The sequence below is a fragment of the Grammomys surdaster genome, unplaced genomic scaffold (genome assembly GCF_004785775.1).
Source record: "Grammomys surdaster isolate TR1022 unplaced genomic scaffold, NIH_TR_1.0 207, whole genome shotgun sequence".
NCBI classification, from domain to species: Eukaryota; Metazoa; Chordata; class Mammalia; order Rodentia; family Muridae; genus Grammomys; species Grammomys surdaster.
In genome coordinates this window covers 458,304-511,283 of record NW_021604652.1, presented here as the reverse complement: position 1 = coordinate 511,283, position 52,980 = coordinate 458,304, and the positions used below count along the sequence as shown (strand labels likewise).

General features: G+C 43.3%; 1 pseudogene; it reads left to right on the top strand.

Moving 5' to 3' along the window:
* Window positions 1-23,206: 23,206 nt before the first annotated feature.
* Window positions 23,207-23,910, top strand: LOC114624498 (annotated as a pseudogene).
* Window positions 23,911-52,980: the final 29,070 nt, after the last annotated feature.

Sequence of the window (52,980 nt, the reverse complement as noted above, 5' to 3'; positions counted from 1 at the left end):
ACCAGGAAAAGGTAACTCTTTATAGAGGCATTACCAGGAAAAGGTAACTCTTTATAGAGGCATGACCAAGGTTGGCTGAGGTGACTTCCACTTACTTCAGACCCATACTGAGTGAGAGGGGTATGGGGAGTAGAGGCTGGCACTCCCTGGACACTTATGTCATGAATGTGTTGTGTGACCTCGGGTATATCAATGCCCGCTTCTCAATCTTGCTTTTTATCATTTGTATGTGAGCCAAAAGTCTTAGATAAATAATGTTGTATTGATAGCTGGACTGTCATCTATAAACTGAATTTAGAAATGATGGTCAAAGTCACAGACATGTGCAGATGCATACACACACACACATACACACACACACAAACACAGGGTTTTAAACAAACCCTGTCACTTGTGTAAGCACTAGACATTTACAGAACACATTTTCTTAACGGCCAAATTTAGTGCTTTCTCTCTGCTCGCCAAGGCTAAGCCATGTGATCATTTTTCTTGTAATCTACATCCACTCACAAGAAGAATGTTGTTTTTCATGATGTCACCCAAATTATATTTGTTAGAGTGAGTGAGACTGGAAGCTGGGCCTAAGGAGTCTGCTTAATTGCATTATTGCAGTATATTAAGTTATCTCGGGTACTCAAGTCTGCCTCTGATGAGAAGAAAATCTGCCAGTGTTTGGGTTTTATCCACCAGCACGGAGGGTGGTCTCAGCGTTTGCTGAGCAATGAGGTAGATATTTTTCTCCAGTGTTCGAATTCCTCCTTTTCAGCTTCCAAGCCTATTTTTCCACTGACCTCCCTTCTAGCCAAAGCTAGGCTTCACCTGGCCCTGGATCTTCCCAGCTGATGGTCCCTAGCTCCTCCAGGTTCCCCACCTGTCTCACAACTCTGGCATCTTGCTCCATACCCTTTGAAAGACAAGTGAAGAATATAAAATTTTCAGTGCCACTGGAGGAAGTTCATTTCCCACAAATAGCTGTTTTTCAGACCCCTTGGCAAGGGAAAGAGCAAACAGGATATGCAGCGGTTAAAGCAATCAGTTGGATTAGTTATTCTCTTGGTGTGTTTAAATGATTCTTCTCTACACTTGGGCAGGTCCTGGCAGCACATTTCCAGGCACACTGGTCTCAGGAAATATCCCATAACAAGTAACTCAAGTGTACACTGCGAATGACTATTGTAGTGACCAGTTACTACAGTATTAACACACTACCTCATAACCTAGTGGCAGAAGCTGAGTATGCCTGCACTTAAGAACTAAGGCAAAACAACCATTCCAGGTCAGTCTGGGCAAGACATGGTCTCAAATAAAGGAAAAATTAGTGGCAGAAAGCAACCAGTCTATAATGCTCACAGGCACTTAGGAAATGCGTAAGAAGTTGGTCTGCACTGCCTTGGGTCAACTCAAGTGGCTATAGGAATCCACTAGCTCTACTGGAGCTGGATGGATGTCCTCACTCATGTGTGGGACAGTCAACACTTGCTGGTCAGCAGGTCTCTCTCTCCCTCAGTGTGGCATCCCCTCCTCAGAGTGGCCAGCCTCCTGTCTTTCATATGTGGCACACAGACTTCCCAGAAGCAAGAGGATGGCCCCAATGCACAAGAGGTTTTCAAGCTTCTGTTTGTGTCACATTTGCTAATGTTTCAGTGGCCAAAGCAAGTTACTTAGCCAAGAGTCGAAGAGGGAGGGAACCATTAAAGCAGGCAGATCCTAGGAGGCATGACTCATTAGGGACAATTACTTTAACGATCTACCACAGCTGTTTTTCAGAATTTAGCCAGACACATCCAATGGCTGGCACAATTGTCTGTTTATTTTCTCATCCTGTCTGGGTTACTCGTGAAATTTATTCAAATGCCTTCCAAACACAATGCCTGAAGGAAATCCCAAGAGGGAAAAGGCCCCAAGGATAAAGTTAGGGCTATCTTTAGCCTGCTTATGCCACCAAACGCCAACAGAAAGGAAAGGGAAATTCCTTGCTAAGTGAAAGAAGCTAGTCTGAAAAAGCTGCCCTGTGTAATTCTCAGCACCTGACATTCCAGAAAAGACAAAACTATAGAGACAGTAAAAAGATATATGTTGCCAGGAATTTTGGGACAGGAGACAAGGATCCATAGGCAGTGTATCTTTATAGCAGTGAAACTAATCTCTATAGTGCTACAATGATAGACATGTGGCCTCGGAGTCACCAGCTGAACTGTGACCACAGAAGAAACTCAAAAAATGTTATTGAGTCACCCAGCCCAGAACTGCTCAGTCAGACCAATAGCATAAGAAACGGTAAATTGATAGTTCAGCCCATTAAGTTTTGGTGTGGATTTTCCAAACAACAATAAATTACTAAAGCAGGAAGTATTCCTTTAAAAGGGTAAGAAGAAGAAAAATAATCACATAAAATCTACACAATTGGTAGTAGTTGAAAAATACAGGTTGTGTGCCTTTTATCCAAAATACCTGGGACTAGCAGCATTTTAAGGTTTTTGTTTGTTTAGGTTTTTTTTTGTCTGTATTGATTTTATAAAGAAAGATGTTTTTGATATGTGATTTACATACTGGCAGATAATGTTCGTTTATCACAGTAACTGCCTGTATTATACTTCCTTGTCCTATCTATTTTTTTGAGACAGGGTCTCAGTCTGTAACACAGGCTAGACTTTTACTCCCTGTGTACCTTAGGCTGGCCTCTGACTTGTGATCTTCCTTGATCAGTTTCCAGCACCCTAGAATTACAATCATCTTCCTCCTTCAAACTCAGAAACCTCAATCTCTCTTCTCCTCCTCCTTCTTCTTCCTCCCTCTTCTTTTCCCTTTTGCCTTCCTCCTTCCTTGTGATTTCACTGAGTCCGGTGAAAAAGCCAAGAAATTTTCCTATTTAAGTTGTAAGCAACTTTAGTTAGCTAGTTCGTTATTGCAGTGCTGAAGATAGAACCAGAGCCTGAGCATGCTCAATCGTTGAGCTATATACTCAGCCCCTCAACTTTAGATACTTTATTGGCAACCTTAATTCTACCTGCAGCTTTAATTCCCCTTTGCCAGGTCCCCTAGAGATTAGAATGTGGACATCTCTGGGGATTCAGCAATATGTACTCTGCCTACATTTAAGTGTCAGAACTTAGAAACCCAAGAGGGTGATAGTACCACTGATAATAGTGGATTAAATGAGAGGAAGCCATTTGTTTGAAAGACAAAGTATGACCAAATGGCAGTGGTTCCAGAGCTGATGGTCTTGAGGGGCTGGATCCCAGGAGCCAAGTCATATATTCGAGACGTGTACCTGGTCATGAAGTCTGAAAGTCCTTTAGCAAATGATCCCTTTGAGGGGATCCTTTAGGTAAAGAACAACACAAGGATGAGACGCTCCAGAAGGGTGAGCCTGCATCCCCTCTTCCCTAGGCTCAACAGGACTCTTCCTTTAGAGAATTGAAAGGATCAAGAAAGGGCCTAAAGAGGGTGCAAAAAGACTCCAAAGGGGACCATTTAGACGGTCCCCTCAACCACATCTGTGGCCCAGATGTTCTGTGTAACCAGAGCACATGCCCACCCCAAAAAAGCCTGCAGTATATGCTCCATGAGGTCTGTGGTCAACGTAAAAGTGTGGAGGAACCCATCCACATGGCAAACCAAGTTTGTTATTTATGTCACATCAAAGCCAAGGCCTCAACGAATTACTGCCCTCTGAGGTCATTTAATTATGATTAAGTGAACTAAGAACTAGTGTAAATGGCATTTTATACTCCAGTGAATTAAGGTATGAGATGTAGCTGAAGTGAATAAGATTTATGGCCCAAACTCATGCAACTTTACAGTAATTTCATGACACTTTTACTATGAGGCAAGCGATGCCAGTTCTTGAAATAATTAAAAGTACATACCAGCTCCAAGGCTGGGCTTCAGACATTTCTGGGAAGCTGGGAGACAGAATGAGGAGCAGGTTTCTTTGTGACTATTTTATTCTGGACAGCAGCAGCTGTTTCTTTTACCTGCAGCAAACATCTCAATTAGAGTGGGAGGCCTGACCCTGAGCAAGTCATGCTGACCCTAGAAGGTCAGGCCACACCACACATCTCCAAGATCCAGGTTCCTCCCCGAATGAGTCAGTCCCTCACCCAAATGAAAAATGCTTCTTAGATAATAGCTTAGCAAATCCCTAGGTTCATACATCATTGCTCTGTGGATCCCTTGATGCCCTTCAGAGCGCCTTAGTTTATGTTACCATCCCTAGAAGGCAAGGAGTCGGTCACAAGGGACTGTCAAGGTTGGCGAGGTGTCACCCAGAATGTACCCCACTTACCTCATGGCCCTTGTTCTCCATCGTCACTCATGCTCAACTTCCTGAGACGAATGTGCCAATTAGCATCTTCCTGACTTCTTCCTTTGCACTTCACCTAGGAACCATGACCCTACCTTACCCACTTCACTGAGGTGGGTCTCCTGAGGTCCTACAGGCACCCAGGGAAGGGAATGATCACACTATGTTGAACTTCCCTTCCAAATTACAACCCTTTAACTTTGAAAATGAGTCTTTCATCACAATCATTGTGTGAGAGAGAGAAGCAGAAAGTTAGTGTGTGTATGTGTTCAAGTGTGCTTGAGAGTACACATATATGTGCCTGAGTGTATCATTCGTGTGCAGGCGCACCTGAAGATGCAGGTGCAGAGAGGTCAGCATTAAACCACAGGTGGTTTTCCTCAGAAGCCATCCACCTTGGTTGTGGAGCTGGGGGCTTTCACTAGGACTCAACAATTGGCTATAAGACTCCATAACTTTTCTAAAGGACAGTTCAGCTCAAGTCACTTTCTGGCCAAAGCCTTTCAGTGGACCCCTTCCCAATCAGTGTTCCCTCAAGAGATAACAAGTATCTCCTGACATAAATCCACTCAGCTCTGGAGCTGAGACCTGGGACATAGAAAAAGCAATCTTTAACCTTGTGAAAAAAAATTGTAATTAGGTCTTTCAAAATTTGGATGCCCCTCTAATCTATTTAGCTCTTAAATAAACCTCTCTATCTTTTGTTCCTCTTTTTCTGTGGGCACATATTGTGCCAGTGCCAAAAGAGGTCAGAAGATGGCTCCAGGTCTCCAGCATGACACTCACTCTTAACCTTTGAGCCAGCATGGAAAATCTTTATTTTTTAAAGAAGTAACCTGTGTAACTAAAATAGAGAAGGTCTGTGCACCACATTGGGGGAATTGGAGCCCATTCTACGTATATTGGAGCACATTCTCTGAATGTTGTCTTCTGTATTTACTATTTGTTCCCTAATCGTGAGACTATTGTCTGCCACCCTGCAAGTTCTTATTTATCCTCCAGACCTAGACTTAATATCTATCTCTCTTCCTCTGGACTGACTCCCAGGGCCAGGTAAATTGTCCCGCCTAGATTCTCCCATATCTAGCTAGTGCTTCCATGAGCACAGAGGTTTAAGTCAATCCTGTTCACCACTTCATCTCTAGCATGTTCTAGCACATAACTTAGTTCATGGTAGCTATTCAGTAAACATTGGAATCGATGCCTTATCTTGAACTCAAGTCCCAAAGCAAAGCTAACTGCAGTTGGCATTTGAGATTTGGGTGTAATAACCTGTCAGCCACCAAACAACCGAGTCACCAACTTCTGACAGAGCCAAAACCCAACTTTCCCTGTTTCCTAGTTTACATGAGCACTCCTGAGCTTTGCTTCAAAGCTGCCACTGCTGCTGAGAGTTATGTCCTCTGAGGTTGACACTCTTTGTCACTTCTAATGACCTTCTCTGTCATTCTTCCCTGGTTCTCTGTTCACTAGTGTGATAACTTAGATTGACACGATCTAGAAGCACCGAAACAAGCCTCTGGGCGACACTCCTCAGGGATTATCTAGATTAGGATAGCCTCCTGGGACAGGCCTATGAGGGTTTACCTTAACTAGATTAGTCAAGGTGGCAGGAACCCACCCTATTCAGAGGCAGCACTCCATGGCCTTGAGTCCCAGACTACAGAAAAAGGAGAAAGCCAGCTGGGCACATACATTCATTGCTCTCTTCTTTACTGTGGACACAATTTCACCATCTACTTCAAGCTCCTGCCATCTTGCATTCTCCGGCATAATAGACTCACCTTCAAACTGTGAACCAAAGTATGTCTTTCCTTCCTTAAGGTGCTTTGGTCAAGGTATTTTATCACAGCAATGGGAAGAGTAGCAAGTACAACCAACCTCCTAACAATGGCTTTCACTGCCAGGTACACCTCAGACACACTTTTGTTTTTCTTTCTTTCCTTCTGATGGTCTAAGGGCAGCATTTCACTATCACCTAAATCACAAAATTGTGACACAATCCTCCATCCTCTCTCCCCTCTCTACTGCAGGGGTGTCAATTTTAGGGCAACCTGGCTTGCCCAGAACATTTCTACCTTTTCATATTGAAAGTACATCTTAGTCTTCAGCAAACAAAATGCTTGACCACACTAAGTCTCTGTCTGCAGCTATATCTGGTTGTCCTGCACCTCACATACTCATCAGTGGAGACCTGCAGCTAAGATTCTAAACAAATGCACTGGGAGTTTTTACCACACTATTATACCTTGAGTACTTCTGCAAAGTTCCATGGCTTTGATTCTCTTCTCTTCCCATTTCCGTCTCCCTCCCCTGACCCTACACACTAATAGTTCTCTGAACTCCCTGGACCTGTTGTCACTCCATAATTGTCAGCTTGACTTCCAATCAGAACTTGTTTGTGAAGTTATCCATTTGAATTTGTTTAATTCAGATAAAGTTGACCATTTTAAAGCTGTTCAGTATTTTTTTAAAGAATCATAGTATTGTACAATCATCAGCAGCTGTTAATTTTAGAACATTTCTATCGCACTAAAAAGAAAAATCAGTACCAGAGCAGAGATTTTGAGTTCCTCTCCAACTGAATAAGCCAGTTCTTCAAAGGTGAGTATGTAAATACATAATCAGATAAAAACATAACCTGATTAAAAAGAACAACAGATCCTTCATTTCCAATTATTTATCTAATAAATGGAATGACATATACTTGATCCCCTTTACAACTAAAAAAGAAATCACATATTAGAACAGAATAACAAATACAACAATTATCTACACTGAAACGCATCATACTGTTGCTGTGTGGCACACATCTTGTGGAGATGTCTGTCACCCATCTATTTACCCCATAAAGGGAGCCCAGATCAAAGTGACCATTGCATCAATATCCAATTCTGTGACTCTGTGAGTTCTTATTGTGGTTACTAACAGGAATATATACAAGTTACTTACGAGGGGGCAGGGATAACTCAAAAGCAAACCCATCATCAGAAAGCCTACTCCAGATGATTCTGGGAAATAGCACCTCTGAACTATCAGCAGCCTGGAGAGCTCCAGATTGCAATTAGAACATTTTTTCTTTCTGCAGTTTGGCTAGTCAGAGTCTCCACATTCAACAACTCTGACTCTCTTTTATACTGTTGGAAGGGGCCTAAGAATCTTCCCAGAGTCTGTTCTTCTTGGACATGTGACCTTTTGCTTACCCACTGTCTACCAGCTGAGGCTGCAGACCCTGCTGCTCCTTCCTGAGGCAAATGTTTCAATTTTGAGGGAATAGCAATTTGAGGGAATGGGCCATTAAACAATATAAATAATATGCTCCATATATACACTGCCTTATGTGTTAGGAGAGCTTTTCACATACCCTCATTTGATAATGAACATAAAACCCTGAGACTCATGCAAGATGTCCTGGCTAGTCAGGAGTAGAGCCAACCCAGAGCTGCTTGCTTGATTCTTAGTCAAACACTTCTTCTGGCCTCTGCATCGCTTCTATAGCTAAGCTGATTGTTGGCTTTGCCAGTATTTATGGATTCTATCTTCATTTTGATGTAAAGCTGACCTGTTTCTGATGGGACTCTACCTCCTGAACTTAGTTTTATTTGCCTATTCAAATTCCAACCAGGCAATCAAACAACTGCGGATGACATCCAACAGGAGTTATGGCCAAAGTTGACGGGCTGACTTGGCACCCCCACCCAGAGGACAAGGGAACATACACCCAGGAGGCTATACATCATTGAGAGCGGTCTGCCTCCCCCTACCATACATTTCTCCTCCTTAGAGATCATCTAGACTAAAATAAACATCTTTGTATCTCCCCTCTATATTGACATTTCCTTGCTCTCTCTAGAGCCAGAAGATCACATGGTGATAATGACATTAAATCCTCATGTCTGCACCAGGCTTTATGATTTATAAAACATTTTCACCTTCCTGGCAGCTCTGTGACGTGTATTAGCAGTATGTCCATTTAACAGACAAGGCAATTGAGAACCAAAAGCATAGCCAGGCATGCCTTTTGTCCCATAATTCATTGGTAGAAAAGCCAAGAGTAAAAATAAGTGATTTGTTGAGACTTCATGGTATATTTTTGGCTCCCATGAGGTCAAGACTGGATTAGAGGACCAGTGTCCTGGGACATGTAGTTTCTGCTGTGATGGAACTCTTACAGACTGGACAATTTATAGCAAACAGAAATATATTAGTTCCACAAGATCAAGCCCGTCAACATTCTGGCATGGAGAGGAAAGGCTCACATGCTCCTCCCTGACTCCTAATTAGGAGCCTTTGACAGTTGATAGCTTCTCGGAGAGGGTTAGTCAGTTTTCTCTAAGGGTGTGGCTCCTGTGTAGGTTATCATTCTCCAGTGGATGACCCAGCACCAATGAATACACATGTGACACAAAGTGGATTCAGTGGGTTATAAAGGCGGGGGGGCTATGTAAGACATGAAGAATTAGAAGTTAATCTGGGAAGATTTGGGGGGGAGGAATAGGAGTGAATATAGTCAAAATATAGCTTAAGAAATTCTCAAAGAATTAATACAAAGATCATATTTAAATAAACAAAATGTTTAAGTAGGGGCCCATAAAACTACTTCTAAGATCAAAATAATAAAGAAAGAAATATATTGACTCATGGTACTAGAGGCAAGGAAGTCCAAGACTGAGGGGCAGAATCTGGTGAGGGCCTTTTTGTAGCATTACTTGACAGAAGGTGTGGTTGTTTGAATAGGTTTGGCCTCTACAGATTGTGTTTGAAGGCTTGGCCATAGGAAGTGACACTATTAGGAAGTGTAGCCTTATTGGAGAAAGTGTGTCACTGTGTAGGTGAGCTTTGAGGCATCATACTCAGGCTCCACTCAGTTTGGAAGAGAGCTTCCTCCTGGCTGCCTGCTCACTGTCATGCTTTCCACCATGATGATAACAGACTAAACCTCTGAAACTGTAATCCAGCCCCAATTACATGTTTTCCTTTTAAAAAGTTGCCTTGGTCATGGTGTCTCTTCACAGCAATAAAACCCTAACTAAGACATACAGGCAGAAAAAAGTCTGTATGAAAAAAAGCAAGAGGGGTCAAACCCACTCTACAGGTCTACTAACGACTGTGGATTCCCTATGACCCATGCATCTCCCAAAAGAACACATCCCAATACCCTGACAATAGCAATTAGCCCCCAACATAAGATACAAGTAGCTAAAACACAAATCATAACATTCTTATGAAGTAAACTATGGACTGGCCCCAGATCCTAGGGATGTTGTATCTCTTAAAGCTCTCAGTCCCCACTTCTAAGGTTCCTAGTATGTAGATACTGCTTACCTAACACCACCTCTATACCACAAACCAGGCCTTAATTGGACAGTTCTTCCTAGACACAATGGAAGGAGTAGACTAACCAGTTTTCTAACTAGATTCTGAGCAGCATTTCAAGCCTCCCACTCCACCTTTGAGTGTATCTGCTGTTCAACCAGGGGTCTTGACAACCACGAGTCTAATTTTTTGCTGGTTTATAGAGCATAGGGGAGCCTCTCCAAGTTCCAAAGTCCTTACAAGTAGAGGCAGTCAGACTTGAAACCAATAACTGACTGGTTCTGTTGTTCACTTTATGATCTGAGGCCTGGCTCCAGCTCTGGATCTGGCTCTTGGCTGGCCTCTGTGAACACAGAGAAGGAAACTCGTTTTTCATCCTCTGTTTCCAAAGTCCAACCTAACTGTCTGCACGCAAATTCCATGACGGTGTTAGGCGCTTTGGGCAGCAGCAGGTGGAAAGGTTTTCATTCCTGACTGGAATTCCTGGGCTGCGAAACAACGGCCCTCCTTCCCTTCTCACGGCAGTTCATAGGCCTCTGCTCTCTGACTGCCCCACTATTTCCTAAGCAAAGCAAACAGAATCCTAGCTCAGCCACCCAGCAACGTCTCCCTGAAGTGCTGGCTGCTTACCTGACCTAGAAACCAGGACCTCCTAGAAAGTGATTCTTGGCTTAGCCATGCCAGGCCATGGCAAGATCTCTGAGCCAGAAATGAGCTATCCAAGACTCTACGCTCACCTTTTCCTCACTTGAAGCCCAAGTTTGCTCATCTAGAAAACAAGAATAATGATGACTTCCCTGCCAGCCTCCATAGAGTTTTGCACGACAAATGAAAAAACCCTAAAAACAAATGAAAGGGTGGTGGTAGAGCACCTGCATAGTACACGTGAGGCTCTGGGTTCCACACAAACATACTCATGTGTGCGCACGCAGACACACACACACACACACATTGTCTTCCCAGGCCCCATCCAATACTTTGCTCCCTGAGTCTGAAGGTTATCTCAGTTGAAGCTGATGGGGGAGGTATGCAAAGAATGTGGGCAGGGGGTGGTTCTCCAGCAGACAGGAGAAAGGTCTGGGCATGAGTCCATATGTGTATGAGCAAGCACTGGAGTAGGAAGGCTAGAGGTGCCAAGAGCACAGGGCTAGAGTGCCCAGTGTGTGGGAATTACATCCAGGTACAAAGCACAGCAGTGCTCAGCCTCACCCAGTCCTCCTTTGTACCTGCTATTAACTCATTCCTGCAGCAAGAGCAGCCTTCGCTGTGACATCTATAAAGATGAGACCCAGAGGAACAAGACCAGTGTCAGAGCCTGGAGATGTAACTCAGTGGTACAACAGTCACCTGGCATGTATGAGCAACTGCATTAGTTACTTTTCTGCTGCTTTGACAAAAGCAACTTAAGGGAGAAAGGACTTAGCTTGGCTTAAGAGGTATGGGATGGGTTTCCCATCATGAATGGGAAACAACAGCAGGTATCATGGTAGCAGGAACGCGTAGCTAGGACTCCTCCCATTTGGACAGACCAGGAGTCAGGGAAAGACTACAGCTGCTGCTCTACAGGCTCTCCTTCTCCTTTTCCCACTTTCATCCAGCCTGGGCATGCAGCTCATGCCGAGGGTAGGCATTTCCATCCCAGTTAAACCTCTCCAGAAATAGCCTCACAGACATGCCCGGGGTGTGTCTCCTGGGTGATTCCAAGTCCAGTAAAGCTGACAGTGAAGATGAACCACTAACCACCAGATAACTTTCTGTACCCTTCACCCTGCCAGACAATCAGTCACTTAGGCTTAAAACCATACAGTCTTCTTATGAACCAAACGACCTTTATCGTGTCTCTATGCTGCATTCTGGTTAAGAACACTTGGAGAAAGGACACTTTTAAAGGGCTAACAATAGTCACACATGGTAGCAAATGCCTGTAATCTCGGTATCAAGAGGGTAAGACAGGAAGATCGTAAATTTGAGGTCAGCACATACTACATTGTGAAATCCTGTCTCAAAAACTATTTTAATGACTTATGAGCTGAAATAATTCCTCAGTTTTGTAAAAGAACTAAAATATTAGAAACCTTCTGTCTTATATAAGAATGTATTGTCCAGTTAAATTCCTGAGATTGTTAACAGGCATGGTAACTTGCTTATGCCTTTTGTCCCAGCTACTCACAAACCTAAGACTAAAGGACCATTTGCATGCAGAAGATCAGCCTGGGCAAAATAGCAAACCACTGTCTTAAAATGGGGGGGCAGGGAAGAGAAGAAGAGAAGAGCAAAGGCATGTGTAGAGGCTCACCCCTGTAACCCCAGAACTTGAGAGGCCAAAGCAGAAGGATGGTCGCAGCTTCAATGGCAGCCTGAACTTCATAATGAGCTCTAGACTAGCATGAGCTTCCAGAGCATGCTCTCAGGGACCTTACTTCATCTCTAGGCCCCACCTCCTAAAGGTCTCAACACCTCCAAATGATACTCTAGGTGAAGGCCAAATCTTTAACATGTAGGCATTCAAGGGACCTGAGAAATGCAAACTACAGCCATGATCACTTATTTAATAAGTAAGTTTACATTGACTTTTTAAAGAACACTCACTAAAGCAGAATAAAAATGTATACTAGGGCCAGTGAAATGGCTCATCAGGTAAAGGAGCCTGCTGCCAAACCTAGTGACCCGAGTTCAATTCTCAGAACCTCCATGATAGGAAGAGAGAACCAGCTGCCACAAGTTGTCCTCTGACTGTTCCATGTGCGCCATAGCATACACATAATAAGTATATGAATAAAGTAACAAAGTTTAAATGTACACTTATACTTAACATTGATAAATCAGAAAGGTATGGCTATTTAGTAGGGCAAACCAAAAGTACCAAACTGCTCTTTCCTTCCCACTATCCTGTCTGTCATTTTGTGAGTTGTTTCACTATCTAGCCCCTTTCCCAAGATTCTGCCTCCACAGCCCCACATCAATGGAGTCAGTTAAGCCTAAACTAAAATCAAGGTAGGCATCTATCTATAGGCAGATATAGAGAACAGTGGCAAAACACTGTGTCTTTCCACAGTCTCATCATGGAGGATGGGAGGTAAACACAAAGTCCCACTCCTAGATAAGAAGCTATTGGCATTTGATTGTTGCTGGGTAAGGGAAAGTCAGTTGTCTTCCATGGAGTGATTCCTAGTGTATTGATCATATATTTTTAAAGACACTATGTCTTTCTAGGTCCTTTGAGAACAAAGTTTCCTATAATACACCCAAGACTCCAAAGCTCACCCCACTGGCTCTGTGCTGCTGGCTTAGTACTCTGAAACCCTGGGAGTCTTTTCAACACCATTAAAGGCACAAGAACCCAACCTTTCCTGATCTCTTACACTTTAATAATGAGCTTCCCATTCAGGGAGTATAGAGTAGCTTGTTCCCAGGCTCTTACCATAGCAGAACCTTCTAGAGCCCAGCTACATCTAGACCTTTGTCAGAGACATTAAAAGATTATGCTTGCTTGCCACCTTGCAGTTAAGGCACTGCAATTTGTTGGAAAGTGACAAGGCCTACTTGTGGGGCTAAACCTCATGTCATCACTGTGAACCTCTGACAATCTGCGTATCAGTCTGGCCTCAAATCCCTTGGATCAAAACCTTCAGAACAGTGAGAACCAGGTATCCCTGTGATACTGGCTGCAAAAAGGGCCCCTATAATAGCTGGATTCCAAGAGGACTGAAATGAATCCTGGAAAATCTGTGTTAGACACATGTCATGCACAAGGATGATTTGTACTACTGAACTACTAGGATTTTGGAGTTCCTTGTCCCTGAATAGCACAGTGTTAGCACCTATCCTAACACCAGAAATAGAGACAATCAAGTCAGCAGGAAGAGGTGGGGACAAGGGAAGTTTCACACGCCCCTTCTCTTTAAAATAAAGGAGATCATTATCTTCCTCAATTTCTGCTTGTGTTTTGTTTTGAAACACGTCCATATGGTTTGATCTTGGCTTGTGTTTAAGTTGACTCTGATTCTAACTTGTCCTTTCCTCCTGAAGATTCCATTGTAGAGTTCATTTAAATCTTTCTTATTTTGTAGGCTTAGATTTTTCAAAACCTACTTTAATTAGGGTTCTTTAACCCTTCAACCTCCCTTCTAGCCCACCTACCAGAGGTAGGGAAAAAGAAAAGTTAATAGTAAATGGAGGTTGTGAATCTGTTTAGAAATAGTTCTTTGGGACTATTCCAATCTTTGTTGTCAGCAGGCCAGTCCCCAAGCAAAACACCAACATGAGTTAGCAGCTGTAGTCCAGTCTACTCAGCAAACACTAAACACAAATCAGCAATAGCAGTTCAATCCAGAAGAAACTGAGAGGTTCCACCAATTGGCACAAATCTGCAGAAGTGGCAAGAAGCAGCCAGAATATCACAAGAAATTCTTTGGCAAGTTACTCCCTATGAAGTCATTACAAGCGAAGATCAGTGACATGGTGCAAGGTGAACCAATGCAAAAGCCTCATTACTCTGTCTGTGGAGTTATATTTATATTCTTTCTAATCATCACACATTCTTTCATGTGTCTACTTCAGCAAAACATCCTCACCTATGTCTGTTTCAGCAAAACATTCTTTCACCTGTATTTGCTTCAACAAAACATCACATAACAACTAAGTCTCCAAAGAAACCAAAAATTTCCACATCATTATTTGTCTATATTCTATCCTTGAGCAGCCTTTTTGGCAGTCCATCTGTTAATTGCTTTTATATTCAAATAAGTATCTAGACAATATATAAAATTCTTAGGCCCATCATTCTCTTATAATTTTGTAGGCAATGCCTTATCATCTCTATCACTGAACTTCCCCTACCAGCCTCCTAAGTCCAGGGATTTCAGGCATGCAGCACCAAGCATAGTTTGATTTCATTTAGAACCATTAAAGAAACTTCTTTTTCTATTGTTTGTTAGGAGAAATTTGTTTTGTTTTGAAACAGGGTCTCACTATGTTGCCCTGGTAGGCCTGGAACTCACTATGTAGACCAGATTGACTGTAAACTCATAGAATTTAAGCCTGCCTCTACCTCCCAAGTACTGGAATTAAAGGCATGTATTACCATGTCGACCCTTAACCTCTTACTTCAACCAATTTTTAAAAGATGTTTATTCTATTTATGTGTATATGTATGTTGCTGTATATGTATACACAGTTTATGTGTGAGTACCCACAGAGGCCAGAAGAGGTCATCAGATCCCCTGGAGCTGGAGTTACAGGCTACCAGTTACAGATGCTGGAAACTACATTTGGGTCCTCTGCAAGAGCAGCATGAACTCTTAACTCGTGAACCATTTCTCCAGCCCCATCTCTTTTCTTTACCGCAATGCTAAGGGTCAAACCTTGGGTCTTGGGAGCACTGGACAAGCATTCTTAGCACCAAGCTACATCACCAATTCCTGGTTTGATTTTCTTTTATCTTTGTGACAGCTTCATTGAAGTTAAATTTACATGCGTAGGTTCTTGTGTTTTAAGTTTTATGTTTTAATGATTTTTGTAACTATGTTCACCATGGAAATTAGTCTGTATTTGTTGTAGTATCTTTGTCCCATGTTTGATATCAGGGTAATTAATACAGGCGTTATAGAATGGGTTTGGAGTGTTCTGTTTTGTGGGAAAGTATGAGAGGTATACTATCGGGTCTTCATGGAAGTTTACTATAATTCATCAGTGAATCATCCAGCCCTGAGAAGATTTCACTTAATGGTTCAGCCTCTAGTTATAGGTTTGTTTGTTTCTATATTCTGAATTTAATCCCTTGTATTTTGTACTCTAGCTAAAACTTCAAGAACCATATTGAAAAACACTGCTGAAAGTGCGCATCTGTCTTAGTTAGGATTTCTATTGCTGCAATAAAATACCATGGCCAAAAGCAACTTCGGGGAGGAAAGAGTTTATTTCATTTACCATCTCACATCAAAGGAAGCAGAATTAAAATGAACCTAACAAATAGCTACAGAATATTCCATTCAAAAGAAATGTACACATTTTCTCAATAGCCCATGGGACTTTCTCCCGTGGGCAGGAACTGAAAAAGAAGCCATGAAGGAATGCTTCTTACTGGCTTGCTCAGCCTGCTTTCTTTCCAGGACAAACATCCCAGAGATGGCACTACCCACAGTGGGCCAGGCCCTCCCATATCAATTATCAATCAAGAGAACACACCATAGTTTGCACATGAGCCAATCTAATGGGGACTTTTTTTTTCAATTGAGGTTCCCACATCCAAAATAACTCTAGCTTGTGTCAAGTTAACATCATAGCACCCTTGCTTTGTTCTTGATCTTAGAGGCATTGTTTTCATGGGTTTTTTCCTCGTTCAGTATCATTGGTTATAGGGTTGTTGTAGATGGATTTCTTGTGTTGAGATATGTTCCTTCTATTCCTGTTTTTTTTCAAGGCATTTATCATTAAGTAATGTTGAACTTTGACAAAGGCTTCTCCTGAATCTATTAAAGTGACCACATGATTTCTGAAATGTCAATTTAAATGTCTAATTACACACTGGCTTGTAATTATTAATTTTCATGATACAACCTTGCATTCCTGGTATGAAAACACTTGGGCAAGGTCTTCTTAATGTATTCTTGAATGCAATTTTCAAGAATTTTATTGAGGATGTTCCTGTCTATGTTCATCAGTGAAATTGATGTACGGCTTTCTTTGTTGTTGATGTTCTTGTACTCCTATCTGATCCTGACATAAGGATAATACCATCAGCATAAATGCTCTTCCCGTTTATGTCTTGTGCAATACTTCAAGTAGTGCTAGTGTGTAGCTCTTTCGTAAAAATGTACAATACTCTAGGCTTTTTCTTCTACCGAGACTTTTATTACTGCCTTAGTGTCATTGCTTGTCCTGAGTCTGTTGATTTTGCCATGTTAGATGCGTCTAGACATTTTTTAAGTGTTCCCCAAAGTTCCTCTAGATTTTGTTGGAATTTGCTGTGACTTTCCCCTTTTAAGCCCCAATTTTATTAATTTGAGTTTTCTCTTTCCTTTCACCTGTGGTCTGATTGGCTAGGAGGTTGTCAATCTTATTTATCTGTTAAAACAACCAACATTTTCTTTAATAGAGTCTATGCATCAGTGCTTTACTCTCCGCTGTATTAATTTCCATGCCAGTCTTTATTGTTTCCTGCTGCCTGGTGCTTTGGGACTTGTCTTGCCCTTGTTTTTCTAAGACCTGAGCTGCATCACTGTTATTTTATAGCTCTCTAATGTGTCAATGTAGGCACTCATGGGTACAAACTTTCCTCTTACAAAAGCCTTAGCTTAAAAGGGTGGGAGTGGGGGGGGGGTCCCACAAGATGGCTTGGCAGACAATGCACTTGTCATGGAAGCCCAGTAAGCAGAATTCAGTGCCTAGAATGTGAAGGTGAAAAGGGGAATCGATTCCACAGCCCTGAGACCTCCACATGAGTGCTGTGCATGCCATGTGTGCACCCTCCACACATAATCATACACACACATACATCATAATAATAAATAAAACAATACCAGTTTTTTTTTAGAAAGAAAGAACTGTTTTAACTGTATCTTGAAGGGGATGCAATGAGGATGGAAAGTGAATAAATATTAATGAAAACATTAGAAAAATTGTGAAATATATGGCAAACAATACCAACAACAAAAAGCTAACAAAGGAATAAAGTCAAATGAGATAGATAAATGCAAAAAAATTAAAAAAGAAAGAGAAAATGTTCTGGTAAGTTGTGTTTTGTTTTCATTTGATTCTAAGAATTTTTTAATCTCCTCTCTAGTTTCAAGGGTATATCGTTCAGGCTCTAAGCATTTGTGTAATTTCTCTTGCTATCAATTTCTAGTTTTATTGGACTGTGATCCAAAAAGATACAAAGAATTACTTTGATTCTGTGATATTTTTTAAGGCTTGCTTTGAGGCCTATAAAGTGATCAATTTTAGAGAGAAAGTCCCATGGGCTATTGAGAAAATGTGTACATTTTTTGGGGTGGAATATTCTATAGCTATTTGTTAGGTTCATTTTAATTCTGCTGTTTCTTTGTCAAGTTGAAATTTGCAATATTGAAGTCAGCCACTAGACATGTATTAGGAGCTCTTAGACTTTTTATGTTCATCAGTGTCTATTTATAAAACATGGAACCACAACACCTAGTACACAGATATTTGCAATTGTATGTTCTTGATGGAATGTTTATCTCATATAGTGCCCTTCCTGTCTAATGTCACGTAAAGGCTGCTTTCTCGGATATCATAAATAGCTACTGCAGCTTGTTTCTGGTTCACTTGATAGACTGACTTTAGCTATCAGTTTGTGTTTCTTGGAGACAACAGATAGCTGAATTTGTTTTTTTTTTTAAATCCAATAAACCAGTCAACACCTCTTTGTTGGTGACTTGAGCCTACTCATATCCAATATTATTGTTTATAGCTGTTTATCAATTCTTGTGATTGTATTGTTAGTTGGACTACTCTTTGCTCTTTACTGTCTCTCCCATCATTATTAGGGGTTTGCTGCTTTACTGTTTTGCACATGATGCATTCCTTCCTATCGCTCTGTTTGTTCATCTGTTCCTCTCATTAAATGTATTAATTCTTGTGCTCTCATGACTGAGGTAGCATTCTCTCCTTCTCCATACATAGTGTTCCTTTGTGTACCTTTTGCAGCATGAGCTTGATGATAGTAGACATTTTGTAAGTAGGTTGGTGTTCCCCTCTTTCAGCTTTTTGATATTGTTTGCTTATATTTTTGACATCTTAACAATGATATGTTATAAGGGGGTTTCTCTGCTTGCATCTATTAGGGGATTCAAATGTCTCTTACATCTGGATATCCATTTCTTTCTCTAGATTTGAGAAACTCCAGGCTCTAATGTCATTGAGTAGATTTGTCATTCACTTAGCTGTTATCTCAGCTCCTTCTTTTATCCTGTGAACTCTTAGGTTTGGTGTCACAGATGTTTTACTCATAATCAGTATTTTGTTTGTGTGTTTTCCTTTTTCTATTTCCTTCACTGATGTTTGAGTGTAGAATTTTCTATAGTCTTTCTTCTGCTTGGTTAAGTCTATTAGTAATGCTTTTTACTGTTTTTTTTTAATTTAGTTCATTGAGTTTATTTATTTATTTACTTATTTCCAACATTTATAGGAGTTTTTCCAAAATCTCCATTTCCTTTTTGCTTTTTCTTTTCCATGTTACTGTTTTCATTCTTATTGTAGAATTTTTTTCTTCCAGGTTTGATGATATTTTCATCCCTACTGTTGATATTTGCATCTATTTTCTTAACTTTTTTTCCTATGTTACTGACTTTCCTTGCTAGGTCCTGGGTTGAATTAATCTGTTTGTATCAACCTTAAGGCCATGGCTCATCGACCTTTACAATAGAGGGAAATGTACTTAAAATTGATTAAAGGCTACTGATCACCAATGCCCCCCTCCCCAGCAAGTGGAAACACTACCGCAGAATATGAAGAACGTCATGTGAAGAAATCATTTAGGGTCAAAGTGGACATAGAAAATGAGCAAGCTAGGTGAAGAAGGAAGAAGAGGGTAGAAACAGAGGAGAACCAAGGCTAAAGCAGTGCAGAGACAGAGAAGATCAGCTGGGAAAGGGGTGAATATGGTCAACATACATTGTGTGGAATTCTCAAGTAATTAATGAAATACTGTTTCAAAAAACGAAGGAAAAGTAAAGGAGTGAAAATATTAGGGAGTGAAAAAAATCAAGAAATTAGAAAAGATAAAAGAAAGATATTGGGGCTGCAGAGATGACTGCCAGAGTTCAGTTTTCAGCACCCACATGGTGGTTTACAACCCTCTGTAACTCCATTTCCAGGGTATATGATGCCCTCTTCTGGCCTCTGCAGGCAATAGACACACATAATGTGAACACACATACAAGCAGGCAAAACACTTATCCATATAAAAGAAAAAGATTTTGTTATTTTTGTTTGTGTTTTTTGTTTGTTTTTGGTTTGGTTTGGTTTGGGTTTTTTGTTTGTTTTGTTTTTTTAGTTTTTTTTTTTTTGAGATGGGACGTCTCTGTGTAGCTGTGGCTGTCTGGGAACTCACTCTGTAGACCAGGCTGGCCTCAAACTCAGAGATCCTCTACCTCTAGAGTGCTGGGATTAAATGCCTGTACCACTACTACCCAGCAATAAATCTTTAAAAATAAAAAAAGAAAGAAAGAAATGTTTAAAAAGAAAAGATTTCTCAATAATGAGAAAGTTTGGAAACAAAATTAGGTAAATGTAAAAGGGAAAATAAGAAAACAAAATCTACTGAGCACGGAGGAGGGCAATGGAGGAGTTAGGGGTAGGACTGAAGGAGCTGAAGGGATTTGCAACCCCTTAGGAAGAACAATAATATCAACCAATTGGATCCCCCAAAGCTCCCAGGGACTAAACCACCAACCAAAGAGTACACATAGAGGGACCCATGGCTCCAGCTGCATATGTAGCAGAGGATGGCCTTGTCAAGCATCAATGGGAGGGGAGACCCTTGGTCCTGTGAAAGCTCAATGCCCCAGTGTAGGGGAATGCCAGGGCGGGGAGGCAGTAGTGGGTGGGTGGGTGAGGAAGCACCCTCACAGAATCAGGGAGAGGGAGGATGGGATAGGGGTTTGCAGAAGGGAAAGCATGAAAGGGGATAACATTTGAAATGTAAATAAATAAAATAACCAATAAAAATAAATAAATAAAATTTTAAAAAGAAAACAAAATCTGTGATTTTAGCTAGGTATGATGGCACACACATGTGATAGCAACACTTGGGGTGGTGAGGCAGGAAGATCAACAGGTCAAAACCAGATTCAGCTACATATCAATTTAAGGCCAGCCTGGGCTACATGATGTTGGGGTTTTTAAGGAGTTTTAAGCAAACAAAGCCAAAAGCTCAATAAGATAAAGTCACACTACAACCAAAAGAATAATAAAATAAGAAAACATAGGGAATAAAAAAAAGTGTAACAGGACCCCAGAACTTAGCAAGACTCCATGATGATGAAAGAGCCATTCAGGCTGTAAACTCAGATCACAGACAGCACCACCTGCCAAAATGAAAACAAAGGCTTAATCCATCAAAGTCCATAGATCTGGAAAAGTCTCTAAATGTACTAACCTTGCGTTTTGACTTCTGTAGTTGTGCTTCTGGCTAACTGTTCTTGTTAACTGAAGTATGTCAACCCAGGACATGGGTTTTGTGCTTAAAAGCTCACCCTGAGAAAGGTTTTGGAGCTGCACTGGGATCCTGAATACCCAGGTGTAGTCGCTGGCCTGCAAATGAAGACTTTCTATTGGCTGAAACTCAGGTCTGAGCAGCCTTCTTTGGTGAAGACCCTACAAGGAAAAGAAGAAAGATTAACCAGTAGTGAGAAAATGCATAAATAAACTCAGATGAATGTGTGAAAAAGACTAAAACCTAAAAACATATTTTTAAGATTTTTTTATGTGTACAGATGTTTTGTATGCATGTGTGTGTGTGTGTGTGTGTGTGTGTGTGTGCAGAACATTCATGCCTAGTGCCTGCAGAGGTCAGAGTGGAGCATTGGATCCTCTAGAAGTGAAGTTACATGATCTACCCTGTGAGTGCTAGGAACTGAACCTGGGTCCTCTGAAAGAGCAGCAAGTGCTCTTATAACTGCTGAGCCAATCTCTCTGGCCCCCTAAAAACATAGATTTAATCCAATAACACAGAAATGCCATTGGCAGCGTAATAAAAAGAAAAGCAGGAAGAAGCACAAGTGACAGAAAAAAAAAGATGATGAAATGTCGAAGCTGGCAGTTACATGTACAGGATGGGCTGAGGAGTTGTGGACTCTTGCTCTCCTATGGAACACACTGGTTTTGAACCTGTACTGGGCTATCTAATGTCCACCAGAGTTGTCTTCACTTTCTTTTCATACCAAGGGCCTCTGCCATGCACACTTAGTTTTTACAGCCTGTGAATTAGGCAGTTTCTCTTCCTCTCCCGAAACTCCTTGGGTTTGGTAATGTTTTATCTGCAAGTGTCTCCCAAGTGAGAAGCAATCAAGGCACTAAAATTGATATGAACAGAGGACCTGTCTTCATATTTTTGAGATCTTAAAAATATTAATCACCCTGTTGAAAGGATGCAGCTATGACTGTCAAGTAGACTTCTGGAGCTACAGAAACTTGGGGTTCTCTATCCATGAATGATAGATAGGTGGTCCAAGCTGACCTCAGGCTCCAACTGTCAAACTCCAGGATTATTCTCAATTGATAAAAACTACTCCCAGAAACCAGGCAGGGTTACTTTTCCCTATTTGTTTCACTGGCTGAGCCACTAGCTGCTTTCACCTTTGAGTTTGGCAGTGTCTTTCTTTTCCACTCATATACATCATATGCATGTATGAAATCATAATAATCCCATTATTAACTATAAATATATGCTAATAAACCATTTAAATTGTTTAAATATCAATACCAAAACATGATCTCCACATACCAGGATGATAATATCTTATTTCCATTTTCATAATGCTTTGAAATTTATAAGGCATTACAGTTAGCTTTAACTATCAAATTGGCATAGCCTAGAGTCATCTCAGGCACACTTCAATTGTGGAATGGACTATATCAAGTTGACCTGAGAAGGTGTCAGTGAGGGATTGTCTTGATTGTTAATTAATACAAAAGGGCTAAGCCCATTGTGGGTGGCACCATTCCTAGGCCATATAAGAAAGATCCTAGGTCCTGTGCCATATAAGGAAACTAACTAAGCATTAGCCTCTGAGTGAGCCAGAGCCAGCCAGCAAGCATCCACTTTAAGTCCTTGCTTAAATTCCTGTCCTGACAGATTGTGACCTGGAAGTGTAAGCCAAACCCTTTTTGCTTCAGTGTTGCTTTTGGCCCCTGTTATATCACAGCAACAGAATGAAACTAAAACACAAGGCTTTGTTTTACAGTCCACAGAATTAACTTTAGTAATTGTGCAGAATAGAGTTACTGTCCTAGACAGAACCACCAAGAAAGCACACACCCCCAATTATAAATAAGGACTCCAGATTTGCTCAGAAGTGTCTTATGGGAGGGTTAATATTCAGCTTTTAACATCTTCCATTGCATATTGAGACTCAATCAAACTTTTCCACAACAGACTTTGATGAATCCAAACATCTGGAAGTTTTCTGAAAACACAGTTTCATTCATCTCTAAATGGATGGAGTCACGTGCTAAGATACAAATAAATGTAGTGTGCTGTGTGGGGAAGCTTCTGGAACCCTGTTTGGCTATGGCTTCTACAACAAACTTCTCACCTAGAATTCTTAGATTTCTAGTTTGCTGGCTAGCTTTACAGAAGCTCCTAGATTACCAGCCCCTACACTAAGATATTCAAGGTTAAGGGTGGCTTTGAGGGGACAGATATGGGAAGCTGTGTGGAGCCAATGGAGTTGTTCTTGAGACCTCGAGGGAGGTGGTGAAGGTGTGACTCTTCCAGTAGACCAGCAGCACTTCACAAAGCTGCAGGACATGTGCAGCAAGGGCATATATGCATGCTCATTTCTCCTTATAACCATGTACACAAGACACCAATGGCTATCAAGCACCAGAACGCAAACAGTAATGGTGATCTTACTGAGACCCCACTATGACAGTATATTAGGCATGAGAGACATTCTTCAAGCACCAACCCTGAAAGCCATCAGGGATGTTTACATCATTCAGGACACAATAGAGGCAAACCTGCACAAACTCAAGAGCTAGCAGTTGAGTAATGAACACATCTCCTACTTCCTCTACCAGATCCTTCAGGGTCTCTAATACACATTTACCTAAGGTTTGCCACAGGAACCTGAAGCCCTCCAATCTGATTATCAACATCACCTACAACCTTGAGATTTAGCCTGACCCTGAGTATGCTCTCATTGGCTTTCTGATGGTGTGTAGCCACATGTTAGTACCCAGACTCAGAGATCATACTTAACGCCAAGGGCTCTACTAAGTCCATCAGCATCTGGTCTGAAGACAGCATTCTGACTGAGATGCTCTCCAAGTGATCCATCTTCCTGGCAAGCCTTAACTGGACTAGTTTAATCACATTCTATGTATCCTGGATTCTCTATCCCAGGATGACATAAATTTGTATCATCAACATGGAGAATCCAAACTACCTACAGTCTGTGCCCTCTAACACCAAGGTATCCTAGGCCAAGATTTTCCCTCAATCTGACTTCAAAGCTCTTAACTTGCTGAACAAGATGTTAATATTCAAACCCAGCAAGTGGTTCCCAGTGCAGGAAGCACTGGCTCAGCCCTGCCTGGACTAGTACTGTGACCTGACATATGAGCCAATGTCCAAGAAACTCTTCACTCTTCTTGTTTTCTATTTTTGGTTTAGTTTGGCTTGTCTTTTGGGGACAGGGTCTCACTATGTAGCAGTGGTTAGCCTGGAGCTTCACTATGTTGACCAGGTTGGTCTTGAACTCAGAGATATACCTACCTCAGCCTCCTAAGTACTAGGATTAAAAGCATACACTACCATGCCCTACTAGCAGTTCACTTTTGACATGGGCTTTGATAATCTCTCAAGATGAAGCTGAAGATGCTGATTGTCCAAGAGACGGCCTATTTCTAGCCAGTGACACCAAAGGCTCCCCTAAGGACTGCTTCTTGGGACCTGGCCTTGTTCCTATTTGCTCCTTCTCTGCAGATTGTTAGAAAATGAATGCTACTTAATTCAGACCCTGGCAGCGCAGGCTGGATGTAGGGTGAGTCTGGCCATCTTCTCTCTTCACCTTACCTTATTATTCAAGGTAAGGCCAGTACATACTCTACAAGAAGTGCAGTGAGGAGTGAGCCAGTCCTCAGATGGATGCATTAGATTGAAATAAAATCTTCTTCCCACTCACGGGTGATGTACTTGATATCACTGTACTAGACATTAAATGGGGAATAACTAATCCAAGTCCCCAAACTAAAAAGAATTTCAGGTTTCTATTTAGCAGAGAAGGCAGAATACAAAAAGGGGACAGTGTGAGATACAGATTTCTTAGCTAATGTCTAGGACCTCAAGGACAATGGATATACAGTGAGACTGACTACAAGGGGCTTAGCCACTGCCATTTACGTTTGAAAATGGCTCTGATTCGGGTGGGGGTGGGACTCCTCAACAGGAAAATCATGGCTATTTTCACCCCAGTGGTACAAGCAAGGGCTTGCTAGCTGATCTGGCAGCCTGCCACATATCCTAAACCACAGATAAATAGAACAGTCAACTCCTTTTTTTGCAACTCTGGCGATCAAACCTGAGTCCTTGGGCAACCTCTTGAATACTGGCAAGCACTCTACCACTGAGCTATATTACCAGCCTGGAAAGCCAACTTCTGCCTGGGATTAAGCCTTACTCATTACCTATGACCTTCTCCAAAACACCGCCTCTACTGGGGAAATGCAAATGTCTACAGTGTGTATGCGCACAGGATCTGCTGGATCTCCCAACGGACTGACACTTTACATGATTCTTTTCCCTTCAGACTGTGATACCTTTAAAGCCAAGGATCTATTGTGTGTAGCCATACTAGCTGGATGCCAAGCTTCCCCCTTCCACGCCACCACCATTTTGTCTCACAGATGTCTCCCTATAGCCGTGTTCTAAGACGATACCAGTGACTGCTTTGAGCAGTTTGCTGAAAGCAGTGATTTGTAGGCATTTCTTTCTAAAAAGAAACATCAAACACAAAGGCCAGTCATCCTTGTGAAGAGCTGCTCATTTTCTGCCACTCAGCAGCCTAGAAGGTCTAAGACAGTAGTTCTCAACCTGGAGGTTGAACGACCCTTTCACAGGGGTCACATAGCAGATATCCTGAATATCAGATATTTTACATTATGACTCGTAGTAGTAGCATATTTACAGTTAGGAAGTAGTAACACAATAATTTTATGGTTGGGAGTCACCACAACGTGAAAAAAGTGTTTTTAAGGCTGAGAACCACTGATCTAAGAGAAGCCTTTAAAGGGAGACATGGGGGACGGGAACAAGAGTGGGAACCTGGCAAAGTCACATTTGGCTGTAGACCTACCGCTCATGCCACTGTATGTTGTTCTCAGACCTAGTGGCTGAGCATGTAGAGACCTCAGCCAGAACAGGAAATACAGCTGGCTGGCATCTGGGTTCAGATACATCCAGTTTGTGGAAGAGTTCATGGAGGTGTGTAGATGATGTGGAGCAGAGACAGGCTTTTACTGCCAAGACAAACATCATGGGCAAAACAGACCAAAGAGCAAAGACCAAGGCTGTCTTCTCCATCACGACGCTGCCCAGCGCAGCCCTGCAGGTCTAGCTGTCTTAGGAAACAACTCCTCATCATCTACAATGGTGCCACAGGAACCTAAAAGACAATTTCTCCAGGAAATTCCTGGAAGTTTATTTCAGGAAGATCTGCCAAAGGAGGCACTATCCCCTAGGAAAAGAATAATTTCACAATTCTGATAACTTACCTTACAGCCAAGTCTACAGATACTTCCTTGCTGGCTGTGTTCTACAAATTGTAACATCGCTACAGGCAAAACAGAGACAGCTGAGAGTTTTTTTTTCTGTTCTCACTTGTAGCTCAAACTATAAATAAACTCAATTCCTTCTACCAATTCCTGTTTCATGGCTTTGGTTTTGGCTTTGGTTGTTTTGTTTTGTTTTTGTTTTTGTTTTTGGTAAAACAAACAAGAAATTTCACATACTGCTAACACCCCTGTGCTAGCATGAAGGTGGCAGGCAAAGCCAGACTGAAGGGGATTTAGTAACTGGCTTCAGAAAGCTCTCCCTAATTGATTCTCATGACCTTTTCCCCTGGAAATGCACTAAATGATTCAATTGCTGTGTGACGTTCAACAAAGCTAGTCACCTGTCGGCAGCAGGGAAACGGAGGAACTTGTGGCTTTGGTTCTGAAATGCTATTCATGGAACACATATAAACACAGAATTCTAAAACTCGCTCTTCTCTTTTTAGTGGGCGTGGCTTTTTGTTATTGTTGTGGGTTTTTTTTTCTTTGCTATTTTCCACTTGGTAGTTTGTTTATTTAGTTGGTTGAGTTTGTTTTGTCTTTTGAGACAGGGTCTTATTTTGTAGCCAGGCTGACTTCAAACCCACTTTGAGAGTTATGGCAGAGAGTCTCCACTGGTCATATATTAGCATGTTTGTGATCTATTTTCCTAATTGCTAATTGATTTCAGAGGGCCCTGCCCACTGGAGGCAGTGCCAGCCCTAGGCAGGTGGGCCCTGGCTATATAAAAAAAAAAGAAGTTAGCTAAGCAAGCAAGACAAGGAAAGCAAGCCAATAAGCAATGTTCCTCCATGGTTTCTGCTCCAGTTACTGCTTGAACTCCTGCCTTGACTTCCCCCCATGATGGACTGTGTGATCTGGAAGCATATCACACAAACCGTTTCCTCCCCAAGTTACTTTTGGTCATTGTGTTTATCATAGCCACAAATATCAAAGTAAAGCCCCCAACATCATCCTGCCTCCTCCTTGCAGGTACTAAGATTACAGGTGTGTGGTCCATCAAACGTGGTGCTTTGGAAAGGGCTCTTGCCTTCGGTTATAAACACAAAGCAGTTCTTTGCAGTTGGCCTCACACAAGGGTAGGGAGCTTCTTGATTATTGTTGCTTTTCCAAGTGCACATGGCTCAAGATGAAGTTTAGCCTTGCCAGGGCAAACTAGGCCAGCATCTTACTCGCCACCATAAGGCTCTTTGTTCAACACAATAGAGAGGTGCTGATAGTTTGAGTATGACTTTGATGTGGTCACTTAACCTCCACAGTCTGCCATATCCTCCGACTTATCTAATTCCCTGCTCACCAAGATTCTTCTCTGGGTCTTCACTGAGAGCCGAAATCCAGGTTCATTATTGCTACAAGGCCTATGCCAGACAGGATCACCACTAAGGACCTTGGGCTGCCTCTCTCGAGCTTCTTGCCGATTTTTAGACCCTACTAATCAGTTGATCTCCTATCCTCTGCAGCAGAACATCTGCCTAGGGCCTATCCTCCCAGGATAAATGTTGAAAGCCCAGGGATACAACCCAGCCCAATGGAGTCAGATAGTGAACACGAGGGAAATATGTAGTATATAAAATGGCAAGCAAGGGATGTGGGGTTTGTGGCATTTGTGAGTGCCTCAGATCCTGCCTCAGTGTGGCAGTCGCTATTCAGGAGACCTGATCCTCATCACTGCCAAGCAGGCAACTTTCCCAGTGTTATCTGACCCTACTATTTTCAGTGTTCTGAGTTTTTAACATGTGGGCAGCCAATACAAAATGTTTCAAAACACTATAGGTCACACAGGGTGTGAATGCTGGACTGAGCCTCCTGGGCCCCACTTGGCAGCTTCTACTCCCATCCCCAGGGAGACCTGCTTCTCTCTGCTTGCCCTCCGCCCCACTTGCCAAAGGTGCTCAAGTGTAGCTGTTCTGATGGCTAGACCCAACAAGGAATTCGCTTGCAGTTCTACTGGACTAAAAATAAATCTGTTAATCACCTACTAGACACTGCTCGGCTTCAGTAGCTGTGTTTATCTGTGAAGCTAGCCTCGTTCAGAGACCAGATCCATCCGGGTCTCTCATAAAGTGGACATCCCCAAGTAGTTATGAGCAGGAGCTTCATCTGAAGCCCTGGCGTTGACCTTACCTACAAAAGCTGAGAAACAAATCATTTTCAAATTGAAGGAGCATGAGGTTCGTCCCCTTCATATTTCTTCGGGAGCAGTGAGCAAGAGACAGGGATAAATGGGGAGTAAGTTTCACAATGTATTCAAGAACATCCTCTTCTGAATGAAGAACAGTAAGACCCAGAGTGGCTGTAGCATGCTCTGAGTAGTCCAAGCCTCCACAGAATCAGGGGGAATGTTTGGAGGAGCCTAGGTGGTAGTTTTATTGACATGTCAGGCAGCAAAGAAAAGCAATGTCCATAACCAGGGCTAGAAAGGAACCCAGTGACAGTGCTTGCTTACCAAGTATAAGGAACTAGATTCCATCCTGAATGCCACAGGGAGAAAACAGGATACTTCCACAACCAACTCCAGAAAACACCCAAAAGACAAATTACAGAGCAAGCACACAGAGCACACACATTCAGAGACATACTCACGCCCACAGACCACGCAGTGCTCACATGTACATGTTCATGTGTGCCTCTGCCCACAACTGTAAACTCCAACTAGCTTTAGCTCCGGGTAAACCCATCCCTTCCCCTCCCCCATTTTCAACACATGCATTGATATTTCAGGCACAGAACTTATTCCTGTTCAACATTAATAGCACCAGAGGAACTTTTAACCTAGAATTACACCTCTTTCCAAAGACATTTAACACTGGACCCCAGCAAAGGCCCCAGGCTCCATGAGCATGTGAAAAACCTCAGGGCCTGCCTAGGGGGATTAGCAGAAATAATCTTTCCAGGATAGTGGCTTTTGTGGGCCCCAGGACTGGTCTCCAAGCCCAGAACAAGCTCCTCGGGTCTGTTGAATCCAGGGCTCAGGGCTCAGGGAGGAAGCAGGTAAATTCTTAGCCTGCCTTCCTTTTGCTCTTGGAGGCCAAGCAGGATGAAGCCTTCAGTGCGGCTCCCAAAGCCTCAGGCAATTCCTGAATGTAAATTCACTGTGCCGGCTGCCTGGATTAAAAAGCACAGGGCCCCTACAAGAGCAATTTGAGAAATGGCTTTCAGAAGCCCCCTCCCTCCTCAACAACAAACCCTGCCTCCCCCCCACACACACATACACACTCCCCGCCCAAGCACCTGGCCTCCACCATTACTCATTCCTGCCCACCCTGGGAAAGCTCCCTGTTGAAATGTAAATACATCGTCCAATTAACACCTATTAACACATCTGCACGGATTCCTTTTTCCATCTTTGGTGACAAAATAGCCTAGAGAACAGAAAGTCCAGTACTGAAAGAGACGGTAAATAGGTTTAGGTAAAGGAAGAAGCCTGAAAGCGGCGACAATGATTCTCTTACAGATAACAGAGGGCTTGATCCTCTCTCAAACCCGGGTGAGTCCTCAGAAAGGGCACCTGGGCCTGCAGAGGTTAATTGACTTTCCCAAAGCTAATCAGTGCATTATTTCACTTTACAAACAAACACTTCTGGGCCCCCTGATCCACTTGGGCAGTAAGCTCTTTGTCCAGGATACAGAGGTGGTTAACAGCATCACTTTCAAGGCACCGAATGTACTGCAGGTGACCCTCAGCAAGCAGTAACCAGAGGAGGCAAAGACCTCCACATGAGAATGTGGAAGTGGGAGAGTCTTGCTGCAACAGCTGAGGCTTGAAGAGAGAGACTCTCCAGATGCTCGCCTCACTCCTGCTGATAAGCCTCCCACAGCGGTTTTCCCACCCAGTGGCTACAGAGAACGTGCTCTAAGACACCCGCACCGTGCTCCCAAGCCCTAAGTCAGGCCAGCCAGGCTTCCAAGCACTCATGATTGAAGTTCAGCCTCTGTGGTATTGAAAGCGAACCATTTGTTCCTTATTGGCATGACCTAATTAAAAAGAAAGGTGAGGGAAAATAGCGTGCCAGACTTTTTTGTAGACATTATCTCATTTTGTCCTCCAGTAGCCCAAAGCAGTAAGTCCCAGTAACGCAGCAGTTTGACAGATTGAGGAAGCTTTGGAGAGCCCCATCTTGGCAGAGACTGGGATTCTAACCCAGGCCTGTGCAGGGTGACTGACCACCCTCTATTGTCTCTGGCTTGTTGTGAGACGGCCTTCTGTAACCCTCGCCCTTTCGACTACTCATTCCATCCACTCAGTCACCCATTAAGCACCAGTACATTGAAGACACTATTCTTGAATAGGCTGCAGTAGAGATTCTAAGTTAGACAAGCCAAAGACATTATCTTCCAGGACTTTCCAGAACATAAACATGCCAAGGTTGAAAGCTAAGAGGTCACATTGCCCAACCTCTCCATCTTACCTATAAGGAAGCAGAGTTCTGGCAAGGGCAAGGGAGAGGATGAGGGGCTGGGGAGGGGCTGAGCCAGGCTCTCAAGCTTTTTTAGCTCAGAAGCATCTAATTTAAAATGCATATGTCATCTCCTGACTCGATGGCTCTCAGAATTCTGACACTCAGGCAGGATAGTTGCCACAAGTCCAGGCCAGCCTTGATCTATATAGTGAGTTCCAGGCCAGCTTGGGATGCATAGTGAAATCCTGCCTTGGGGGCAGGAGAAAAAAAAGAAAGGAAGGAAGAAAGGGGCAGAAGGTGGAAAAGAAAAGAGAAGAAAAGAAAAGAAAAAAGAAACAAAATGGAGAAGAAACAAAGGAAGGGAGAGAGGAGGCAGGAATGGAGGGCAAATTCCAAAGCATAGACAATGAAGCTGTTGTTAAAGAAGACAATTCTGGGCTGATATTATCTGAAGATCTTCTTCAGGGGAGCAATACTGACTCCAGCATTGCAGGACAAGGAGGAGGAGATGGACAGGCCAGAGGACAGCACAGGGTGGGGAATACTCTGAACAAAGATTCAAAGCAAAGGCAGAGAAAGGGCTTGCCCAGTGCTGCCACATTCCGGCCAGAGAGTTAAAGTGAGGGGCTTTTCTCATGGAGCTCAGGTAGGACAGGGGCATGGGAAAATAATAACCAGTAAATCCAAGCTGAGGCAGTGACAGGTTTTGTGATAACGACAAACAGTGGCTGTGGTCAGAGATGTTAGGCATCTAACAAAGGAGAGAGGTGACCCTCTGAGGTGTCATTTTAGCCATAACTCAAATGGTGCAGAGATGCAGAGATCATAACTAGGGATTTTTCTGCTGTTTTATCTGCTTTGCTCTAAGCCCAGGCAAAGGACAAGTTGAGCAACATTTTGCCCTGTTTTCTGATTTGGTCAAGATACAGTGGGGTCCAGAAAAGAGGAAAACGATTTCTCGATCACTAGATAAGATTACTTAGGGTGGGATCTTGCCTGACAGAATAGGTACTATCTAAGGGCACACTTGGTCCTAGAATTCAGGCCTCTCACAGAATCTAAATTCAAAGAATAACCTACAACTCCTCAGCTTCCTGGCCCTGTAGGACCCAAAGACCTTGCATCCAAGGCTAGCCCATATAGCTCTGCCTGAAATGAACAGACAACTCCCCTCTCTTAAAATGTTTTATTTATTTTTATTTTATGTGCATTGGTGTTTTGTATACTTTACTTCTGTGGGACAGAATCAGATCCCCTAGAACTGTTGTTACAGAGAGTTCTGAACTGCCATGTGGATGCTGGGAATTGAACTGGAGTCTTCTGCAGGAGCAGTCAGTGACCTTAACAGCTGAGCCATCTCTCCAGCCCCCATCTATCTCTTTTTTAAACTCAGACTCCTGTTCTACAGTCAGGACTTGAGCCTCTTCCTCGAGGATGTGATTTTCTAGTGGTTATGTGTGCTACATTCGTGTTGTCTCTATGTTCACCCCATAGTCTCCTTCTCTGAAAGAAATAATCATAACAGCTCATTAATATGAAGATGGGAGTAGCTAATGGGAATACATGCCTATAATCCTAGTAAGAGGTTGAGACAAAAAGATGGAGAACTCAAGGCCAGACTGAGCTACGTGTCCCTGGTCCTTAAAGAAGCAAACAAAAGACCAAACTGAATACTGAGGTTTGTGGAGCATTGGTGTATTGACTAGGTGGAACTTTAGGTCTTAGTGAGCAGATATGGAAAGTCATTTTGGTTTATTGGTTTAAGGGGAGGGCAAGATGAGGAGGGAGGGTGGAACAAGGTGTTGCTGCTATGTTGCTGAAGCTGGCCTTGAACTCTCTGCTCCTAGGAACTAGCATTGTAGGTGTATATCACCGTGCCTGTTTGGGTCTACATGGTTTGGTTTAGTTTAGTTTGGGTTTGAGATATGTCTTGCTGTGTATCAGACACTGGCCTTAAATTCATCATCCTCTTTCCTCGCTGCCCTAGGTACTGGGATTACAAGCAACGCCATGCCCTGCTGCCTAGCCCCCACCCTCACCCTCCACTTTCTTAAAATAGGTACTTCCCAGCTGGAGAAATGGAACAATGGTTAAGAGGACTGACAGCTCTTCCAGAGGACCCAGGTTTTATTCCAAGTACCTACATGATGGATTACAATTATTGGTAATTCCAGTTCGAGAGGGTCCAAAGACTTTACGGCCTCCACGGGTACCAGGCAAGCACACACACAGTGGCTAACAACCATCTGTAACTCCAGTTCCAGAGGATCTGGTCCTCTCTTTTGGTAAACATGTAGTATACAGACATGCATGCAGGCAAAACACCCATACACAGAAAAAAAATAAAAATAATAATTTAAGAAATAAATTAGGTACTTTGGAAAGGGGATATATCTCGTGGCCAAATACTTACCTAGTATAAGCGAAGCATTGGGTTCTATCCTCTGCATGACAAAAATAGAATAAAAACAAACAAAATAAAATTGGATACTTTGCCTGCATCCCTAAAATTATATTAGTTGGCTACAGGGTGTGGTGGCACACCTGTGTCCGAGCCACTTGGGAAGATGAGGTAAAAGGATTAGGAGACTCAGGCCAGCCTGAGTCATATAGTAAGATGTTGATTTTTTTTTTATTTTACTAAAAGAAAGAACACTGCTTATTCTGACAATATGGAGTTAAACTGTGGTTCCCAAAGGCAGAAGCTAAGAGGACAGTGTAGGAACAAGAAAGAGCCAAGACCCAGATTTGTCATAACTGCGGGGTGAGTTTATTTGTTTTTGACCATAATAATGATTAATATTATGGCAACACCCTACATTGCGGGTATAAAAACACAATTCTCTCCCAAACTATGACTCAGCCTCCATGTTCCCAGATATCCCAGGCATTCCTTGGAAGGCAGCTGGGGCCTCCACACAGCTTGCTCGCACCCTTGCACCTTTCACACTTGGACAAGACAAAGCAAGCTGGACTGGGGGTGCTAGGTGCTCAATCTTAAGGGAAGACTGGTAAAATGGAGGCTACCCTGCCTACCACCTGCTGCCATGCAGGCTGCTTCTTGGCATTCCAAGCACCATCATGGTTTCAGTGGAAGAACTTGAGAAAGTTGAGGGGCAGGGTATTTGCCTAATTCCACAACATTCTATACCCGCCCCTCCCCCCACACACACCCTTTTCTTTCTTGGAGACTCTGTGTATCTTTTATTTTAAGAAATGAAGCAATAACTTAGCTCCTCTGCTAAGATGATAGCCTTGGGTGTGGCTTGTCAATTAACTGATGCCAGAGGAGCAGAGGTGGAAAGGATGGGGGATGCGAGAGGCCAAACCTTAGAAGCCCAAGTGTTCTAATTAGCATCACTTTGGAGCGCATGATCCAGGCCTTCTAACTACAGCCAAGAGCTCTATCCAAAAAGATGTGTGATTCTCCCCAGTGAGTCAGCGAAAGTGTAGAGAAACAGGGTTATCAGAGGAGAGGGCTGTGGTCTGTGAGCTTTCATTCACCCTCCCAAAATGAACAGGATAGAGAAACAAACAGGGTCGCAACGCATCAGCCAGGAAGGCTCTGCAAGCCGAGATGGAGAGGCAGCTACAGGACCTGTAGCTTTCAAAGATACTGCTCCAGTACTGGGCAAATGTCCCTCACTAGGTTGACAGAGAGGTGGAGAAAGAGTGTGACATGAGAAAGAGGAAGAAAAGAAGCAGGAACAAAGATTTGGATGGAGGAAAGATGGCCTGGTGTTTGAAAATGAGTAAGATGCCATCACAGGATGAATTGGTGCCCCCAAGAGAAGACAGGGATCTTTCTTTGTCCCTCCTTGGGATCACCCTTTTTTTCTTCCCAGGTGTCTGTCTTGGGTTTCAAAGTCTGTGGACTTCAACTGTTTGAAGGAATTTCTGAGCCAGTTCAACCTATATGCTTTCTGACCAATATATTAAACAGATGTTTGTTCTGTCTGCCATTCCTTAGAGAACATAAGGAAAGATCGCAGGAAAATATTTATTCCAAGTGGTCCCCTTATATTAAGTGAGGAAAATGGCATATTTCCTGATTTTCATATCAACTGCCACAACAAAACAATGACTCTTCTTAGACGCCATCTGTTCCTTAGAGCACAGAACTACTAAACCAATCTGGCTATAACTAGGCCTAAACCTCTACAACCTGACTAATACACACACACACACACACACCTCTGATCATGGTGGCAGTGGGTTTTACTGGTCCCAGAAGGAAAAAAAAAAAAGAAAGGGCCAAACCACTAAGAAAGACTTGTGGAATTTAATTGAACAACAATTCACTGGTCTGAAATAAATTTCTCTGGAAAACTCAGATGTGGAACAAACCTGAAAACAAAGAAGAAAACTGGGTGTGATGGCTCCCACTGTAATCCCAGCTACTCAGGAAGCAGAAACTAAAGGATTTACACAAATTTGCGGGGGCAGCCTGGACTACTAAGCTAGGATTATGTGTATAGCTCAGTGGTAAAATGTTTGCCTAGTATGTTTGAGACCTAGGTTTAATGCCCACCATCACAAAGTAGAAGAGGGGAAAGGCCTCTAGGAAGGCTCAGTGGATGTCAGCATTTACACCAAGCATTGCAGGCTTTATTCATAGAGGAATTTTCAAAGATCTATTTTTTTTTACTTGAGACTAAATCCTTACAAATAAGTTTGCTATTTCCACAATCATAAAATGTTGGCAAATTATGAGTCAGAAATGCTGATGGCCATGTTGTAGATGTTGACAGTGAATCAAAGATAGAGAATCAAAGACCTGTATCAATCAAAGGCTTCTTCATACTGTGGAGGCTCGATCCCTATAGTCAAGTAGGGAGCAATTTGCTTAGCAATAAGAAAAGTGGCAAATCTTGCAGGCCTAGCAATCCCAGTGGTCTGCTCCAGGGCACGGTCAGTTCCTCTCAATTATTCTTCCAGCCTGACTATTTACTTCAGGATAGTGAGTTCTGGTGATGTGGCCATTTGACTAATTAAATTAAATTACAGGACATTTTCCCCTTAAGTTCTACTAAGTTAAACTCAGCTCTTGTGAATTCATCAGACATGACAGAGCAGACACCAGTGCATTTTAGAGCATCCTAAGTACCCACAGGTAGGACTGCAGCAGCAGTTCGTGGAGCAGGATTTAGAGCACCAGGCTTATCTCTGTAGAAATGGCTACCCCGGATAAGAGATTCTTCCATAGAATAAAACCTACTTGATCATGATGGATGATTGTTTTGATGTGGTCTTGGATTCGGTTTGCTAGAATTTTATTGAGTATTTTTGCATCGATGTTCATAAGGGAGATTGGTCTGAAGTTCTCTTTCTTTGTTGGGTCCTTGTGGGGTTTGGGAATGAGTGTAATTGTAGCTTCATAGAACGAATTGGGTAGTGTTCCTTCTGTCTCTATTTTGTGGAATAGTTTGAAGAGAATTGGTATTAGGTCTTCCTTGAAGGTCTGATAGAATTCAGCACTAAAACCATCTGGTCCTGGGCTTTTTTTAGTGGGGAGGCTTTTGATGACTGCTGCTATTTCCTGAGGGGTTATGGGACTATTTAGATGGTTTATCTGCTCCTGGTTTAACTTCGGTACCTGGTATCTGTCTAGGAAATTGTCCATTTCATCCAGGTTTTCCAGTTTTGTTGAGTATAGGCCTTTGTAGTACAAAGTGAGGGACAGAAACTGAAGGAGGGGCCGTCTCAAGACCACCCCACCTGAGTATCTATCCCATGTGCAATCACCAAAGGTAGATGCTGATGTGGAAGACAGGAAGTGCATGCTGATAAGAGCCTGACATGGATATCACCTCAGAGGCCTTCAAGAGTCAGACATATTCAGAGGCAGATGCTCACAACTAGCCATTGAACTGATCATGGGGTTCTCAATAGAGGAGTTAGAGTGAAGACTGAAGGAGCTGAAAGGGTTTGTGGCACCATGAGGAGAGCAACAATACCAACCAACCACAGCTCCCAGGGTCTAAACCACCAGCCTGGGAGCACTTAGGGGGGGATCCAGGGCTTCAGCTGAATATGTAAAAGTGGAGGGCCCTGCTGGGCATAGGTGGAAGAAGAGAACCTTGACCTCATGAAGGCTGGATGCCCCAGGGGGTGGGAATTTTGAGGGTGGGGAGGTGGGAGTGGGGGGGTGTAGATAGAGGTTACATCCACAGAGAAGAAGGAGGAGGGGCGAGGGGATTGGGGGTTCCGAGGGGGTGGTGGGGGATGGGGTAAGGGGACAACATAGGAAATGTAAATAAATCATCCAATAAAAAAAAAAAAGAAAAAAAAAAGAGATTCTTCCAGGATGGGTCGCCAAGTCACTGGGGATTTTTCTGTCTTTTTTTAGGTAATGGGGAGGAGCTGTACCTAGACTCTAGTGTCTCCCCCTGCATGGTAGACAAGTGCTGTATCTACTATTGAGACATTGCCCCAACTCCTTTTGTAAATTCTTAACCAAAGCATCAGACACTTCCCTTAGAAGACAGGTAACTGAGGAAGGCTGGCCATAGACACTAGTCTTCACCCACCGTCACTGTGCCTGCCTGCTGTCTGAGAGCCTGTATCCCTATTCCTGATTCCTGAGCCCCATTTACCAAAAGCCCAACCAGACCCACCAGGCTCAGCATGCAGTTCCTGGATCTGGTTCCTGCAGTAAAGACTATCACTTCAGTGTGTCTGTACTTGAACCACGCCATACCGATGAGTAGGGAGGAAAGCGATGTTAATTGCTAGGAGACATGGAGTTGAGTTACTGTCATGATCACTTTGACTGGGCCCTGAAGGAAGAAGTGCCATCATAGAAAAATCCACCTTGACTAGTAGTAATATGCAGCTCAGGAATCAGGAGTAGGGATGCAGGCCCTCAGACGGCAGTCATGCACAGTGGCTGCCACCTGCCATCACAGCCAGAGAATTTAGGTGGCAGGCAGTCGAATTTCTACGAATTAAACATATGGCTGTAAAAGTCCCATTTACAGCTGTGCTTCAGTCATTGTTTCCAAAGGAGGAATTTGGCATGCTACGAAGAAATGCAGACCCTGACCAGCAGACCTTAGTCCAAGCAGAGAGGAAGAGTGCCAGCAGATCAACTAGACCACATCGTGAGAGGAGCATCTTTTATTCTCCAGGCAGTCTCCAGGGGCCTGAAGCAGCTGAGGTGCCTCCTATCCCTGCAGGATTAGCTCAAGAGCAGGAACTGCAATGACTGAAGAAGGTATGGCTTGTAGTCCACCGTCAAAGTTACATGGTAGGTCAGGAACTAAGTCACTCACCTTGTGCTATTTAGTATGGTACTTTGACGATCCTTGAGCCCACTTTTTAAAAAAGACAAAGTAATGGAGGTCTGTGTTCCTGAACTAGAAGGCCATATTGCTAGGACAGAAGTACACTCCCTTGCCTGCTAGTCTGATATTCACCCTCCCACTCCACTGATCTGGGATTGCCTGGAATCTGACCTAAGAGTTCCAACCAGAGCTTCCAGAAGCTTCCTTTTTTTTTTTTAAGAAGCTGTTACTTAACAAAGAGATCCACAAATGAACAATGAGCAGAGAGTGGAAAATTTTGGAGCATTTGGCCCTAAATGGTATGCCTTTATAAAACTACTCTCCTCACTGCTCATGCATCGCTGCAGAAAAGGAGGTGAAAGATTGGAAGAGCTGGAGGTGGTAGGTGACCCTAAGGAAACAAAAGTGTCTTCCGTAGACAATGGGCTGATGATGTTCATGTGAGCTCACAGATACCATGAAACACCAACATGACCTGAACAGGTTCAAAGCAAACAAAACTTCAGCAGTGAGAGAGAGAAATGGATACAGAGCCTCAGCCCTAACCAGTGAGCTATTTGCAATTGGTAGTTCCTGGGAGAGGGAAGGTCAGTTTTCTCCAATGGAGTAACACTGGGTACATCAACCACTCAGGACAGACCTCATGCTCACAAGTAGTTAGCCGACACAAAACAGACTCCGTGTGTGTGTGTGTGTGTGTGTGTGTGTGTGTGTGTGTGTGTGTTGGTTTTGTTTAGAGAAAGAAAAAACAAAGTTTGGTATGTGGGATTGGAGGTAGATCTGGGAGGAGTTGGAGGAAGGGAAAAATATGACAAAAATGTATTGCTTGAAATTTTTTTAATTAAAAAATAATAGATTTATGAAGATATATTTGATATGCCTCTTATTGTTCTTGCAGAAGACCAAGGTTCCATTCCCAACACATTCCTGTTGCTCCAGTATCCAGGGAATCCAGTGCCTCTCTGACCTCCATGGGCTCCTGCACACATATAGTACACATATATACACTAAGACACACACAAACACACTTATTAAATATGTGCTTCTATGTGTCTGTGTGTGCATGCCCACACCCAGAGAGGGCATCAGGTCCCTTGGAGCTGGGGTCATATATGGCTATAAGCTGATAGACCCAGGTGCAGGGAACCCAACTCAGAATCCCCAGAACAACAGCGAGTGCCCTCCAGCCGCACAGTCATCTGTAAGTAACATTTTAATTTTACCACTTGTAGGTTCCTCTGCATTTATAAGAAAAAAGTACAAGGGTCAGGTATGGTATTGCATGCCTTTAATCCCAGCACTTGGGGAAGCAGAGGCAGGTGGATCTCTATGTGTTCCAGACCAGCTTGGTTTACTTAGTGAGTTCCAGGACAACCAGGACTACATAATGAGGCCTTGTGGAAAGAAAGAAAGAAAGAAAGAAAGAAAGAAAGAAAGAAAGAAAGAAAGAAGAGATAGGGAGGGGGAATTGAGGCAATAAATTTGATTCCCAACACCCACATATAAAGCTAGACATGGTGGCTAACTAGCACTTGTTATCCCAGTGTTGAGGAGCTAAGGACAGTCAGATCTCTGGGGAGGCCAGCTGCCTAGCCTAATCTACAAGCCTTAGGTCCTGATGAGAGACTGGGTCTCAAACACCAAGGTGGAAAGCTCCTGAGGAACATCGCCAGAGGTTGACCTCTGACCTCCAGCAGCACATCAACACAGGAGCATGCACACACATCTGCACATACACACAAAGAAAAATACATACATTTCTATTACAGTTTCCCAGTGTCTCTAATGATAATAACACCTTACAAAACGATAGTACAGTGGGGAAGTGAGGAGATGGTTGAGTGAATAAAAGCACTTATAGTGCAAGCCTGGCCACTTAACAACTGAATTTAGTTGTCCTCTGACCTCTGGAGGTCACACACACACCACAGCTGGCCTTCTCTGATTTCTCTGGGTTTACTTGTATTTCTTGGAGGAGAGCATAGAGAAGAGAGGACTCGGGGAGGCGAGGGGGGGCCAAAACATACTGAAGAAGCTGCAGAATTAGGGGACACAGGCTCAGCAGAACTATTCCATCTTGGAGATATTTCTGGAGTCTTGAACTGCACTTGAGAACATACACGTCCCCCCCCCCCGCACCTCTCCACCCCCACCACTGCCTTTTAGTTGAAGTGTGAAACTCAGTTCTCAAGAAATCAGACGCCAACATTTGTCACCACAAGACATCTGGCATTTGGGGACTCCACCCATGTCAGACCCCATTCTCTAGAGGAGAAGCCTCAGAGGTAAGAAATCATTAATTATAGCAGAGCCCAACCATAGAGTATGTAACATTCCAGAAACTGTCTACATACTGAACAGCAGTTGTCTTTGGGGGAAGAAAACCCATTATAGTAGCCAAGGAGCCTCAGGAAAGCCAAAGATACTCACACTCTGTTTAGAGTGGTTCCGGTGAGGAGGGCACACTCCAGCAGCCTAACCAGAGCTGATTCGCCCTTACTCTTTTACTCTTGAAAGCTAGAGAAAAGTGAGCACCTGAGGCCCCAGATGCTGTGAGACAGGAAGATCATGTAAGCCCAGGAGTTCAAGGCCGGGGTGCAACAAAACAAAATCCTGAGGGGAAAGAAGGAGGGAGGGAGGAGACAGAGACAGAGAGAGACAGAGACAGAGAGACAGAGAGGACAGAGACAGAGAGACAGAGACACAGAGAGAGAGAGAAAGACAGAGAGAGAGAGAGAGAGAGAGAGAGAGAGAGAGAGAGAGAGAGAGAGAGAGAGAGAGAAGCCTGATAACTTCTGGTTCTTCAACTATTGATCCCCAGTATCATCAGAACGAGATACCTTGTACAATAGCTGTAATTACCAACATACTAGAGCTGGCCTACATAAAAAGAACATGTCTCAAAAAGTTTCCTGAGACAGAGTGACTGTCTTAGCATGGTTACTATTGCTGTAATGAAACACCATGACCAAAGTAACTTGGGGGAAAAGGGGGTTTATTTGGCTTACACTTCCATAGCACTGTTTATCATCAAAGAAAGTCAGGACTGGAACTCACACAGGGCAGGAACTTGGAGACAGGAGCTGATGCAGAGGCCATGGAGGGATGCTGCTTACTGGCTTGCTCTCCATGGCTTACTCAGCCTGCTTTCTTATAGAATCCAGGACCACCAGGCCAGGGATGGCACCACCCACAATGTGCTGGGCCCTTCCCAGTGGATCAATAATTTAAAAATGCTCTTTCTACAGGCTGGCCCAACAGCCCAATCTTATGGCATTTTATCAATTGAGGGTCCCTCCTCTCAAATGACTATAACTTGTGTCAAGTTAACATTGTAAGGGCCTCTTGGAGTTAGGTTACCTATAGGAAATCCTGTGCTGGGAGTGAAAGTGTTCCTCAGGTCAGGAGAAACACTTCAGGTCATGAAGGAACCAACAACTAAATTTCCATGTGTATATTCCAAGGTACTTTTTTCTAATTGTTAACATCTTTTCCATAAGTAGTAACACTGCGAAGGGAAGATCAGAGACCTTCCGAGCATTTCTTGCTCCCCAGATCTGTTCAAAACTGTCCGAAAGTTCACTTTCCATTCTCATCTGTATTATGACATCTTCTCTTAATGTGGGTGAGCAGATGACCCAGGGCTGGGTCATGGCCAGAACTCAGGTAATGGTACTCCGAATGACTGTTTTAGTATACAGTCTGTTACTGTAATCAAGACCTCTCACCCAATGAGATGAGCTAGGCCCCTTCACTATCACCATTTCCACTGGCCATGATGATTAAAAATCTCAGAGTTCCTTTAAAGATGACACTGTTCTCTTCCTTCCGTCTCCCTTCTTTCTTTCTTTTCTTTCTTCCGTCCTTCTTTTCTTCCTTCCTTCCTTTTTGTCTTTCTTTACAAAGACAGGTTCTCATTCACAGCTCTGGCTAGCCTGGAGCTTGCTGCATAGACCAGGCTGACCTCAAACTCACAGAGATCTGTCTGCCTCTGCTTGCAGAGTGCTGGGATTAAAGGTGTGTGCCATCATACCCAGCTAAAGATGAAACTCTTTGACTGAAGTTGTAACTCAATGGCTGAGTACAAATGTGACCTTGAGTTTCACCTATAGCCCATCACCTCAAAAAAAGAAGGAAGGAAGAGAGGAAGGGAAAAGGACGAAGGCAGGAAGGAAGGCAGGAAGAAGGGAGGGAGGGAAGGAGGGAGAGACAGAGACAGAGACAGGGACAGAGACAGAGAAAGGAAACTCAGTCCTACCTTTTCAAACAAATTGCAAAAAGTTCACAAAAGGAAAGCCCTGAAGTGATATACTAGGGTTTAAAATTGAGTGTCCTGTGTTTTTGTATGACATCTTGGCAAGTCTCAGTTGGCTCATATATCAAAGTGTCAAATAACACAGGACTGAATGCTGCAGAGTGGGTGTATGTAATCTAGGTCAGTGGATGGAGCACACAGAAGATAACACATGGGTTTTGACTGTGGTTCTGTTAGCAGAGCAGGAAGTTTTGGGTTTGATCTCAGACATCACATAAACCAGACCTGAGGGGGGGGCACACACCTGTAATTCCAACAACGGGGAAGTAGAGAAAGGAGCACCTAGAGTTCAAGGTCATCCTTCAACAGTAGCTAGCTTTTGCAGGAAGTCAGAGCAGCACTGGGGTGGATCATGAGTTAGTCATATAGTATGTATGACTGCCCTCTCCCCTGACAAGTAACATATGATCACCTGCCCAGTTGGGCCAAGAGAACATACATAGAGCATATTGAGACCTCATGGGTTCAGCTCACAATACTCTCAAAACAACCAATCTTTTCATCCAATTGCTGTAGTAAGATCCATAAAAGACCAGTGGGCGGAGCAACAAGGTGGTATTGCCTCCTTGGAGTTCTTTCTCGCTTTCCCTTCATCTACATTGTTTCCTTTCACTCCTTATCTGTGGTCCCTTATTCTTCTTGGGTGTGAAACAATGAACCCAGAAACCAGTTTTGGGGTGACTTTGGTAGCCATGACCACTTGGCACCATAGCTTGCTGGCTTAAGCTCACCAAAAGTTGAGAAAGGCTCTCTCGAATAAACCATATGAGTCTTTGGCTGTATAGTAAGTTTAAAGCCAGCTTAGGCTATATGAAATGTTATCTCAAAAGAAAAAAGAAACTTCATATATGAAATACACATGTACATATAAAATTCATAATTCATAACAGCAAGTTCTCCATGACTCTGTGTGTGTGTGTGTGTGTGTGTGTGTGTGTGTGTGTGTGTGTCTGTGTGCCTGTGTGTGCTTAATATTGAACCCCAGGTCCTGATCAATGTTTTTCTCTGTCACAAAAGGGCAACTCAGTAGCTAATAGATGTTCATTGACCTCACCAATGGAGAGTCTCACAGTAAAAGAGGTATTCCAAAAATAGAAGCCAAGTGAGGGGTACACTCTTATAGTGCTAGCAACATTCCAGAGATGAGGCAGGAGCATGGTAAATTCAAGGCCAGCCTGAACTCTACAGCAAGAGTATATCTCATAAATGCAAAATTAGAAACATTACAAAGGCAGAGAGATGTCCTATTTCCTACAACTTTATGTCCTTTTGCCCTGGATCTTGGTCCCCAAGCACAGAGACTGATTACACAGTTAATGACTCAAAACTCTGCAGCTGACTGAAATCCATCAATCTCCAGCATTACTCCCCAAGGAAGATCTTCTTGAGGCAGAATTCTATCCTAGGCTGTGGTGCCTGATATCTCTAGCAGCTTGGATGATGTTCAGGAATGGAATGAAATAGAATATATCATTACACTCACTGTCGTTTGTGCTGCTCCATTGTGGCAAGCAATGGATGAAATTGCCACGTCCTCAAGCACATATTCTTCTGCAGGCACAAGGCACACACATGGTGCACAATACATATGTACAGGCAAAATACTCATACCCATGAAATAAATAAACCTAAAACAAATTAAAAGACACTCCTGCAGCTGCACATGGTGGCCGCATGCCTTCTGGGCATCAGGAAACTCAAGCAAGAGAATCACAAATATAAGGCGAGACTTCACTACATAACAAGATTCTGACTCAGAAAAAAAGGAAACTCCTGCAGTTCTCAGGAAAGAAGTCATCACAGGTAGGTTGAAGATATGGAAGAGAACAGGAAGGGAAGAATCTGTTCCCCTCAGAAGAGACAGTTGCTGATGGGAAAGAGGCAGTGACACTGAGGTGCTAAAGAAGGAGAAAGGCTCACTTGTGTGTAAAAGGGAAAGGGGTTCTGGGTTAAAAGGAGACTGAGCCATTCCAAGACCCGCTCTCAGCATTGACAGCAAATCAAGAGGCTAGCTCATCTCCCAAGCTGGGAAAGGAAGAGCATCATGGTTAGGCACATGTAGCAGCATTTAGCATGGTTTCAGTATGGCTCCGAGTCATAGAGACATGGGATTTTTTAAGAAAACAAACAGGATGTGGCAGATTCAGATAGCATTTCCGAAAAGAGGATCCTATGTGTGAACAAGGGTTAGGGAGAAACTAGAAACTAAAGGATAGACCACACTTTCCAGAAGTGTGTCAGAAACCTGGCACGATGCATGTCTATAATGCCAGCATTTGGGAGGCAGAATCAGGACTGCTAATTTGAGGTCAACCTGGGCTAAGTAAAGAGATCCTGTTTCAACAAACAAAGCTTCTACTTCCTTATCTTGAGCAAATATGGGAATGAAAAAGAATCAAAGGACTCTGTCAATAGCAGGACCTTGTCTAAAAAGAAATGGAGTCGCTGGAGAGATAGCAATTAAGAGCACTGGTGGTTTTGACTTTCAGTACCTACACCATAGTAACTTGGTAACTCCAGTCCCAGGGGATCCAACGCCCTTTTCTGGCCTCTACATTACTATTGACTCACTGTAAGGTTGCCAAATCATGTATGTGTCTTTTATGGTCCATATAACATATAGATCATATATCATCATGTTTAAACCTTGCACTCACCTATGAGTTCATTTGAATTATTGTTTCAATTTTACAGCCAAAGAGACACAATTGGAAGAATTCAGTGATTTGCCTAAAGTCACACAGCTAATGAGTGATAGATCCACACTGAAATCTGTCCAGCATCTTTGTTTTGGTTTTTGAGACAGGGTCTTACTATGTAGACAGGATGGCTTTGGACTCTTGAGCCTCCCACCTTTGACTCCATGTGCCAGGATTATAGACACGCATCACAGCACCTGGCCTGATTTCTTCATTGTCCCTGTTATTGTTGTTTGAGCTGGGATAGGTCTCGCTGTGTTGCCCAGGCTAGTCTCAAATTCCTGGGCTCGAGAGATCCTCCTACCCCTGCCTCCCAAGTAGCCAAGCCTGCAAGCATGCCACATCCAGTACTTATCAAGCCTTTATCTGATACATAAAGCCTTCTACAAATTCTCTTGTGGACTCCAAGAGAGCCCGAGGTATACCAATTATGTTATCTGATTCCATGAGTGTCACTCCTTTCGATGGCCAAGCTCCAAACCCTCGCTGGAGGGTAAGTTATCCCACCCCAATAAGCAGCCAGCTGGACCCAGTTATGGTTTAAGAAGCTGAGCAAGTTCCACTGGGGTTTTCTCTCTCCCTCTCTTTTTTTTTTTTCTATTTTTTTCCAGGTTGAGGTCAGTAGGTTAAGCACTATCTATTTTAGAAATCTTGAGGAGACAAAGCTTTTTCTATCTGCAGAAGATTTGACCTCTGTCACATTAAGAGAGATCTTCAGTGTTCATCCCACCCTGATACTATGTGAACCATGCTTGCCTCTCAAGGGCCCAACCTTCCCATGCTCCACACTCCGTTCAGAAGAAAGTCACAGTTTTACAAATAGCTTCATGGTCAAGGCTTTGTGTTACATAACCCCTTAGGAAAACTATGAGATTACAAAATTTAGCTTTAAACACAGTTGTTTTATGAGCAGCCAAGTCGTGACACTGTCATCTCATCTCACACCAGGCTGACCTCATCCTCCACTGTGGGCTTCAGATGCTAATCAAGAAAGGTCTGGGCTTGGAGAGGTCCAGTCAAGATCCAGTGAAGTTAATGCCCTGAAAGGACAGTTTTCTATTCCCTTCTTGGGAGTATGAGGAAGACCAGGAAGCTGAGGAATTGTACCCTTCAGAACTCTGCTATGGTGAATTGAAGCAACAGTGTGCCTATGGGCACCTGTTTGGTGGCCCTGTGATGATTTGTCAAGCAAAATGTCCCGTTGACCTAAGACCACCTATCACTACTAACATTCTCCTTCTTTACAAGCCCCAGACTCTGGTGTGTTTATCAAGCTTCCCTCAGGACAACAAAATTCCTGCAAGTTAGTTGTTGACTAGTTTGGCTCACTGTTTGAGAAGTTCTAGTCCATGACCAGGCAGACTCATGGCTTTTTGGTTTTTGGTATGGGTGACAAATGACAATGACATGAAGCACTTGGTGGTGTAAACCCTCTCATCTCATTAAGAGTCAGAAGTCGTGGATGGCAGGATAGCTCAACAAATAAGGGCTCTTGATGCCAAGCCAGATGATCCAAATTTGATCCCTGTAACCCACATTGTCTTAGTTGGTTACTATTGCTGTGCTGGAACACCATAGCCAAGGCAGCTTAGGGAAGAAAGGGTTTATTTGGCTTACACTTTCATATCACTGTCTATTACTGAAGGCAGTCAAGACAGGAACTGAAGCAAGGCAGGAACCTGGAGGCGGGAGCTGATGCAGAGGCCATGTAGTGGTGCTGTTTACTGGCTTGCTCCTCATGGCTTGCTCAGTTTGATTTGTTATAGAACACAGGACCACCAGCCCAAGAATGGCACCATCCACAATGGGCTGAGCCCTTCCACATCAACCACTAGTTAACAAAATGCCCTACAGCAGGAATATATGTAGGCACTTACTTAACTGTGGTTCCCTACATTCAGATAACTCCAGTTCGTGTCAAATTGACATAAAACTAGCTGGCACAAACATAGTGGAAGGAGAGAACCCAACTCTGGAAACTTGTCCTCTGACCTCCATATGCATACCATGGCACACATATGTCCATACAAATAAGTAAAAATATCATCTTAAAATAAAAATAAGATTTTTTTAATTAAAAAAATGGGTAGACAAGATGACTTCAGTAGGTCAAAGCACCTTCCCTACAAACCTAGTAATCTGAGTCCAATTCTCAGAGCCTACAGAAAAACCCAGACAGAGTAATGTACATCTGTAACTCCAGCACTCGTGTGAAGAAGTAGAAGGCAGAAACAGGAGCATCACCCAGAAGCTCTCTGAGCACCTTGTCCATACCCAGCATCAGAGAAACATTAGAGATTCCGCATCAAAACCAAACTGACTCCTGAAAGTTGTCCTCTGACCTACACACACAAACAGTAACAATAATAAGTTAAATTTAGAAAGAACCAGAAATCACATGGCAGGGCTATTGAAGCCCCACTGTTCCTTCCCTTCAAGGGTATACCACCAATAACCTACCTTCTTCTGACTATCTCTACCACTTCCCTGCAGCACGTGAGCCTTTGGGAGACATTTACAAACCAAACTCTAGCCTTTGGAGGTGTTCTTTTAAGAATTAGAGGGAGGGGCTGGGTGTGGTGGTACACACATTTAGTCCCAGCACTCAGAGGCAGAGGCAGGCAGATCTCTGTGAGTTCAAGACCAGCCTAGTCTACAAGGCAAGTCCAGGACAGCCAAGGCTCTGTTACATAGAGAAACTCTGTCTCGAAAAAAAAAAAAAAATCAGAGGGAAATCTGAGCTCTCCATTCAGCTCATCAACTAAGACTAATATTTTTTAGTTAATCAATTTTTTTTATTTCATTTTGGTGCCAGAGATCAACAACCCCAATCTTTATGCATGCTAGGCAAACGCCCTGCTGCCAGCTCTGAGATGATCTTTAGGGTCGGTCAGCCAGGCATGGTGGTGCATGCTTTTAGTCTCAGCACTTGGTAAGCAAAGGCAGGTGGATCTTTATGAGACCAACCTGGTCTACATAGAGCATTCCTTGGCCAGCTAGAACTCCATGGTGAGATGCTGTCTCAAAGGAAAAACAAAAACAAAACCATTTCAGCTCCAGTAGTTGAGCTCTTGTCCCTTCCTTCATGGATGTGTCCCCACGCTGGTCCTTATAAATGGGTTCTCATCTTACTCCCTCAGTATTTGAGGCCATGTACAGTTCCTTACAGACCCAAATTCGTCCAGAGGGTAGAGGAAGGCTTTCCTGCCAACCCTCTCCAATCCACACCCAATTAGGAACTTTATGGCGGAGTCTTTTGGAATTTTAAATTTGTATACATTTCATTTTCAAACACTACTTGTTGGTTTCCTGTAGGAAAAGGGGATCAGCATCCATCCATTTCCTGCCTCTCCTCCTGTTGTCTCCTCTTTATTTCTATCTTTGTTTTTTCTCCTTCTTCCCCCTCCTCCCCCTCCTCCTCTTTCTCTTTTGACATCAGGACCTGAGCCCTTGCTTCATGCATGCTAATGCTTTCTATTTAGTGTCTTCTTCGCTGTTCTCACTTGTCCCATTTCTAACATCCTGATACCATACCCTGCTGCTCTGCCCTGGGCCACTTCCCTTCCTAGACGCTTGTCTCCAGTCAGCTGCTAGGTCCCCACAGGCTCTGTTCTCCTTCCCAGAAACTATCGAATCCCTGCTGGCCTAGGAGTTACTTGTCCTGGGAGCTCACTGTCTCTGCTCCCTGTAGGTGAGAAGCTCCTTAGATGCCACCTGTTCTAAGGCAGTTTGAACATCATGTCACCAAGCAGCCAGGGACATACATTGACACTCTTAACCAAATGTGCTCCCAAGATTTCCTTTTCCTCTTGAAAGAAATTAGAGTTTGGGGGAATTTGTTGTTGGTTGTTTGGTTTGAAGAGTTCTCTCTCTCTCTCTCTCTCTCTCTCTCTCTCTCTCTCTCTCTCTGGCCTTGCTATGCTGCCCAGGCTGGCCTCAAATTTGAAATCCTCCTGGCTTAGCCTCCCTAGTGCTGAGATTATAGGGAGTGATGGTTTGTATATGTTCTGCCCAGAGAGTGGCACTGTTAGAAGGTGTGGGCCTGTTGGAATAGGTGTGTCACTGTGGGTGTGGGCTATAAGGCCCTCACCGTAGCTGCGTGGGAGTCAGTATTCTGCTAGCACCCTTCACATGAAGATGTAGAACTCTCAGTTCCTTCTGGATCATGCCTGTCTGGATATTGCCATGTTTCTGCCTTGATGATAATAGACTGAACCTCTGAACCTGTAAGCCAGCCTCAGTTAAATGTCCTTGTAAGAGTTGCCTTGGTCATGGTATCTGTTCACAGCAGTAAAATCATAACTAAGACATAGGGGTACCCCATCATACCTGGAAAAATACACCTCTAGCAAAGAGTTAGCGAAAACCAGAGGTAAAAGCATACACACAAATACCAGAAATCCAATCACTTACATAATACATCTGCATCCAATCACAGACTAGATCAGATGACAGCATATAGGGCCTTTGTGATATTTTATTTCATCCACTATCTCCTCCCCAAATCTCCTTTTGAGAGCACTTTTACTTTGTTGAAGGAATTTTCTACTCCCTAAAAGAATGGTGCATGCCTTTAATCTCAGCAGGAGGCAGGAGGTTCAGTAAGAGTTCCAGGTCAGGCTGGAGAGATGGCTCAGCAGTTAAGAGCACTGACTGCTCTTCCAGACGTCCTGAGTTCAATTCCCAGCAACTACATGGTGGCTCACAACCATCTGTAATGGGATCTGTTGCCCTTTTCTGGTGCATCTGAGGACAGCTACAGTGTACTCATATAAGTAAAATAAATAAATCTTTTTTTTTTTTTAAAAAAAAAAAAAAAAAGAGTTCCAGTTCATCCTGGTCTAGAGAGCAAGGTCCAAGACAGCCGAGGCTCTACAGACAAACAGAGAGAGAGAAGAGAGAAACAGAACGACAGAGTTCGGCTATCCTCGCAATTGACTATTAAAAGAGGGCTGAAGGTGTGGTTACCTAGCAGACTTGGTGCCCCAGGCTCCATCTGCAAAGATGCAGGGGGTGAGGAGGAGGCCAATTAGCCAATTCAGGGGTGTACACCTGCACTCCCAGCATTTGGAAGCTGAGGTCTAAGGATTTCAAGTCCTTGTCCAACCTGAGTTACGCCTCTTCAAGGAAACACTTCAGGGTCCTTCTCTACCTCCTGCAGCACTAGTAACTTACCACTTTAATCTGATCAACTCTGAACCTCTCCTGTTGTATGTAAGCTACTTGAGACAGCGTATTGATTCTAATACTAATCATACTTGACCTTTTGAGGAGGGCACTCAGAACATAGTGAACAGGTTAGCAAAGACATATTCCTCTCCTAGTAATAAAGCCAAGGTTCCCATTCTTTTGAGAAGATCTGTTACTATGATTTGGTTTGGTTGAGTCAGTGTCTCACTTTGTAATCCAGGCTGGTTTTGAACTCATGATCCTCCTGTTCACTTTCCCAGTGCTGGGATTTCAAAGTTATACCACTATACATGGCTTTGGAGTTTCCTTACGTAACTAGTTGGGAAATGAAATCTGAGGGTTGGATTGCATCTCAGTAGTACAGTGTCTATGGGGATGTGCACAAAGTTGTGGGTCCAAATCCCTGAACAGCAAAGACAGGAAAAAGAGCTAGGCATGGTGGTCCATGCCTGTATTCCCAGCTCCAGAGAAGCTGAGTCAGGCAGATCATGAAATCAAGACCAGTCTTCCCTATATGAGATCCTGTTCTAAAAGAATATAAGAAAATGGGGAACTTAGACACAGCCATACAGAACCTACTCCAGCAACCCGGGCATCAGTTACCAAGGACAGCACAGGCATTCCCAGAATGTTGGAGCTAAAAGGAATCTTAATCATTACCTCCCAGACTTTTAAAGTGGGATATATATACACCTTGGAGATGCATGGCAAGGCACCAAAAGGTTTTGTGAGGCCACAGGATGAATGCAGTGAACTTTCATTTTACTCCAATATAAGAAGTTTTAAAATATTTCAATAATAAAAGCAAATACAGCTACATGATGAAAGAGAATGCAAGCTTTAGGTATGGTTTTAGAATAAAGGATGAGCCCTCAAATACACTTACTGCTTGGGTTACCTGCTCCTCTATCTAAAGTAGGTAATTTTTATTTTTGTTTTGTTTGTGTCTGTGGTACATGTGTGTGTGTATGTGTGTGTGTGTGTGTGTGTGTGTGTGTGCATGTGGGTGTATGCCAACAAACATTCACATATGTGCACATGTATATGGAAGCCAGAGATCAACATCATGTGTCTTTTTTAACCCAGGTTCTCCTACTTTTGTAAGAGTCTATGCATATGAGTGTTTTGATTGTATATTTGAACTGCATGGGAGGCCAGAAGAGTCCATTGGATGTTCCTAGAACTGGAATTACAGCCCTTTGTGAGCCATCACATGAGTGCTGGGAGCCAGACCTGGGTCCTCTACAAGAGCAGCAAGTTCTCTTAACTGCTGAGCCATCTCTCCAGCTCCCGTTTCTATGTTAATTTGAGACATAGTAGCTCACTGTGCTTGGAGCTCACCATTTAGCAAGGTTGGCTGGCCAGTGAGTTCCAGGGAACAGCCAGTCTCATTCTCCCAGGATCCAGGTTTTTATATCCATGCTTCAGGTCCAAGCTCAGGTCCCCATACTTGCCTGGCAGGCACTTTTCCCATTGAGCCATCTCCCCACCCTTGCATTTGTATTCTGACACAGAGTTTCACCCAATAGCCCAAGCTGGTCTGGAATTCGTTGCAATCTTTCTGTTTCAGCCTCCAAGAACTGGGATTACACACTAGGCTCTGGAGATTCCATTTTTAGTTGCATCAGTTAAAAAAAATAAACTAAAGTTTGAAATAGACTGATCTAGCTCAAGCCTCTGTTCTCACAGATAGAAGAGCAGGGACTGACAGGTAATAAATAATTCAGCCAAAGCCACAAATAGGGCTTTGGCAGCAACAACTAGAACTGTAAGCCACCTCTAGCAGAACGGCAGTTTCTTCTCAGCTAGTTAGTTGTCCTGTATGCCATTGCTGACTCTTGTCTGTTTTGGCCTTATTTGCTTTGCTGAGAGTCTTACAACCTGTCCTGAGGGGAAGCTGTGGCTCAGGAGCTCTGAGGACAGGGGACACACCGAGGTTCCTTTCTATAGCATCAAGTGCTGTGAGTAAAAATGTTAATTCTCAGATGTATGTCTGGCGTCTCTGTCCCCCTCATACTGTTAGGCTAAAATAATGAGCTCTCGAAGAGACAGAGGCAGGAGATACAGCCTGGTGTGCATAGATATTCAGGCCAGTTAGGGCCACACAGAAAGACTGTGTTCAAGGTTGCAAGGAGAGACCTGGAATTAATAAAGTCAAACTACCTTCAGTCTCCTGACCCCTTATTCGAGGGTCCAGAGAGAAAAGAAAATCTCTCTGGCTGAGATGAGCCCACATCTCACCTTTCTGCCCAGTCCTGCAGTGACACTGAGGAACAAGTCTCCTCTGCCTCTGTTAGCTTTACATGTCTATTTTTCGTTCAAATTAGCAGAGGCTTCCCCAAATTCAGACTCACATACGTACACTATGAACTCCTTAAACCTACAACTCTTGATTTTACACAGCCACATGCAAATGTCTGCACCGTCACAAGTATAAACAGATGTACACTTCATGTTGGGGAAAGCAAAGCATCGTCTCTGTCCACACTTCTCCCTCAACACCCAGCACCACAAGCACACAGCCACCATTGATAGTCACATTCAGAGTCACACGCACACCAGCCTGAGACGTGGTGCAGGTCACCAGCTTTAGAACCACATTCCATAGTGTCCCGTTCCTCTCAGAGAACTAACAGATCGGTTCACAAAGATGTCATCACCTGCTGACTAATGTCAAGTTACAGCCAGAATAAATGGTCCATTACCTCCCCCATTACAGGTAGGCCCACAGGAAAATGACAGCGGAGACAAAGGAGACTTGTTCCTCAGTGTCACTGAAGGAGACTGAGCAGAAAGGTAAGATGCAGGGCTCATCTCAACCAGAGGGATTTTCTTTCTTCTCTGGACCCTAGTGCTGGGGGCGGGGAGATTGAAGGTAGTTTGACTTTTTGAAGATTTCTCAAGCTCAGGGTACCTAGGACAAAAGAAAAAGAGGAGAGGAGGGGAGGGG